The sequence below is a fragment of the Phoenix dactylifera genome, chromosome 4 (assembly GCF_051530095.1).
Source record: "Phoenix dactylifera cultivar Ajwa chromosome 4, Ajwa_hap1_PhDact_Kaust_v1.1, whole genome shotgun sequence".
Classification (NCBI taxonomy): domain Eukaryota; kingdom Viridiplantae; phylum Streptophyta; class Magnoliopsida; order Arecales; family Arecaceae; genus Phoenix; species Phoenix dactylifera.
In genome coordinates, this window is record NC_143193.1 from 53,825,455 (window position 1) to 53,886,960 (window position 61,506).

The window sequence follows — 61,506 nt, forward strand, 5'->3', positions numbered from 1 at the left end:
GCTGTCCACATATGGGTAAAAGTCCATGGGCCGCCCACGGTTACCACAAGTACAAGAGCATTATTTATTTATTCATGAATTTATTTATTTATTTATTTTGGTAGGAACTAGAAGGGCTTTAGCTGACGGTTCCATTGTTCTCCAATGTTCCTTTTTTTGATTTTTCAGGGGCAGAAGCATGTTTTTTTGTTTTCAGGGGCAGAAGGACTAAAAGTTGAGAAAATCCAACAAAACTCTCATCAACATTTGAAAGTAGGCTGAGAGCTCGGGATACCTGAAACTCTATTTCTACTCATGTAGCAACTCGATGTCAACTTTAATTGATGTATTTCGAATTGCGGTAGAAGAGGTAGTGCGGATTCAAACTCTAGAGTAGTGACAGCCAGAAGGTGCCTACTCTTCGATATCTCGATTTTTAGGACGGAGCTGAGAGCAGCTTGGACTGGTTTGAGTCATGCTTGATATGTGCTGTGGGCTAATGCCATCCTGCTCGAAGGCGGTTCTGCCACTGTGATTAGCTGGATCCGATGTGTACTAGTGACGCTAGAGAACACCACCTCCTACTTCGGGACATATGGGGCATGGCTAGTGGCGACATTATTTTCAAAGCAAAGTAGATATATAGGGATTATTAATGGAGTGTCGGACTAGGTGGCTTTGTTTATGGCAAATCACTTTGGAGAGATTCTTTGAACTAGTGAGATTGAGCCGGCTAGGGCGTTTCGTGACTGATTATATTTTAACTTTTTTTTGGATATATTCGAACTAAATTTGTACAAGTCATTTGGTGTATTAAAAAAAAAAAAAAACTTGAACCATGAGATCAGCTGCTTGGTTTCCTTGGCAGCATATGGGAGTGGTCTGGAATTTTTGCTCAATTTTCTATGTTCAATTACTTTGCAACTTATTCATAGTAGTTAGAGAATCAGAATGAGAAAATCAAAAAAAATATTTTGCTGAAAAAAATATAATAATCATATTCAATGTCCAAATAGTATACATTTTCATGGGACATGCATGGTATACCAAAGGCAAAAATTAGACATTGCATTGGGCACATAACCTCCAAAGTGTTCTATGATTTTCTTCCTTTGATTTGTAAGGGTCTAATGGACAGTTGACTATCTAATAAAGGTTTAACCCTCTTTCAGATACCTTTATCCATCTAAATATTAGTGAAAATAAGATTTAAACCTGAATCACAAAAAAATTTAGCATATTTAATAGCAAATTTAGCGGCATACCAAAAAATTGAAGGCTCTTTTCATAAAACTAAAATATAAATAGAAAATTTCAATCCTGCTTGCTACTTTTGGTACATGAATCATGATTCTTATGACTATAAATCTTATAATATGCAAAATTTGAAATCATAAAAACAATGATTGCTAAACTATTTTGCAAAAAAATGTCCTACTTGGTTTGTTATCATTAAATTGTTGCAACAACGAGCTGTCATTTTCCACACAAAAATGTTTTTTAGCATACAATTATCATGAATAAGATATGCAGATCTGCTTAGCCTATGACACCAAGCAAGCCGAATCAATACGCAAGAAGTCTCCATCAACTTAGCTAGGATAAGCAACCATTCCAGCTCCAGGCCAGCATGCATATACACTATCATTTATATTTATTATTAGGTGACTTTCAAAAGGCTTTCATATAGTACACTCACAGGAAATTCCACTTGGATGGACTGTGTTCTTCTCGAGGGAAACTCAACTATGGTGATCGAGTAGAACCAGAATCGAAGGCACGCTGCTGGTGGGATGCAGCTGCTCTACGACACTATAGTCTTTTGGATGAGTGGGCCTCTCATCGGATTATTTATGTTTACACAGAAATAAATAGTGCTGCAGATTGGGTGGCATCCTATGTGGTTTATCATTTCGAAAATTTTATTTGAAAAAATCAGGTATTGGTTCCGTCTTCTTTGTTTTTTTTTTTCTTTCTAATTGTATGGGCTGCACCCACACGCGAGTCTCCTGTGTACCAAAAAAATATATATTTTTTTTAATGTATAAAGGAAAATGGTTTCTAATTAGTATTCATTCCATTAATGCCGGCATTCTCCACGGCTAGTGTCGGCGGGCGGCTTGACACTCATCCACCATTGGAAGGGGGGTCCACCGGACGTGCAGCCTAGTCCACACCGCCCGCCGGAAGACCGTACCCGCTGAGGCGACGACGCTCGATCAGACGGCCAACGACACCCGGGGCACGTCCCAACCAACTCTGAGCAATGACGTCTCCCTAACCTCATCGTTTACGACTTCAAATCTTCACCTAAATTTCCCAAAATACCCCCGTCTTCTTTAAAACTCCGACCCCCTTCTCCCATCCTAGGCTTCCACGTCTCTCTCTCTCTCTCTGTTGTCTAACCTTCGTTTTTCTCTCTCTCTCTGGTTCTTGATTACCATCAGATGCACCAGGTCTGCGGCGGAGGCGGCGAGGGCAAGGTCGCCTGCGAAACCCTTGCCGACGGTGGCGGCCGGCCGGAGGCGGCGGCGACGGAGGACCCGACCCTTCCGGCGGAGTCGATCCGTGTCCGGATCGGCGACGAGATCGACTGGACGGACTTGAACGTCGTTTACGATCGGGATGATTCGACGAAGGGGAACACGAATCCGAAGGCGCAGCACTCGAGCGGTAAGCCGCCGAGGTCGAATTCACAGCGGTTTTCCGGAAATTTGAAGACGAAGGCGCCGATCCTAGGGTTGCCGAACAAGCTCCAGCATTCCGGCTACCTTGGCCGCAGCGCGCGGCGTCCCGCGAATGGAAGAATCTTCCCCAAGAAGAAGCCGCCCGGCGGGGGCGGCCGGAAGTCTGCGGTGCCGGAGGAGGAGCCGGGGTCGCCGAAGGTATCGTGCTTCGGTAAAGTTCTCTCGGAAAGGGAGCGAGAGCGGTGCCGACAGCAGTGTCGGCAGTCGACTGCGGGGGCGGCGGAGGAGCGGGAGGAAAAGAATAGCGGCTGCTGGGCGAGCCTCGCGGCGGTGTTCAGATGCTCCGGTGGGGTAGAGCGGGCAGCGACGGTGGAGTCCGTGGAGGAGTCGTCGGCGTCGCCGCCGTCGGGCGGAGGTCCGGCGAAGGGGAGGGGGCTTTCACCGCCGGATATGGCTGCGCCACCGCCGGGGCTGGGGGGAATGAGGCGGTTCTCGTCGGGCCGGAGGCCGGGGTCGTGGAGCGGTGACTTGGATCTGGAGGCGGATGGCGTTGGACACGTGGCGTGGTCGGGGCCGTTGGATCGGGAGGGGACGTGGGCCCGCCGGTCGGTGGGTTCGTTGGAGGACGCGGAGCGGGACCGGGACTGGGAGAGCGAGGGTTCCGCCTCCGTCTGAACGGCCGGCGAAAAAAAGTTTGCAGACTTTTGGAGGTATTAGGTATACTTCAATCCTTCGGGTGTTTTGTTTCTTTGCTATGTTCACACGTGTGAAATTTCTCGCTCTCTCTCTCTCTCTCCGGATCTGTAAATACGTAGATACTTGCGAGGCTGGATTGGATTGTTTTCTGTAATTCTTATGTACGTTTCTTTTGATTTTTCATTTTCTCGTCAGGTCGTGTTATTTAGTGTCATGAATTGAAATGGAGAGAAATTGGTATGCACTGAATCCTGTATACATATGCTTGGATGTTTCCAGGTCGATTTGGGGCAACAAGAATTTAAAGTGAGAGGGCATACGTAGAGATTAGAGATAATTATTTTCTTTTTAAATTTTGGAGGGGCTAATCTCCATATTTCTATCCTTATTCCTACCCTATCTCTTGATTCTAAGCAGGATTTATTATGAATTATTTCCTACGCTTATTGCCTTAAGTGTTATACAAGAAGTGACTCTTCTGCAGTTTTATTAGCAATTAATAAAGCGTTTCAATAGTAACCAATAGATGGTAGGGAATGTAAAATTAGTTAAAGATATATATGTATGCATAAAAGACTAGCTATTTTATAGAGCGAGGAAAAAGAAAAATTTAGAGAGCCATTTTATAAAGGGAGGGAAAAAGAACTGATAGCAGAGCCATCTTATAAAGGGAGAAAAAGGGAACCATGATCAGAGCATCAAAAGCTCCCTCAATTCTCAGTTAGGCCTGTAACAGGTGCACCTTTGAGGTTATTTCAGTAGTCACAAACAGCTTACATTACAGTATTGTGGAGTTCTTTTTGTCATGGACTAGTAGTTAAGGCCATTTTTCTTTGGGTGTTTCATCTGTAGGGAAGACTTTCCCCCTAATGTACCAAGGAAAAAAAAAAAAACAGCTGACACCACAGTTACAATCGAATCGAGACTTATGAAAAATCAAATAAACGGACCCTTAGAGCCAAAGTCAAGGCTTTATTACTGACAGCAAAATGTATTATAAGTTACATATGAAGAGACGCTAATCCATTTGGATCAAAAATTATTGAACTCTGGAGTGTACATCATTCCAAAAGTAGTCCATGTAAGAACCTAAAATAAACTAGTCCTCAAAGAAGGATCCTGATTTATACCTATATAGTACCCTTGTATGTATGATGATTTTTTTTTTTTTTTGATGTAATTGTATGTATCATGATGAATAAATTAATGATGCATGTTATTTCTTCATTCATAGGATAAAATGATGCATGCTATTTCTTCATTCATAGAAAAGAATGATGCATGTTATGTCTCACAACATTACAAGCATCATGAGATTAGTTGGACTTTTCATCATGCTTCTTTGCTTCATGATAGAGCTCCACAGCCCTGTAATTCAATGGTTGTGTAGGTCTTGAATTGTTTCGGTACTCCTGATGCAGAGGTGCTTGCAGAGCAGCTGCTTGTTCCTTGGTCATCTGTCTTACCTTTCACAAGCATAAAATAGTTCCACAGACATGCAAATTAGATGATAGAGAAAAAAAAATTATTTCTACTATGTTGAAGGTTGGAGAGACACACAAATACCTTGCCAAGGATGCTCCAGATGACATTCTCGGTGCATGGCGGTGTGGTGAGGGATCCAAAATACCTGTAGTACTTTCTACTGCGGCGTTTCAGGGCGCTTGCATTCACAACTCCAACCGGAATGCGTGCCTCTTCATCTCCTTTGCAGGTCTCGTTAGCTAATTCCTTTAGCTGCTTCTGTATCTGTGATCCGCCACAAATCAGGTCAGTTACAACCATGAGGGAAGAACAAGTGCTTTGATCGATCTCTCTCTCAATGCATCTTCTCCAACCACTGAGATTTTGATCACAAATTGGTCACAACTCATTAGAGGTATTTGCGAGAAGCCTTTACCTGGACAAGGAAGGGGTCATGACGGCCATACTGATACAGAATTCCCACTACTGCAATTTTTCCATTGTCGCTCTTGTGGACCATGTGAAGCTCCACTGGGAATCTATTATTGAAATGGTCATCCCATTAAAAAAAGAGAGAAAAAAGCAACAGACTCGATACCAAATTTAGATTTATTATATCATTTGGTTTGCTAGGGTACCTAACTAGGAAGAGTTTTTAACTATAATGTTTTCTGTTGGCAGAGTTATGCTATGAATTCTCCATCATAGCCCTAAGTTGTGCACCGTTGGAAAAGATCCTTGACTTAAGGTTGCATGCCATCATGTTACGTCAATCTTACCAGGTAGCTGATCTAGTGACTATTGAATTAGAATGAGACGAAAGCTCTTTGCATTGTTTCTTGCTTTTTACCAAGGCCTTCGAGTTCGATAAGACAGAAGAATAGGATTCTGAATCTAGGATTTGGTCCTTTCCTCACCAGTGTTTCCGCTCAAAAGTAAAAGCAGCTCAGCTTTGTATGATTCTTTTCTCCTGTTAGATTTCACCTACGCATGATTCATGAAACTGCAATTTTAAATCCTTCACTTGGGCATCACCTTCTCTTTAGGTCCGTTAGAATATAAGAGGAGATAACAATGTCGAATAAGATATGATACGGTATTTTTATATTCAAACCTGTGAAATTTGGCTGTGCATTCGTAAGCATAATAGGTTCATATTTATGTATTTATTTAGCAATGTGACCGTAACGCACGCGATCATCGAGGTCCAAACCCTGGCCCTCCCTCATGAGCAAGCCCTTAAGAGAAGGGTGCCAACGAGCTGAGCTAAGAGCTGTTGGCCTGCACATCTATGATCCAAAACTATATTTCTCACAAACAGAATAGACCGGGTAGCTATCTTTGTTTAATACAACATCAAGTTTGATGTCATTTGCCAAAGTACATACCGTCGACCATCAATGGTGTGCTCAGAAGGTGAATGCCAATGCACAGATTCCAGGTTGTAGTTCTTTCCATCTGCCAGCACGGTCCCTACATTTTTATCAAATAGCAGCTACAAGAAAGACCAGATATCTTTAGTACTACAAGTGATCAACCACTGTTTCCCAGTACAATTAGAAAACCTCAAACACGGATCCAAGAAGCCAGATTATGTCCCCTTAAAAAAAAAAAAAACAGCAATACTATAAATCCTCAACACTTGCTGATCCAGTCATATCCAACATGTAAACATTGTCAAAATGCCAGAAAATGCTTAAACTAATGGTTCAAAGAAGCTCATTGATATATTGCAATGCAGCAGCTTCTCTCAAAACAAATATTACAAATGCAGCAAGAGATGCCCAATGGATTGACAAGTCCAAACACAAGTGCTGCACCTATCCAAATGCTTAAGATGGCAAGCAGTCAAGAGTTATATATTCTGGCTTGACATTTGGGAAAAAGTAACAAAAACGAATTAGAAATAGTTCAGGAAATCAACAATCTTTATAAAAAATGCTCCAAGCATTATGCAATGTCAGCAATAGGCGCATGCAGTTGTAGCAGGCATGGAATAGGAGAGACCAGAATAACCACACATAACAAGACAAATAATGGTAACCACATCAACTTTTCATGAGTATTTTATGGATAAGTAGCTATTGATTCATGGTTACCACGTAAAGTTTGCTATTGGTATTTGGTTGGCAGTTAATTATACATAAATTCTTCTCCACATCATCAAAGGAATGCAAAAATAATAATAATTTAAGAACTTGAGGAAAATGAGGCTTTACACCTATAATTTGGTTCAGTCGGCCCTGGAGTTGGTTACCTCAAACTTGTGCCAAATCAATTAGTTATTTTTGTTTCTATTTTGGCTTATATATAGCTAACATTTTTTTTGCTTTCTTATGAGTTTGTTTGGTTGCAACTGACACCTACAGTTCTGATCCGACAGACTCTCTACTTTTTGTAACTAATCCTTTCTGCGATTACCAATTCTTTTAATAAAATCTTGGGTGGCTTTTGCCTCTCTTAGTATCAAAAAAATTAGACGCCTTGCAATGGAGGCCTAGTCCACCTAATGAATAACCAATACATCATATTATCTAATATGTTTCCTCTTTAGTTTTTTTGGTACAAATGTTGCTTCTTTAGTTAAAACATATGTTGATTTCAGAGGTCATGACTCTCCCTTTACGTTTATGTCTGTACATCATCTGTTAAAAAAAAAGAAAAACGATCGGTTGAGGAGCAAACCGCAACGTGGTAACCATGGTTAACAAGGGTGGCATTTGCAGGAACATAATCCCTCTTTAGAGCTTCCAAACCCGGGTTATAAGCTACCACATTCTTATCAATGTTGACTGGAGATTGGCGTTCTCCTTTTGAGCACATTTCATAGTCAGGGCTCAAGCTTGCCCATTTGTCAGGGCCAGTTGGTCCACTGTATCCGTACATAACTGCTCCTGTCGAACACAAAACAATAACAGGACAAACAGTATCAAATCAAGAGAAATAAATAATGTTCTTTTTGTAAAGCATTTTTCTTTTGCTTTTAATTATCATAATGCTTCTGTAAATCAATAGCATAGCAACGGCGGTGGCTATTTCTCCCAAAAACAGCAGCAATGATTGCGTGAAGCATTGCGTTCTTTTATATGATTTTATACTGATTGAATTATATCTATCTTTTAATCATTATATTTAGATTATATGACGATTATATAAACTAATGGTTTCACATTAAAAATGATAGGTTCACTGTATCCAAATTTATATGCTTCTGTTGAACAACTTTTTTTTTAAAGAAAAAAAGCAGAAGGAAAAATCAAACAGAAGCAAGAGGTGCTCATAATATTTAGACAGTTTCTTCTATAGATCAATAGTATGACATTAAAATGAAGGAGAAAAGGAAAGAACTTCTCCATTAAACCGAGGAAAGGGCATATCTATGAACGTATAAGGTCATAGTAAGAATCCCAATTCAAAAAAAGACGAATGTAAACATGGTAGCTGAAAAGTGGCACCCCACTAATTTTGAGGACAAAAACAACTTTAAGAAAGCCCAAAAAACCTTTATCTACCACCAGTTTATCCATTTCATTCACGACAGAACCAAAAGAACAACAACTTACACAAACCAAAAGTAAAAAGAATTGAAGTCTCGTACCATGCTCGTTGTCAGCATCAGCCACAAGAGCGGATGCTAATATCAGTGCAAAGATGGCTCTGCCGGAAGCCATTGTCATCTCTTTTCCTCTCTATCGATCTGTCTTCCCTTCTCTTTAGGGTGGTCTTCTCTATCTCGGCGATGGGAGGGAAGGAAAGGAGTTCGGCCTGATTTGTTTCAAGGTGAAAAAAGTACGCATAGACGGGTAAAGGTATGTGGTAACGGTTTACCCGCCAACCTCCTCCCTTGGTTCTCCACCTAAACATAGAGAAATTCCACTAAACATGGTTGGGTTTGCCACCTCACAAGACACCTCTTGCTGTTCCTTGCGCCAACTTTGTAGCCATTGCTTTGGTGGTCATTTTGATGCGGTCAAACAGCAACAACAACAACAAAATTACGAGATAGTATAATGATTATGAGGAGATCTGGTGTTCGCAAATGTGTGATGGGGTGTAGTTGAGGTGGGTTCAGGAAACTTGGGCCGTTTGATCTAGTTAGATGTGCCTTTTGGCACTGGCTATATCCACGGATCGAGCAGGTCCATAGCCAGAGGGCAAGGTGTGACCCTAAAATTGATCAGAAATGAAGTGGCAGCTTGGTGTGATAATGACTAATGAAATTATTTCCATGATTAGATCAGGTGGCATTACATCAATTACCCGAGTGCCTCGTGATTTGCGTCTGCATGCAAGTCAACGTGAACAAGACTCACAGGTGCCGTATGATGTCCTCTAGCGATAAACATTGGATGTCCACGGCTCGGTCGGGTTTAATTGGCTGGTTGGTGGTGCGTGTATCAACAAATCTAATTTAAATCAGCGAAATCATAAGGAACTCCGAAACAAAAATTCGGGTATTATATAACAGCCGAGACACTGATTTGAGCGGGATGATGCATATATGAACCGAGAAAATGACATGCGAGCTCACTTTATCCGTAAAATTAATTCCAAAAGAAGCCACGGGAATAAATGAAATATATTTGTTGTACATTAAAAAGTTGTGATTCCAAACACAACGGGTGAAGATCTAGCTGTAATGCCATGATAAGAAACCTAGACAAGGAAAAGGTACAATAACCGACAATAGAAAAACCTAATCTAGTGCGGTCTCTTGTTACCTAGGCACAAGGAACAAATATACGAAACGGGAAAATGATCCACAAATTTCTATCAAGAAAGCCTTCGCGAAATTGTAATCTGAATATCAGAACTACTGTTTGATCCTCCATGATGTCATATCATAGTAGGAGGCAAAACTGTTGTCGTTCAGAATCGCAAGATGTAGCCAATGGAGAAGGGAGAAAGCCACAATTGCCAACATATTCCTTCTTCAATTTGCTTTGCTCTGGAATGGCGTCCGTGTCAAATCTTCATATATTGCAACACCTTTTCCTTATTTACCTTGCAACAGTTCCACAGTCATTGGCATTTGATTCGAACTAGTTAAAAAAATTCAGCAATAATCAACAAGAAAAGAAGAGCTTAAAATAGACCAGATATAACATATGACATTAAACAAAAATTGGAAATAGATAAACTGAAAGAAGGTGAGTGAATTATACTGCAGAAATCAACGATAAAATCACTTTCCATATATAGCTAATAATTTCATTACAACGAGCAGATAAATTGATGTTTGGAAGGAAAATCAACATTGATAGATACCACACCTTTACTTGTCATTCACCAAAAGATTTATTCCTTCTCCAAAAGTTAAAAATGGGAAGACTGACGACCAATCAGAAATGTTCTGTCTCATTCTATCACACAAGATGGCCAAGAACCATCTACAGGATATATAAAACTTCTTTCTGACACTTTGTATAAGATATATATAAGCACCTCTTCCTGCATCACTCTATCCTTCATTGTTGAATTCATAAATTTTCTACAGCAAGTCTACATTTCATAGTTTTAGCAATTATATGTATCTGCACAACATAATTTTTGCAACTCACATGGCCTAGCAAGTTCTTTCTCAGCTAAATCAATGGTGAAAACAGGGATGTGGTGGAGATGTTTAATCTAGTTACAGATCCAACTAAAAACATAAGGCCTTATCAAACGGCTAGAAAAAAAATTGTGGATTGCACCAATAAAACACTCTCTTAGCAAACTCTGTGTCCATCAACTGAAGTAGAAAAATCTCAGCCCAGAAGTGCTGTAAGAGAGATATTATCATTCCAGATGTCTTTGCTGAAGTTTTAAACCAGACCTTCCTCCATTTAAAGCAGAAAAATAATGCAGATATCACTAATGGACAAGAATTATGGAGTCATCAGGAAACCTGTTTAGACTTTTGCCCAGTCAATCTCACTCAAGAAGCTATAAAAACCACTATACAAGACAAACTTTACATTGGAGTTGGTTACACAAAGTTAGAAATATAAACATAAGCTTACAGTGATAACTAGAATAAGGAAAACAGAATTTGAATATTCCTCACCACTTATTTTTCCAAGATCACACCTGCAGAAACTCAGTCCCTTGCAAAAAAGAAAAAGTTCATAATTGACTTCTTGAACTAATATGTTCTACCATTTCCTTTTTTCTTAAAACCAAGCCTTATTCCAGACTTTGTTGTGGTGATCAGCAACTCTTCAAGTCAAATTTCAGGAGGTGTCTCATAAGTAGCTTTCAATTTCCTGGAGCTCAAACCCTTTTCAACTTTACTCCTACAACCTTGCCTGAACAAACTAAATGCCTAGGTCAAAATCACATCGGAAATTATCATATTGCAGGTTTGTATACACAAAAAAGTACATTCTCTACATCTGTAGTAAACAAACATCTCATGTATCTATTCTCTTTACACGATTTTATGCATGACAAGGAGAAACTTTAAAGGAGGTGTTGTTCGCTAAAATACAGATTCTTAAAAATTCACTCAAGTAAAAAAGATATATGGATATTATATTTATCACGCATATGAACCTAAATCAGGCATATAATCTTACAAAAAGTGGAGAAAGATAACAGAAGTAACATATGACCTACGGATTGCACATGAATTTGTAGATGGAAGAGTGAAAAACCTCAAAAGCCAGGGGTGCTCTGCTTCTTAAAGAGAATATGTTGCTTTCAGATACTCAATAATTTCTGCGCTTTCAAACATTTTCACCCCAGTGTTGGGGTCTTCTAGATAAGGGACCTGTTAAAATAAACATTTCATGATTGTATTTCCAAATGCATAAGGTCACATCATCATTGGGACAAGAACCAAAAAACAAGACCTGAAAATGTCCAATTTTCTGATAAAACTCATGCCGTTTTGGGCTCCCACGAGCAATACTGCAAAGCAACAAATGACTAGACTAAGTCAATAATCACTCTTGAAAAGGAAGGTTTCTTTCTTTGGTCGAGACCTTAATATTTCTTTTGCTCCATTAGAAGCATGGACTTGTTATATGAATTGATAGTGTTACTGAAACTGAATGAACCTATTGGACTAAGATGAACCCAAATGGCAGTTCAGGATGACTATTTGGCACAAAATCAACCTCCTGGATTAGCAAAAAAGTAATTGCCATACTCTCTGGGAATAATGAATCGTTTTTGTAATAAAATGTGACTCTCAAGCACCTTATTGGGATCCTTGATTATTTTTTATGCTATTACCTAATGAAAAGGAAATTCAAGTACTTTCAAATCTGGCAAGGCATGAACTCAATGTCAGATTTTGAAAACCATATGCCAATTCCTGATTTATGATGCAGTCATTTTCTGCCACAATTTCAACATTTCATGTTTTAACAAAATTTCCTTTCAAGTGATTAGAAGTTCTCCCTGTCAATTGCAATCCATGTCAGCAAGATTTTCAACTTTCTGGTTGGTTTTGCTAAATTCTTCTGTTAACAATAAGTTAGAGATTAGCATGGAGCTGCCACGTTTTGCTCAAAAGAAAAGAAATCACTTAGAGATTTTGACACTAGCCAAAGCATTGATGGCATAAACAAAGCATTTCTACAATCATGTTACAAGCATCAAGGGGGTACAGCTACAATAACCCCATTGTATGTAAAAGTGATGTATATGTTAAAAACTGAGACTTCTAACAATCAAAAATATACCTGTGAAGTAGGTGGGGTAGTTCTAACTCAACAAGAACTTCACGCACAATTTTGCAAAAAGGAGATAACTGAAAGAGCAAAGCACATATGAATGTCAATTCCAGAATATAATTCAAGGCGACATTGTTACATTTTTATGCTTCAAAAGACACTTCAATTAAAGCTCCAGAAATCTGACCTCAAACGCCCATAGCTCAAGGGGCACTGGTGGTTGTTTTGAAGGAGTATATGAAGATCCCTGCAGGAGCTAAGCAATGGTATTAATCATAACAGAAGTTGGAGCATCTGTGGCTGCATTGGCCTGTGATTCTGGAGAAGAAGTGCTAAATAAACAGAAGAATGTAGGTTATAGTAAAATACGTACATTGTGTACCTCAAAACATCCCTCTTTGTGAACACAAAAACATGGTATGCACACAAAAGAAGGGGGAAACTGTAATTCATGCAGGGTGAAGACTGATTCTATCTACATGCACATATAGATGCAGCATACCTCTTCTCTCCAACAGTTTCAATAGATTAGCATCATTTTTGCTGGAGAGTTCTTGATCATCTCTTATATGCATGGAATGGTTGTTTAGTACTTAATTCAATCAATCAATCAAACGACTGGCACGTCGCTAGAGAAATCTTTAAAAATATTCCAAAACATAATCCATGAACATAATATTTGCATTGAGTTCTGGAACTATGTCAAAGTGTCTTGCCTTTCCCAAGCGAAAAATGAGTGCGAGCATTGCAGTTAGAGTCTACCAAAGGGAAAGAGAAGTGATGTCAGTCAGGACTCAGGAGAAGTAATATGCTCATCAGTCATCTTTTAAATAAGTAAACAAAGAGATTAAATGCAAAGCTTACAGTAATTGGACCAAGTGACAACATCAGAGGAATGGTCCCATCGCCTGGACAGAAAAGATAAGCAAAGTGAATGCACAAAAGAATATGCAAAGGGATAAAAGAATATACTAGAGCATAATTATGCATTAAAATTTTATGAGTAAATTCCAATCTTACAAAAATGGTAACAACATGAAAGAAGCATCTAGCATATTAAAAGGATCCTTTAAATGTAATAAAACCAATCTTAGAACTTTACAGAACAGCACAAGGTAAATATCAAACAACATTGGAAAAGAACAGTAAACAAGATAAAACATATACTGGAAAAGAACAGTAAATAAGATAACTTGCCATAAGAAAAGTTACATGGATCAGGTCCTCGTCTAGTTCAAATGAAATCTTTATCCTCATAGACAATAGTTGTAGAGCATTATCTATTCAAACCAGAAGAACTCATCAATAAGAATGAGTACATCCAGGGTTTAAGAGAAAATTACATATCATTCTGTATGGAACCCCCAACTACCATGATGCACACCTTTTATCCACCAGTAGCTTAAACTATATTTTCTTGCAAGGTTTTATTCCCTGAATATTTCTATTTGGATGCCAATCTGAGACTTGAATTTTGTAATATAATATGCTATGAGTGTTCTCAATGACGATTATCATAGGCATCAATTGCATATCTGAGAAAGTTCTTAGTGTTCAGTGTTTTTAGGAAAATATTATCAAAAGTTGACACAGATATTATAATTTGTACACCTGACAGAGTCTACCATAGGGGGAAAAAATTTTTCTGACATTTTTCCTCGTGTTTCTTTGTGTATTATCATAAACTGACATTGTTTCATGTCCCTCAGAGCAAGCATATTGCCTAGGTAAATACGACATGGTGTACATAAGAAATACTATTTTGAGCCCCAACCAGTTCAAGCATATTACATGGTATTTTAAACCTCTATATCAATTTGGCATAGTACATTTTTTTGATAAATGAACATTCTCAATTAAAATGAATAGGGATCAAGACCAAAGAAACATCTCAATAAACTAAAAGAGAAATTCCGAATGGTAAAGAATATGCACCATATTTATCAACAAGATACTTTATTATGTCATCAGATTCGTACATAGCAACACCAGTGTTTGGATCCACCTGCAACAGAATTTAGATCCTTGAGAGCATTCCCTACTCATTGGCACCCAAGCAGTAAGTAAATTGTATCAAATTATATAATTTTTTCTTTCAGCACTATGTCAAAGATAAATGAAACTAACCATGTATGGAAATTGTTGCTTTCCACCCATTTGCAAAACTTTCAGACGAAAAGTTGGACCGCTTCTTGGGCAAGGATAAAACAAGACATCAAGGTCCAATATGCTAACAATCTCCCTCACCTGCCAAGTAGTAGATGAATTTTTCAACAAACAAGAGGATGAACAATGGAGCAATACCAGCAATAATACCTTATATTGCTTATTTCAAAGGCATGCACTCCCAAATCCAGGTACCATCTCAAAAGATAGGCACAGCTAAATAACCTTTACCAGATTAACAATCATAAATGGATAATCATGTACAAGAATCTAATGGCATTACCTTCCGACAATATGGACAGCTGAAGTTCCATCATCAGTTGTAGTCCAGATGCAGGTAAAGAAGCATGGTCATCAAGGCTTATTCTCTCACAAATGATTTGAATATTGTATTGATACAATTACTATTACAACAGTTTCAACAACAGAGAAATGTAGCACCTGATCAAATTTAGATCATGGCAAAATGGAATACTTCACCTTTCAAATTCATAAATCTCAATGGGCTTCTGTGGACGGGGGCCCAATTTTGAGGTCTCTTTCAACTTTGAACCTGCCAATTGTGGCCATTTAATAAACAATAAAATTCATTACTTGATATCTTTTATAACTTATCTAAGTCGTTTAATAGGATTTATAGAATCTGCCATCAAGTTATGGTGATAACAACTTCCTAGTTCATAAAGGTGGAAATGATCATGCATATATTGTTTTTAAATCAAAGTCTGATTTTATCTGATAATATAATATTGGAAAACAATTTAGAAGCTAACAACATATACTATTCTTGACTAGGTACTCCCTAGTTAGCCCAAAGTCATACTTCTAGTTATCTCTCATACATGACATTGAAAAGGTGAGAGACATGTCAAGATCATGGGCACAATAAAGCAACAACAGCAGTTAACAACAATGACTTTAGTTATTACCTCTAACCTTCATAGCATATTGATTTGATGGGATATCATCATCTGACACAAGAGTTGCTGAATATCTGCAAGATTCAATGTATACACATAAGAAACATCAGTACTCATGGCTGCTGCATTTCTTTCTACATTTTTTTTTTAACAGTGAGGAAGGAATGTTTGCAGTACTGTATCATGATCATACATAGAGACAGCCATACATTAAGCTCTCATCCAAATAGAGAACACCCAAAACAGAAAGTGTCTTCATTACACTTTTCGCTACCGATCAATAAAATGTTTGGCCCTCTCGCTAGTATCAACTCCAGTCTATGTTGCACCTGTTGAAACCGTCTTAAACGGTTCAGGTTCCACCACACTCAGTCCTCTACAAACACCAATTATGAAATGCCTAACTTATAATTGATCCTAACTTCGCATTCAAAATCAGAAGATATCACTAGAATACCTATGCCATGATAGAGAGCTTGTTCTTTGCTTATACATTCTCTCAATACCTGTATCAATTGGATTTTTTTTTTTTTTTTGATGAAAAGGAAGCAAGCCACCTTTTTTCCTTATAGCCTTCTCTTTAAGATGGATAGGTATGGATGGGAAAATTGCAGCGCATGACAGGCGCATTCAAGTGGAAACACAAGATTAACTTGATGCAGCAAACTTAACTAAAATTTACAGTTTTCATATAACGACTCCAAAATATACATGTTCATGAATTCATCTAAGAAGATAAGCCATGGAACCCACGAAGATTTATGTTTGGTTCTTTTTATGCCCTTTTCTTCTCATCAAGTGTAAGCTTTCTCCGCACCAGATATAATTTCCAATCAAAGTCAACCAATTTTAGTTAATACCAACATACATGAATCCAATACTATCACAAAACCCTAATTTGACACTGCGAGAGAAAGAAATCGCGAACCCTAGAACAAAGAGTCCGGTGCCCAGGCGGAAGAGCAAGGGAAGAGCAGCCGTCGCGATGTCGAGATTCTTATCCCGCCGGACGGAGTAGGGCTTCGGATCCGGAATCTTGAAGCCCATCGGCGGTGAGAGCGTCGGGCTTGGAGTGGAAGCAACCGACTTCTCTTCCTCTTCTCCGCTGGTGGCAGTGGAGAGGGAGGGCATCGAAGAGGGGGATTCTTTGGATCCCGCCGAAATCCCAGATAGGCGCCGGAAATCTCCCCTCCGGTGGAGCGGCCCGGGGAGAGGAGGCGACGGATGGTAGCTGTGAACTCCGGCCATAGCCTTCTTGACAGTTGGAGCACAACGGAGGAGGAATGAAGAGAGAGTGGGAGTGGTGCGGCCGTGGCCAGAAGTCGGTAGAAAAACGTACATCATTCCTTAAAGGAGAAGCAGCAACTTGCCAAGAAAAATACTTTGAACACTATGGACAGATGAAAACTAGCCGATAACGCACCGATGGATTTGCAAATATTAGTTTTCTTTTGTTCCTGCTGGGACTCCAAGCCCCCCAAATGTACCATCAAAAAAAAAAAAACCACAGAGGTAGGCTGAGGAAAAAGGTCACTTAAATTTTAATAAAAACAAGTTTTGCTTTTTGAGAAGTATATCACTTAATTATTTATTTATTAATTAGATGAATGTCAATTAGCATATTCATAAATTTATTAAATTGTACTACCCAACGATCTGCCTACATGGAAAACCTTATTTTTCTCAAAAAATATTAGTAATAAAGTTTAAATTCTGGATGATATCATTAGAGTGCCAATTTTTATTTTTGCTAAGACGGATGGCTGTATAAATCGAGTTTGAATACACTGTTAAGCGTCAGAAAATAAAATATTCTATAGCATAAGGTTGACGAAGTCGCACCATCCGTCCATAATATCTCATCAACAAAAACGAGCGCCAGTTTATGATGGACATATTTGACTAATGCATTTTATTATAAAACTTGTGGTGCACGTTTCTGCCCCACTAACTAGTAATCTAAAAACCTATTGCTTACTCCTGAACTTCTTCTTCATGCCACAAAAGTGTTGACTTGCGGACAAAAAAATGAAATGGAAATGTTTGACTATTGAAGATGCTTATATGAGAGGACCTTTTGTTGTATTTTTGGAGTCTACTCAATCTTCTAAATTAAAGCTATGATTTCTTTCTTAGAAGCAGGGCAAATGCCAGACATCTTTTATCGTGGACTTTAACCTAAATCTCTGCACTCCTCTCTCTCTCTCTCTCTCTCTCTCTCTCACATATATTTTATATTGAATTAGATTTAAACTTCCATGTAGGTAAGATATTTAGCTCTGGTTCTATTCTTTGTCCATTAATAATTATAAAAATAAGCACTATTTTTTTTTTATCAACGACATAGTTAGTAGAATTTAGTTTGGAGCACCAACAAATTTTTGCAGATTTTTGGGAATCACTGATATTGGAATATGGAGATCTGATCTGGAATGGTATGTGATAGAACAAATTGATCAAGGAATGACAGCACTAGGGAGGAAACGAGCAACGAACCAGTGTTTGTATGGATGATTCATATGATGAAGATCCATCTATTGATGTTGTGATGGAAGAAGGATCTATTGAAGATGACCTGGAGAATGAAAAATCTAATGTTCAAGATTTATGCAAGAATATTTCACCAAAAAAGAGTGCAATAATTAATGGACTCTTTAAGGAGTTGGAAATGGAGATCTGTTCTCGTGAATGTCTTGCCTTTAAGAATGATCATTCTTAGCAAGGTGGTAACAGGATCACTATCTGTGATCGCACTGTAGCTTTACAACTATCGATTCATCTCTGATGAGATGGTTCCATCATGTTTACATTCTTTGACATAGAGCTAAGTGGATCCAAATTGAAGATTAAGATCCATCAGGGCAATGACATGAGCTAGTCATGTTGAAAAATGAATGATAAATTAACTAGTATGCAATACTAGCAATCAAGAGTAAAATAATGTGCATGCTTTGATTTAGGTTCTAACGGGCGAAGTTTTTGATTATGAGGGGAAGAGCACTTATGTTAGCTAATTACAGTATATGTTTCTAGAAGAGGGAAAAATATGAGAATATGAAATTCCTTCTCTTTTGTGGAAATCAAATGGGTGCCTGTTTTCTATAGTCTGGCTTGATATATATTAAAGGATGCAGAGGTGCTTCCCAATCTTCTAACATTTCCTTCTACACCTATATATCAAAATGCTTTGAGAAAAAGGGGAAAAAAGAAGCCTAAGCCAATTTTCTTTAACCATGCATCAACAACAATAAACACTGCAGTTCACAAGTGCCATAGAAACTATATAGTGCCTCATTCTATCAACTGCCCCACCCACCTCCCAGTTTCATTTGCCTGCAAAATCTAGACCAGAATACCGCTTGTAACTCCTAAGTGGCGATATCTATCTCCTCATAGTTTCTCAGGTGTGCGCCAACTTGTCACTAAGACTTTGCTTTAGTTGCAAAATCTAATCTCGAGCTCTTTGTACATTGCAAGGCGTTTTCATCACAACCACAGTACTGCATACTATCATAGCTCTGAATTAGTTCAGGTGAAATCAAAGTAGGCAATGCACTGAGAGCAGCATGATATAGAGATTTGTAAATATATATTAATTTTACTAGGGCCGTAGAATTATCCAGAACTTGTCTTATTAGTTCTGTTCACTTTGTATGTGGTGTTAGAGAAGAGGGTGCTTTATTTTTGTAAGCAATATAAAAGTTTGCCAGCTTCCATCTAATTAATGCAGGCATCCCTCAAATTTAAGGAAATAAGTCTTGCTTTCTGAAAAGTTTCAGTTAGTGCTGATTAACCACTTTTTAATTCTACTTCATAAAAAAAAAATAGACTACTTTTTAATTCTTTGGTAGAACATAATGCAATTTGATTTTGGACATGCTGTAGCCCCAGCATGATGATAGTGCATCCATGATGATGTGATCGATAGTGTTTGACCAAGGCATGCATTGCGGAGAACGACTAAGCTACGTTGTACATAATGCCAGCAAGAGGTTATATCTGAGGCATGCATGCAAGAGCATCCAGGTAAGCCTAGATAAAAGACAAGAATTAGCAAGAATTTATACATGGCTCCTAAGGAAAGAAGAAGTTGTTGCTCTTAAGTCTAAAAAGAAGGAATTTCTGCAAGATGGAGTGGTAAACTCGCGCACCAAGGAATTTGCATGGTTGCCACCTATGCAAAAGAACTCTTGTATGGGTCATTGCCCACAGCTTGCCTCACAAGTCAGATGTTAGTATGGAGATTAAAGTGTATCAATGGGTAGGTAAGTCTTTGAGAGAGATCAAAAGTGAGCAAGAGGGAACGCATGCTTGTGATCTTTTTGTAGGTATAGCAAGTTCAGAACTCGGTTGGCCCGGTTAATTCTTCCGAGTCTTGGCTGTGACCTGCAAGCTTACCACCAAGTCCATGAGTCGGTGTCTCCCCACTACCACAGATCAAATCATCCATAGACGAGATGCCGCGTCAGCTGGTGGCGGCCGCACAATGTCCATGGCGGAAAGATTCGATGTGAAGAGACAGAAACAGGACTGTTGAAATCTTGGTGCTGTGAAGGCTTCTTAGTGGGACAGAGAGAGAGAGAGAGAGAGAGAGTAAAATTTTTAGGTGGGGGTGGGAAGGAGAGATGCTTTGTGCGCACACTTTTTGTGGTTGCTGAAATGATAATTAAACGTTGCATGCGTCGCGCCAACGTCATGAAATGCATCATCACCTTATCTAAATATAGTTTGCTCTGTTTCTAATAAAGAAAAGGTTAAAAGAGCTTAGGAGTGTGATTAAAGGTTCTGAAGCCACGGAGGTTTGGAAGAAGAAGAAACTTGATAGTTTTGAATGGGAAATAGTGATTAATTTGCTCTGTTTCTAATAAAGAAAAGGTTAAAAAAGCTTAGAAGTGTGATTAAAGGTTCTGAAGCCACGGATGGTTGGAAGAAGAAGAAAATTGATAGTTTTGAATGGCAAATAGTGATTAATTTGTGGCGTTTTTGAGACTTGGAAAAAACGACCGATGCGGTCCGCCAACGGTCTACCAACCAAGAGGATAGAATAATGTAAAATCCCCACCCTTTTCTTTCTCACCGAGTTTTGATTCTCTCAGAGGTTCTGCAAATATCACGACTAGTGAAATATGCTCCATGCCATTAATCTCCATATGTTATGATTATAATATTAATTTTTATGTCATAATGACATAATGCTGGATGGAGTAACTCTGCAATGTGGATGGTCTCTTGTTCCACGCTGTCTTTATTTGATGTCAATTCCGCGGATGGTTGTGATCTCCGTATGAGAAGATCCGTGCTGAATGAGCCAAGACAAGAGAGATAAGAACGTTCACCGAATGGAAGATAAATTATTTGGAAATCGTTTTCTACCCCCACTAAGCAGCCTCTCCGGGGCATGCGTGCTGTCTCTGTTGACAGCATTATCCCGCAACCCACTCAGAGTAATCTTCTCATAAATCCATCATGAATCATGCTAATCTCATGTGGACCACCTCATGACCTCATACCATCCCCCATCTTCTTTCCATAATACCCTCAAACACATAAGTAATCCTCCCATTGCCATGCTTCAAGTCAGTGACCAGCTCTAAATCATCTTCTTTTGAGGGCAAAGGGTAGTATCTTTATTGAGCAAAATCTATACGGTCTGCATTTGATGAAATTGGGCATCATCGGAATAATCTTAGTAAGTGCACTAGCATATCACATGTTTTATTTGAAACAAAGGTATGGTGCAAATTGATGCGACTACTCTTGCACTTTGTTAATATGCTCCTCTTGTTTTTTATCTGAAAAAAGTGTTCAAATATCAGAATACTCAATCCCTAAGAGTATTTAAACAATTTGATTTGACACCCTTGGAGCATCACCTATAGATACTCGAAATATATATATTGGAATGATTTGTTTGCCTTTCAAAGGATTTTGCTAGGCAGATAATTTGACCGTCAATCCAGCAAAATTCCCATGTTTTTGATTTCTCAAGTAGTTGATCATCTTAGAGTGCATTTGATTATTAATCAGAATCAGAATTCGAATCAGAATAGACTGGAATGGACATCGGAATGATCATATTTTCCAATGTATTTGATTCATAATCAGTATTGAATTCAGAATTTGAATGAGATTTGAATAGTAGAGGAGAGTTTGGATTGAAATTTGGAAGATTGGGATATTTTCATTTTCCTATGAAATCGAAATGAGAATGAAACTGCCCTCAACCACATAGCCAAAATGGGAGTCACTCATTTGCATTCTCATTCCAAAGCCTAACTCCTCCCAACCAAATATGTCCTAATTTCTTAAACGAGGACTTCTAATGAACGGCCAACATTTTAAGATGGTCACTCTATGTCATGCAACCTGACCTCTTTTATTAACTAATGATCAAGTAAAATTTTTTGTTGAGAACAGAGCTGATCCTAACTTCTTAACACTACTTTTAAAGCTTACATTTATGTTGTCTATGCCCTTGGTTCCTTGGAACCAAAAGATTCTATTCTCTCTATCATCAAAAACAAGCTGCTTGATGTCTTCTCAGAGATCGAACGGATCGCTTAAGAAGTCAGCATTAACGGTGATGGGTCAACGTTAGTGCTCATATTGGTATCTTGTCGGTCAAACCACTAGCCGTGCCATAAGCGGTCCCTCCCTACTCCAACTATCCGTCCCACTGAAGCAAATGGAGGTTGAAGGTAGACCCACTCATTGGTTCACCATCCCCAGATTCTTTACATTTCAACTCACTGATGGACCAGGCCTTGTTTTCAACCGCATATGAAGCGTAGTTAACAGGTATCCTTCGTGCTAAAAATAAAGAACAAGGAGACAGAAACTTGTGCTCTCTTCTGCACTCCTTACCCTGTCCAGACTTGGTTAGTATCCGAATAAAGGTAATTGGACAGGGCATTACTATATTAAATTTACATGACTTTGAATCTTTGTCCTGCCCACTTAATTCAGAACTGAGGAAACAAAAGTTGGGTATGTGGGCTCCAGTGTGATACTTTGTCTGGGGCAACCTTGCAGTATTCCTCCAAGTTAAGGTCCTTTTCTCTAACATCTCCTTTTAAATACTAGTCCTCCCCCTCCATCCACCCTTCAGGCCTTTCACTCACAACCCAACATCCTTCTGCAAGTCCACTTAGTCCAGCAGAACTTGCTGGCATCTAAGAAGATATAGTTCTGATGGGGAATTGCTTAGCTATTCAGGACAAGGAGATGATCGAGATCATGAGAATGGATGGGAAGATGCTCAGATACCGATCACCATTGAAAGCCTATCGAGTTCTGTCTGAATTCCCTGGGCACGCGATCTCCGACGCACTCCCCGTCGTCCACCATCTCGATCCCACAACCAATATGAGAAGCGGGCGGCTCTACTATCTTCTCCCTCCGAAGAAGCCAACCAAGGAGACCGGACTTGGAAATGGAGTTGTTAGGATCAAGATGGTTATCAGTAAGCAGGAGTTGAAGGACTTGCTACGTAAGGGAGGGGTCACCTTTGACAGTATGATATCTCTTGGTCAGAGAGGACCAAGCAATGGAAGGAGTGGTGATGGTGAAGAGAAGTGCATCGGCTGGAGGCCTGCTTTAGAAAGCATATCAGAAGGGAATGATTGCTAGTCGCAATTACTATTGTTTTAGAACTTATGGGATGAAACAGCTTGCTTTGTTGAGATGACGCAAGCATGTATACTAATAAGTTCCGGCTCCGGGTAGGGGCTCTCTCTCTCTTTCCTTTACGTTGCTGGTCTCGAAAAGGCAGAGATAGCCCATGAACCATATAGTGAAATTAATAGTGAAATTAAAGCTTTTGAATGGAAATCTTGTTAGTTACTTGAGTTCGTTGCCTGAGGTTGTGTTTTAAGTTTTTGAATACAAGTTCAACGGCAACGAGTTCAAAACCAAACTGGATTCTTTTCTTAACTTGCAAGAGAAAGATGGTTAGGCATATATGAAACAAGTAGGTAATAACGATATTGCTCAACAATTTACCTTGTTTTTGATGGTATTTGCTTTACCTTCCATCTTAAGGATCATTTTGACCGTATTGTAAAAGTTGTAGCTATGCTCGTGCACTAGGCGGTGGTGACAACGACAGATTGATTGATATCGTGGGTCGAGTTGCGATTCGACTGACTTCATCTAGATCTTATCTGATTTAAGGTCAGTAGCATGGCAATTGGCTAAAGATCAAGAGACAAAAAGGATGAGAGATATTTCTAGCTAATTTTAGATTGCTGCTCATCTGTATCCATTGGCAAACTTATGTTTGATGCACCTTGTAGTATTTTTTAATCCTATAGTGCTTGACGCATTCGTTTAGCGCGCTGTGGTTGCTCGGTTGGCCGGGGAAAAAAAAATCCAAGAACACAAACTTTAGAGGGCCAAAAGCGCACTAATAAGAGACAAATTAACAACTAATTATTAAGATACTTGGTGGAAAATCAGGTCTGAAACAGTTCTAACCAATGGGAGGGTCCCATGTGGCCTGTGGTAGATGGTGTTCTGACATTAGGTTAAGAGCAACTTAATAGAAATATTTAGCCATCATCACTGTATTGCTAGATATATGTGGCACATGTATTGCAATAACAAATTAAATCGAATATAAGCGGCAAAACAAATCAATATATGGCAAGTGTAATATGAGTACAATTTCTCTAATAAAGAGCTCCTGTGCTTTCAGTTTTTTGCAAGTTTCTGAGTGCAAAAGCCATGCAACACAGACATTTCCTCCAATTGAAACCAAAAAATGAAACGCCCTGCAAACATTCTTGATTAAAAACACAAAATGAATAGACAAGTTCGACTATCTGACTTGTTAATGGCAACTGCAATTTAGTGTCTGAAAGTCTGCACCAAGTTTCAAACAAATATGTACACTTGCATGGTTTAACAAATTAAATATGTGAAAACCATGGAAAGCACAACTTAGAAACAGAGAAAATAGGATAGAACAAATGCCAAAGCTAGCCACTGTGGAAATATGGATGAGGTATGGACTATAATAACATGGGAAAATGTCAATAATAAACTTTTCTCCACAATTAATTGTTGTTATACAATATGCTCTGAATAATTTGAACCACAGCCATGTACAGAAAGATATAACCGTATATTTAATTGTATACAATCAGATGATAGCTGTACGCAGTTGCTTCTTGCTATAGATTTAGGCACACCTGGTGCATCCTGACATCCCTCCAAATCTGACATCCGAAGGACTGTATATTTGCATATGTCGTAGAGCTCTATTTGGTCTTACCTTCAACTTCCAGTGCTATTTCATTGCGACGTGTAAAAGGGAGTGTAAATGGAGGGTTAAACTGCAGAAGTACAGAGCAGGTGAAATCCACAATCAGAACTCCCCCATGAATTCATTCACTCCTACAAGAACATGTTAATTAAATTTTACCTGGATATTTGAAAAAAAAAAGGAAGTTTTTACCTGTGCAACTTCTACCAATGCATCCTCTTTCACTTGGAATTGAGTATCGCTTCTTAGAGCTTCTCGCAATTTGGTTTCTCGATGCTTAACATCTTCATCGTTAACAAAGCCTGATTCAAATGGTACACACAGCAGTCAATTTTCCAATGGTGGATCTCTCTTTTTTTTTTTTTTTTGAGAGAGAGAGAGAGTACCAACTGTTACAGTAATCAAAATCATGAAATATGAGATAAGTAGTTACACAGCCAACAAACCTATAAAACTTTGAAATAAAATGTAGAACATTAAACATTGACAATAGAAATTAGTATCTTTCTCTTTCTTTTTTAGTGAGAGAGAGAGAGAGAGGTGGGAAATTAATTTCTTATGCATGTAAATGAAGTGAATGATTTGCTGCTTATTTTCTTAAATTATTTTGCTCATCAAATAGAATGGACCAGCTAATTATATTAATGCAGTCATCTTGACCGATTAAACTAATTACCTTGTTTATGACACAATACAATCATCGGAGAACTGCTACAGGCTACAGCAAATTACAACTCATTTTCTAAAAAAATAAAATATAAAGAAATAAAGAAAACCGTTGATGCTAATAAAATTTTGTGATATATATCATAAACAGTTGATAGAGATTTAATATTGCCACTGGACCATTGTAATGCTGCATGTATGTATTCTCAGAAAAACTGCTGCGCAAATATAAGTGTGCTTTATAATCTAGAAGGCAAGTATAAAGTACAGTCTTGCGTAGAACAGTTGATTATAATAACAAAATTTTAAACATAATATTTGTGAAGATCCGACTGAAGTCGGCAAGGAGTGCCGACTTCAGTTGGTTCATCGTGGTCATCCCCACGACGACCACGCCGGCCGAACGGCCCGCGAATCTCCCGCAAACCCCCTCTCTTCCTCTCTCTCTTCGTGAAAAGGGTTGAGAAACCCTCAGAGGAGCCCCATCCCTCCCCACCCCTCTAAAAATTTAAGCTTTTTCCTCTTCCGCCGGAGCCACTGTCGTCGCCGGAGCCGCCATCGCCGCCGGAGAACCCACTCGTCGAAGACCGGAGGTGAGCAAGACAACATAGATCTATTTTTTTATGAATTTAAAGGAGAGAAACGATGGAAAATCAGTGGGTTTTACTTCCCCTGTTTTGGGGAATTTTCTTTGTGAGATTCGGCCGGCCGACGGCGGCCGGCCAGGGTCAATCCGGCCGAGATGAGTTCGGCCGGAGGTGGCGAACGGGGGTCGGGCTTCCCAGCCCCGACCTCCCTCTCTTTCTTCCTTTTCTTCTTCTCCTTCTTCTCTTCTTCTTCCCGTCTGGCGCCGCCTGTGAAGGTGGGGTAGCCGGCGGCGGCTGGCCGAGCGCCGCCGCCGAGGGCCACGGTCGGCCGCCGAGGGCCGACCGAAACCACCAGCCACCCCCCCCCCTCCCTTCTTCCTTTCCTCTTCTTCTTCTTCTTCTTCTCTTCCTTCTTCTTCTTCTCTTTCTTCTTCTTCTTCTTCTTTATTCGGCCTGGGTTTTTTCTTGCTTTGAGATCCGTGCCTCACTTGTGAACCAGACCTTGAACCGGGTTTAAACTGTGAACCGGTTCCACCTACTCCGTGAATTGGGTTTGATCTGGGTTTGAGTGAATGGGTTTTGATTAGGGTCTGAATCTGAGTCAGGAATTTGGGTTAGCCTGATGTGAGGATAATCTGGTTCATTAAGATTTGATCTGATCTGGTCTGATCAGATCTGGTTTGGGCTAGGGAACTGTTTTTGGGCTGAGTTGGGCCTGATTGGATCTGTGGGCTGGTTTGGGTTGGGCCCGAAATCTGATCTGAACCTGTTATCTGGTTTGGTTCAATTGGGCCTAATCTGTGTTGGGCCACAATTGACTTGGGTTTAAAGGGTTCTGATTTTAGGGTCTATGTTTGATCTTAGGGGCCCATTCTTGGATCTATGAACTTAGGAGTTTAAGAAATTGGAAATAGTTTAAAATTATGTTTCTTAGTTAATTAAATAATTAATATTATGTTTTAAACAGGGGTTCGTGATATCTGTGACAGGGATTCTTAAGCGAACCCAGGTAGGTGACCGTTGCTTTAAAGTAGAATTCTAACATGTATCTTGCATATGTTGATTTATTGATTCATTATTAGCAATATGTGTTAGAATTAAAATTAAATATTTAATTTCATAAATTGTTATGCGCTTTACTGCGGGGAGTATGATTATGATTTTGATATAGAAAGTTGATTTATTGATTTTCAAAATCCGCGTGACTATAGTCTAGACCCCGCCAATGGGATGATACGTTGGCCCTGTCGACTTGTACTGAGGAACTAGTTCCGACACCGCGACCACCGGTGATAGAATAGTGGCGGCACAGGGGTGCGTTTTGCTCTTCGGAGCGGCTCGGTGGAGCGTGAGTTTGGCACCAGGGGGTGCGGCACAGTGGTGCGTTGGCTCAGTGGAGCGGCTCTTCGGAGAGTTGTATTGGCACTTCGGTGTAACCATGCCACTGGGTGATGTGGCCGTAGTCATGCGGTTGAATTATTTTGAGTCTCGGATTGGGTTTACAGATTATTGTGTGGATTTTTGGATTTATGTGTTTAGCTGCTTTTATATGCATTATGACATGTTATATGACGACTTTATTGCATGATGTCGCCTACTGAGCTGTTAGCTCACTCCTACTATTTACATTTTTGCAGGTGATGATATATGATTATGGGGATTACGGGACGGAGTGATCATGATGTAGTTAACTAGTGGATATAGACTTTCTCTTTTGACTTATGTATATATGGACATTTGATCTGAAAACTGGAATTTATTTTTAATTAGTTATTAATAGTTGATCTGATTTATCTGCCTTGCGTGCCTGCGGGGTCCGCCCTGTAGGTGCGCGGCGTCTGCTCGCGCCACGGGCCCCGGGTTCGGGGCGTGACAGATTTATTGGTATCAGAGCATAGGTTAAAGATCACTAGGGACATTAAAACAAAATCATAATAAATATAATAATAAATAATAATAATTAAAAAAAAACTTAGGAATATAGGGACACATGTGAAGAAATGAGAGTGGGGTAGAAAATCTTATGGGTCGGTAAATCTAACACTAATGATGTGTATTCGGAAAAAAAAAAAAAAAGAAAGGGAATATAGGGACACATGTGAAGAAATGATAGTGGAGTAGAAAATTTTACAGTGGATGGATCTAACCCTGATGTTGTGTTATTTGTGTATGTATCAGCATGCCACCCCGCCGTGCACGTGTGGCACCTCGCCGCCTGATCGAGACTATCGGGAGTGATCCAGCCACTTCTCATCCGACTGAGAGAGTCCAGGAGGATGAGGCTGATCAGACAGTACTGGATGGACCAGATCATGGCCAGGAGAGCAGGATGGGAGGTCTGACCCAGGTGATGGAGCTGATCAGAGAGGTTGTTGGGTTAGTCCGACAGCAGAGGGGACCACAGCAGCTATTTCCCTCTGCTAGTTCTTCAGATCAGGGGAGGAGTATAGCAGAGTTCAGGAAGTTAGCTCCTCCGGCCTTCAAGGGAACTACCGATCCCCAAGAGGCCGAATGGTGGATAGATGAGATGGAGAAGGCCTTCAGGGCCATGGGTTGTACTGAGGAGGAGAAGATCAGATTTGCCACCTATATGCTTCAGGACCGGGCTCATCATTGGTGGGAGTCTGTAGAGAGGACCATGATGCAGGATGCAGGATCTGTGACCTGGCCGGGATTCCGCATGGCCTTCTACTCCAAGTATTTCCCTTCCAGTCGTATCAGGGAGCTGGAGAGGGAGTTTCTGAGCCTCTCTCAGGGGAGTATGACTGTGGAGGACTATGAGGCTGAGTTTGATCGGTTGTCCCGTTTTGCACCATCTCTTGTCCAAGACCCTAAATCTAGGATGAGTAGATTTGAGGAAGGACTGGGGCCTCGCCTGCGTCAGGGTTTAGCTGCTGTTCACTCGACTGATTATGATGACCTAGTTGACAGAGCTAAAAATATGGAGATCATCTGGAAGGAGACACAGGATGCTCAGAAAGGGAAGTCGAAGGGGACCAGGGACTTTGATTCTGACGGTGAGCGGCATCTGCGCCGACTTATGCAGTTCCGTCCAGGAGCAGGGCAGCGAGTTCCATATGGGAGGACTGCACCGGATCGCAGGGGGATATCAGGAGTGTGCTTCAGGTGTGGCCAGACTGGACATAGAGCTGTTGAGTGTCGTCAGACACGACCTGGTATTGGAGCATGTTTCAGGTGTGGTCAGCAGGGCCACCGGATAGCTGAGTGCCCTCAGACTCAGACTTTTTCTGGAGTTTGTTTCGGGTGTGGTCAGCCGGGTCACAGGATTTCCAGTTGTCCTCGTACTAGATCCGCGCAGAGGCCACCGACTTCTATAGCTCCTCGACGACAGACTTCCTTCACTCCAGTACAGGCTACCCAGTCAACTGTCCCCAGGCAGCAAAGGGGAGGAGGATCTCGTACCCAGGGACGAGTTTATGCACTGACCCAGCAGGATGCTCAGGCATCCAACACTGTAGTGACAGGTACACTGTTAGTATCTTCCACTTATGCTTATGTGTTATTTGATTCTGGTGCTACGCATTCTTTTATCTCATCTTCATATGTGCATAAGTGCGATTTACACTACTCTTCCTTAGAGAGGAAATTATGTATTAGTACTCCAGCTGGGGTTACGATGACAGTTAGTCAGATCTGCATTTCCTGTCCAGTACTAGTTGAGGATAGAGATTTGAGAGCTAATTTGATTGTTATGAATTTACGTGACTTTGATGTAATCCTGGGTATGGATTGGTTGGCTGCATACCACGCTACCATAGACTGTTTTCTGAAGAGGGTGACTTTCCGGATCCCGGGTACTGATGAGTTCAGTTTTATGGGTGATGACTGGGGTGTCTCTTCTCAGATAGTGTCTGCTATGCAGGGCATAAGATCTCTTAGAAAGGAGTTTTCCATCTTTATGGCCGCAATTGCAGATTCTGAGCAGTCTGAACAGAGAATTGAGGATATACCAGTAGTCAGTGAGTACCCTGATGTCTTTCCTGATGATCTGCCTGGCTTACCTCCTGATAGAGATGTCGAGTTTGCTATTGATATAATCCCTGGTACTGCACCTTTGTCTAAAGCTCCTTATAGAATGGCCCCTGCTGAACTAAAGGAGCTGAAGGACCAATTACAGGAGCTATTGGATCTAGGTTTCATTCGACCTAGTGTCTCTCCTTGGGGTGCTCCAGTATTATTTGTCAGAAAGAAAGATGGTAGCATGAGACTGTGTATTGATTACCGGGAAATTAATAAAGTGACTATTAAGAATAGGTACCCTCTACCCCGGATTGATGATTTATTTGACCAGCTTCAGGGTGCTCAGGTATTTTCCAAGATTGATCTTCGATCTGGATATCATCAGCTGAGGATAAAAGAGTCTGACATAGCCAAGACTGCCTTCCGTACCAGGTATGGACATTATGAGTTCCTTGTGATGCCTTTTGGTTTGACTAATGCACCAGCAGCGTTTATGGACCTGATGAACAGAGTATTTAAGCCTTTTCTGGATAAATTTGTCATAATATTTATTGATGATATTCTGATATATTCAAGGAGTCAGGCAGAGCATGAGCATCACTTGAAGATTATTTTGGAGACTCTGAGGCAGAATCAGTTGTATGGTAAATTAAAGAAATGTGAATTTTGGTTGGACAGGGTGATGTTTTTGGGGCATGTTATCTCTAAGGATGGAATTATGGTTGACCCAAAGAAGATTGAAGCTGTGGTTGACTGGAGCAGACCGAGTAATGTGTCTGAGATTCGCAGCTTCCTTGGACTAGCCGGTTATTACAGAAGGTTTGTTGAGGGCTTCTCTAGTATTGCTGGACCCCTGACTCGACTCACTCGCAAAGGAGTAAAGTTTGAATGGTCGGATCAGTGTGAGAAAAGTTTCAAGGAATTGAAACACCGTCTAGTATCAGCACCTATTCTGACCCTACCAGTTACCGGTACTGATTTTACCATTTACAGTGATGCTTCCAAGAAGGGTTTGGGTTGTGTGTTAATGCAAAATGGGAAGGTTATTGCTTATGCCTCCCGACAGCTTAAGCCCTATGAAGAGAATTATCCCACTCATGATCTTGAGCTTGCAGCTGTTGTTTTTGCCTTAAAGATCTGGAGACATTATCTGTATAGAGAGACATGCCAGGTATTCACTGATCATAAAAGTTTGAAGTATCTTTTCACTCAGAAGGAGCTGAACATGAGATAGAGAAGGTGGCTGGAATTACTGAAGGATTATGATTTATCTATACATTATCACCCTGGGAAGGCAAATGTGGTAGCAGATGCTCTAAGTAGAAAATCTTCAGGAAATGTTGCAGCCTTGATTACTACTCAGAGAAATATCCTGGAGGATCTGCAGGATGCTACCTTGAAGTTGGCAAACTTGCGAGTCCAGCCTACGCTCATTGACAGAATTAAGGCAGCGCAAGTGGATGACTCTCGGCTCCAGAAGATCAAGAAAGATGTTGAGTCTGGATCTCAGCCTGATTTTCATATACATGAGGATGGCTCATTGAGGTTCATTGGCAGAGTTTGTGTTCCAGATGATCCTAGTCTGAAGAAGGAAATTATGGAGGAGGCTCACAGTGCGGGATATACAGTGCATCCTGGTAGTACAAAAATGTATAGGGATCTGAAAGTTGTGTTCTGGTGGAACAATATGAAGAGAGAGATTGCCCAATTTGTATCTCAATGCTTAACTTGTCAGCAAGTTAAGATTGAGCATCAGAGACCAGCTGGTATGCTTCAGCCCCTGCCGATCCCAGAGTGGAAGTGGGAGCATATTACTATGGATTTTGTGTCAGGGTTACCTCGTACCCTTAGAGGTAATGATTCAGTCTGGGTGATTGTAGACAGATTGACCAAATCAGCACATTTCCTAGCATTTAAGACTGGGATGACACTAGAGAGATTTGCAGAGTTGTACATTGAGCAGATCGTGCGGCTGCATGGAGTTCCAGTATCTATAGTGTCTGACAGAGACTCCCGATTTGTGGCTCATTTCTGGGGCAGTTTGCACAAAGCTTTGGGGACCACTCTTAGCTTCAGTACAGCTTTTCATCCACAGACAGATGGGCAGTCCGAGAGGACCATTCAGATTCTGGAGGATATGCTGAGAGCCTGTTCTATTGACATGAGGGGTTCTTGGGATCATCATTTGCCGTTGGTAGAGTTTGCTTATAACAATAGCTACTAGGCAAGTATTCAGATGGCTCCTTATGAGGCGTTGTATGGTAGGAAGTGTAGATCACCTATCTGTTGGGATGATGTGGGGGAGAGGGAAATTCTGGGTCCAGAGATTATTCAGCAGACAGTGGAGAAGGTTCAGCTGATCAGAGAACGACTTCGGGCAGCTCAGAGCAGACAGAAGAGTTATGCTGATATCAGGAGGCGGGATCTGGAATTCCAAATCGGAGATCATGTTTTTCTCAGAGTGTCCCCTTCTAAAGGGGTAATGCGATTTGGAGTTCGGGGTAAGCTCAGCCCGAGATATGTGGGACCATTCGAGATTCTCGAGAGAGTTGGAGCTGTTGCTTATAAGCTGGCACTTCCACCTGCTTTATCGGGGGTCCATTCTGTTTTCCATGTCTCTATGTTGAGAAGGTATATTGCTGATCCAAGTCATATGATTGAAGTAGCACCTTTACAGCTCCGTGCAGATCTTTCTTATGTTGAGCAGCCTATCCGTATAGTGGATAGGAAGGACCAAGTTTTGAGGAGGCGCACGATTCCTTATATAAAAGTGCAGTGGAGCAATCATAGTGAGAGAGAAGCTACCTGGGAGCTGGAAGAGGAGATGAGAGAGAAGTTTCCTGCCTTGTTCTCGGATTGAGGTATGTTTTAATTTCGAGGACGAAATTTCTTTTTAGTTAGTTAGAGTGTGAAGATCCGACTGAAGTCGGCAAGGAGTGCCGACTTCAGTTGGTTCATCGTGGTCATCCCCACGACGACCACGCCGGCCGAACGGCCCGCGAATCTCCCGCAAACCCCCTCTCTTCCTCTCTCTCTTCGTGAAAAGGGTTGAGAAACCCTCAGAGGAGCCCCATCCCTCCCCACCCCTCTAAAAATTTAAGCTTTTTCCTCTTCCGCCGGAGCCACTGTCGTCGCCGGAGCCGCCATCGCCGCCGGAGAACCCACTCGTCGAAGACCGGAGGTGAGCAAGACAACATAGATCTATTTTTTTATGAATTTAAAGGAGAGAAATGATGGGAAATCGGTGGGTTTTACTTCCCCTGTTTTGGGGAATTTTCTTTGTGAGATTCGGCCGGCCGACGGCGGCCGGCCGGGGTCAATCCGGCCGAGATGAGTTCGGCCGGAGGTGGCGAACGGGGGTCGGGCTTCCTAGCCCCGACCTCCCTCTCTTTCTTCCTTTTCTTCTTCTCCTTCTTCTCTTCTTCTTCCCGTCTGGCACCGCCTGTGAAGGTGGGGTAGCCGGCGGCGGCTGGCCGAGCGCCGCCGCCGAGGGCCACGGTCGGCCGCCGAGGGCCGACCGAAACCACCAGCCACCCCCCCCCCTCCCTTCTTCCTTTCCTCTTCTTCTTCTTCTTCTTCTCTTCCTTCTTCTTCTTCTTCTTCTTTATTCGGCCTGGGTTTTTCCTTGCTTTGAGATCCGTGCCTCACTTGTGAACCAGACCTTGAACCAGGTTTAAACTGTGAACCGGTTCCACCTACTCCGTGAATTGGGTTTGATCTGGGTTTGAGTGAATGGGTTTTGATTAGGGTCTGAATCTGAGTCAGGAATTTGGGTTAGCCTGATGTGAGGATAATCTGGTTCATTAAGATTTGATCTGATCTGGTCTGATCAGATCTGGTTTGGGCTAGGGAACTGTTCTTGGGCTGAGTTGGGCCTGATTGGATCTGTGGGCTGGTTTGGGTTGGGCCCGAAATCTGATCTGAACCTGTTATCTGGTTTGGTTCAATTGGGCCTAATCTGTGTTGGGCCACAATTGACTTGGGTTTAAAGGGTTCTGATTTTAGGGTCTATGTTTGATCTTAGGGGCCCATTCTTGGATCTATGAACTTAGGAGTTTAAGGAATTGGAAATAGTTTAAAATTATGTTTCTTAGTTAATTAAATAATTAATGTTTATGTTTTAAACAGGGGTTCGTGATATCTGTGACAGGGATTCTTAAGCGAACCCAGGTAGGTGACCGTTGCTTTAAAGTAGAATTCTAACATGTATCTTGCATATGTTGATTTATTGATTCATTATTAGCAATATGTGTTAGAATTAAAATTAAATATTTAATTTCATAAATTGTTATGCGCTTTACTGTGGGGAGTATGATTATGATTTTGATATAGAAAGTTGATTTATTGATTTTCAAAATCCGCGTGACTATAGTCTAGACTTCGCTAATGGGATGATACGTTGGCCCTGTCGACTTGTACTGAGGAACTAGTTCCGACACCGCGACCACCGGTGATAGAATAGTGGCGGCACAGGGGTGCGTTTTGCTCTTCGGAGCGGCTCGGTGGAGCGTGAGTTTGGCACCAGGGGGTGCGGCACAGTGGTGCGTTGGCTCAGTGGAGCGGCTCTTCGGAGAGTTGTATTGGCACTTCGGTGTAACCATGCCACTGGGTGATGTGGCCGTAGTCATGCGGTTGAGTTATTTTGAGTCTCGGATTGGGTTTACAGATTATTGTGTGGATTTTTGGATTTATGTGTTTAGCTGCTTTTATATGCATTATGACATGTTATATGACGACTTTATTGCATGATGTCGCCTACTGAGCTGTTAGCTCACTCCTACTATTTACATTTTTGCAGGTGATGATATATGATTATGGGGATTACGGGACGGAGTGATCATGATGTAGTTAGCTGGTGGATATAGACTTTCTCTTTTGACTTATGTATATATGGACATTTGATCTGAAAACTGGAATTTATTTTTAATTAGTTATTAATAGTTGATCTGATTTATCTGCCTTGCGTGCCTGCGGGGTCCGCCCTGTAGGTGCGCGGCGTCTGCTCGCGCCACGGGCCCCGGGTTCGGGGCGTGACAATATTCTAAATCATTGAATTTCATAGAAGTAGCAACCTGAAAAGGCCATGACTGCCACAATTTTCCGAGGCACCTCCTTGATGGTAACAGATGGATCTTTTGGCAATGGCAAGTTGGCACCATACTTCGAAGGCATCACAAATGACATCTGCCACTTACCCTGATCACCTGACTGACCATCATTAACCCCGTTCAAAGTATGTCTAATTTGAGAAGGTAGTAATATACATAGGCTGAAAGCTGTGTGAATAATAAGAATGAAAGAGATCACAGAGCTGAAGTATTATTTAGAATGGAAACTTGCCTGCTTAGTTATCACAGGTGTTGTCATATCCATTTTCTCTCCACCAGATTGAACCTTTCGAATGAATACTGGAGTTGTCATTTCCATTTGTTCACTTGCAGTATTCTGCAATAGTACAAAGGATAGGATCAAGACTTGTGTAAGTGACAGGAACTCCCACAATTTTCTCCCTTCCAAGAGAAGCACAAACATGCTCATGTACCTTACCAAATAGGTACGAAGCCAGGACATTAAAAGCTTAAGAGGAGCCATTGAAATCAAACCCAGTTTTCCCAGGCATTGTGGCCTCGGCAATAAAATAAGGCTGTTTGACAATTCCACATCTTGATTATGAATACAGATATCAAGAAAAGAGCCTGATAATCGAAACTGACAAATCCCGAGCAAGAACTTAGCAAGACCATGTTGTGCTAATTAATCACTACCAAGATATTCATAAAATAGACCTAAACTTAAACCAGATATTTGATATTACAAACTTCATATTTGTGATGATGATAAAGAGTTATTGAACAAAATATCTTGAGGGTTAACTAAATTGCTAGTTCAATAAGGATAACTCCTCTCAGACTTCAGATTTTGTGCACCAGGCTTTCAATCAGAGGGATACTGCACTTGAAATAAAACATAAGAGAATATCTTCCACTAAACTGAACTAATAAAAATTTCACAAAACTTTATGTTTTCTTACCCTACAAAATCAGCACAAATGTTGCACTTCAAATACAATTTCCAAAAAATGGAGTAGTAATCACAATGCAAATATCAGTTTTATTTTAATTCTTCAGATGAATTAGACCTCGCTGGCCAACCAATTTAGACGGAAGAGGCCTGGGAGGCTAGGGCCAGGACGAGGGAGATGTGAGTCTCATGCGTTGCGTCTCTCCACCGCCGACGCCGTCGTCGCTGACGGATTCCGAGGGCTTCCGGGTTGGAAAATGGAGGATCGTCTGATGGAGAGAAGCCGAGTGTTCGAGCAAAGGTCACAAAGCAGCTCCATTTTTTACCCTCTAATTTAATTTTGATCGTGTTTTGTTTTCCATATCGAGGGCGTCTTCCATTATTTGTGGTCCATATTTCTTAAATCATGTGCCCTCTCAAACCGAAAAAATAAAAAAATAAAAAATAAAAACACTCAATTATCAAGAAAGTTCCGATTCAATTGGACTCGGCTTGCTAGCCAATAAAAACATGAGCTGCTAGCCAAATAGATACCTAGCCAATTATTTTCATTAGTACCTCGAGTTTTTATTTTTTTTGAGGTTGAGGTTTGCTTTGGTGCTTCCTAAATTTTTTGTAGGAATTTCTGCTGAATGAATGATCCTAATTCCTCTTGTGGCACTCATGGAATGCCTAAGGGTAAAGGGAAAAATACCATTATTTGAGAAAAATTCTAAAATTATGGATATGATAATATTTGTAACTTTCGAGGATTATAGTTGAACATTAGACAATTTAATTTTTCTAAATAGATTGGCCCTTCATCTTCCTCATCGATCCACTCCACCTCCAATTAGATAAAGGCTACCTATCCTCCAATGTCCAGGGAAAGCACTTCATATTTTGGGGTAGTTATAAGTTGGTATCAAAATCTCTCTCTCTCTCTCTCTCTCTCTCTCTCTCTCTCTCTCTTATATATATATCTCAAATCTCCCCCCAAATCTATTGAGATCTAGATTAGATAATGGAGTTTTCATATTGAAGATCCGAGCCACTGAATATAATTTACTATCTCTAAATTGTTTGCATATAAAAAATCATATGATTCGAAAACCATTAGCTTATGCATTAAGTGATCATATATATATATATATATATATATATATATATATATATAGATTATATATATATTATTTCATATATTAAAATTATACAAGTTTTTAACCATTCGATGAAGACATTAGGGATCTCCAATTATATTATTTTTTTGTATATAAATGGTTTATAGATAGTATATCATATTCAATGGTTTGGATTATTGATGTGGAATTCCACGATCCAATCTAAACTATATATATACTATATATATACATACACACACACATATATATATATAAGGCACGTATGTATATATATGTGTATGTATGTACGTAGATATATGTATGTATGAGAGATGACTAACCATAGTACCTGCTAGTTGTATCATATGCACTGCATCAATTATATTGAGTTGGGCGGGAACCGATTACATGGGGGCTGAATTAGGATGTTTAGGATGGATTGGTTTACAGCCAAGAAAAGAGAAATTATTTCACCCAGAAAAGGACACCCAGAGGGCGTCAACAACTTGTATATTTGAGGAAAACTAATCAGTGGGATTGATACGAAATCGAGGATGGTTGTAATCTTCAGAATCTCCAGAGCGACGACGGTAGGCAATTTCCTTGACCCCAGGAATGTGTTCGCGTCCATAAACTAGTTCGCTGGAAGACAAATCGCCCTGGAACCATTTGCCAAATCTCAAAGCAAGTCTCCGGAGATTAGGCACTGCTCCTTGTTCGAATGTCAATGATTTCATGGATACAGGCCCTCCAAGAACAAGGATTCTAAGACTTGGGAATCCTTCCCCGCCAAAACACAAGTCCCGTCCAGCATGGGAATTGGATGTCAGTTCGAGATGGACCAAATTGGGTAGATTTTGAAGGGCTTTTATGTCATCATCCTGCAATTCAGTGCCACCTAGTGTAATCTTAGCCACATCTTTCAGGGAGGCAACCCAACTAGGCAACTTTTTCAGAGGCCCAGATAGTACCAGCTTTTGAAGTAGCTGTGGAGGGGATAGAGAGTTCAGGCGAACAAACAGGTCTGGCTGGTCCATCACGTGTATTTTCAAAGAGCGGAGGCAGCTGTTCAACTTTGCAAGAGATGCAGACAAACGCAACATGTTCTCGGGTGCGACTTGAATCAGGCTTAAGTGTCTGAGTTGAGTCAGCTCCCCTAGCTCCTCTATCATCTGGCCTCGGTCTTCTCCACAGAACACGTCTCCCAGTTCTTGCAGGGCTTTCAGATTCGCCATTCCTCCGTTGGGGAAATAGAGAGCCGATCCCCGAAGATGACGTAGTCTTTGGAGCCTGGGGACCGTCGTGAGTTCCGCTCCAGGTCTGATGTTGAGTGTTTCTAGCTCGCGAAGATTCTCCCAAGACTTGGGGACCGTACAAGGAGGCCACAAATAAATATTCACGTACCTCAAGCGAACTAATTTACCTATCCACTCAAGTTGTTGATCTTCCAACGACGTTTCTTCCAGATCCAAAATCCTCAAAAGCCTCAATCGAGGAAGATCAGATGGTACTTTGACAAATCCAAACATGGTTATTGATCGGACATGAGATAATTTTGTGCCTTCGAGATGGCTCTCTGCATGGGCAGAAAGACGCCTAATCTTTTGTTCCGACGTCATTGATGCTGTGCCGCGCTCGCCGAGCAGAGAAACTAAATTTTGCTCTCTTGACTTGGAAACTATGACTTCGAGCATCACATCATGGACTCGACAACTCTTCACCTTCCCATCGCAGCTGACCTTGGATGGTTGAATCATACTCCTATTGATTAACTCATCAAAATATCGCTCCGCAACCTCCTCGCCTCTTGCAAACCCTTCGGCCACCCATAGTTCCACCACATTCCTACGCCTGATCTCGTAGTCCTCTGGATATTTACTTAGATACAAGAAGCAAGACCTGAGGTCGTAAGGCAAGTCGTTGTAGCTGAGGTTCAGTATTTGCTTCAATCCCTGGAGGTCAGAATCGTTTTCCAGCACGAATGGAAGGCGATCGGTCACTCTCTGCCATTCCTCCCTCGTCTTGTTGAGCTTGCTTGCTAGCAGACCAGCTATAGTAACGATGGCTAGTGGTAGCCCCCCACATCTCTCGAGAATAGCATCAGACAATTCCTTGAGGTCTAGAGGACACCATACCTTGCAGTTCTTGAACACTCTGTTGCTGAACAAATTCCAGGACTGTTCTTGTAAGAGAGGTTTGTGTTTGTAGACACGACCAGTACCGTGGAAGGTAGAGCGACAAGTGTTTGCAACTGTTTCGATCCGAGTAGTTACCACGATCCTGCTACCATTTTCGCTATCAGGTAATGCATGCCTGATGCTTTCCCATACATTCGTGTCCGATATATCATCAAAAACGATCAGATACCTCTTGTCCTTAGGGTGGTCTTCGAGCTTTCCAACCAGCTCCTCAGGCTCGAGAGAGTCCGTTTGCTGTCGAGGAATATTTTGGAGCTCATGAATCATGTCTCTCAGAAGATCCACGATTTGAAATTTGGAGACGGTGATCCAAGCACAGCATTGGAAATGTTGGCCGCTGAGCTTCAGACTCTCGTAGACCTTCCTAACGAGAGTGGTCTTGCCCAACCCAGCCATGCCGACCACCGCAGTCACACTGAGATGAGGCTCATTCTCTGTGGTCAACCACTGAATTAGCGTTTCTTTGGGCTCGTCTATACCGACCAGCTCCGCTTCCTCAACAAAGAGAGCGGCCAATCGAGGATCCAGTGGAGCAGGGATGGTGGCGACATTGGAGCTTGGATCGACTCCTTGGGTGGTCTCGCTGATATTATAGGTCCACCTCATCTGGGTGGCATCCTTAACTCCAGATTTGATAACCTGGATCTGATTAGCTATCCGATTGCGTTCTTTCAAAGTGCGCAGGAAGCGCATACAACGTTGCCGGCCACCTGCAAAAGTTCGGGCGTAAACCCACTCAGAAGTTTCAAACATGATCCATATATATTCAACTTGATCAAAAATTAAAATTTCAAAAAAGATTCAAGTTTGGTTTTTCTTGATGGAATTCAATTTGGGCTAGGATCCATAACATGTCAGTCTACCATGCATCTATCTACTCTAAATGTACCTAAGGTCTTTAATCCATAAAGAAGAAACAGAAATTCCATATTAATTTCGTTTGATGGAGGTTTTGGAACTTCTGAAAATTTCATCTTTCTGCTGGATGTCCTCTTTTCGGCAGCACCTCTGAGGCAGCCAACCATTTGTTCGTAAGGTGCCCGTTTTCAAAAAGCATCCGGTTCTCCATCAAAACGCAACTGATGCTGAAAGGTTGGCCGACAAGTCTGCACGATCTTTGGACAAAATAGAGGACCAAAGAACCTTAACCGATGTGTGGAAGGGCAGGGGATCAACTTTTAGCATCACGGATATTTCTAAAAGGTCTAGCTCAATTCATGCAACTCTTTTAAGGGCATTAAGAGGATTCTGCACTTGGTTGTGCCTTTGCGACAGAAAAGCAGAGGAGCATGAGAAGCTTTGGAGGAGTGTTGTTTCTTTGGCACCTACCATGTAACAAGCCTCAATTATTCCGTCTCTCTTGTAAATTCTCTTTTACTATTTTGTAAATATTTTCTGTTTGGAATGAATACTGGGGGAAGCTCCTGCAACCACCATTTTTATCAAAAAAAAAAAAGGGGAGAAACTTCTGGAAATTTTGAGATGGACTCTATGGTAAGTTCCAAGAGTTTGGGATCCTAAAGAAGTGTTATACTGCACAGGCCACCCAGAGAGAGGAGACCCACATGGGGATTTCCAAAAGATCTGGATCTCTTGGGAGAAGAGCAGCTGTGGGTTTGAACTTTGCATAGGTAGGGCTCTCCCACAGAAAAGCCAGCTATGTTAGATTTTGAATGGAATAAGAAATTGAAGTTCAGTAATCAGGATCATTTAGAGTTATACCTGCAAGGCCGCGCGCAGTCGGCTGGCTGAGATGAAACATGAACTCATCGATGCAATCTTCTGCATCGTAGGCCAATTCCTGCACTTGTTTCGTCCAGGCCCTTGCACGCGGGTCAGCGTCCTGACTCTCCTCAGCACGCCTTAGGTAAGCCTTCATCATATTCAGCTCATCTTCGATGGACTTTATGCCATCCCGAACCCCTAGCAGCGGTCCCAGCTTATTGATGGCGGCGGTTGACAGCTTCCCCGCAACGGGGCCCACCACGTCCCCTGCCAGTGCCATACCTCTCTCTCTCTGTGTGCGCGCGCGTGCGTGCGTGTGTGATGCACGCACAAGGAGCTTGGAGGAGGTTGTTTTTCCGAGGGAAGGGGAGGCTGAGCCACCCAATTTATTGAATTGGAAGGAGGTTGTTACGGTGCTGCTTGTGGATGTTGCTTTACAAGGGGATGCAGGTGCTTTGATTTGCCTCCAAGTTAAAGGTAAAGAGAGAGGAAGGCCGAATCAGTTCTTTCCTTGGGTTGGCTTGCTCTGCTTTAAGTTAAAGGTAAACAGAGAGGAAGGCTGAATCCATTCTTCCCTCAACTTGGCCTGCTCGAATCTATTCTTCCCTCAGCTTGGCCAACCCTTCCAGAAGCCAGAGAAATACCTTCCTTGAGCAAAAAGCCAAAGGACTACCTTATTCCCGGTAGTTCATATGAAATTTGGATCAAATCCATCAGACAAAACATTGGACAGCCAAGACATATCTGAAAGAGCGGAAGTTCTTTACCGAGGTGCAGTGGAAGCTAGGATGCGCATATGAAATGTACGTATGATCTACAGCAGCAATTCAGCAACAATTCTCTTTTCTGGTTGTGCAGATTATTATTATCATGCCCCGAACCCAGCATCCAGGTTCGGCATGCGACACGGCCGCACACACTTTAGGGCAGAGCCCTAGAGAATATATAAGATCTAAAAAAAAATATAATACAACCTCAATATTCCTAATCAACAATAAACTTAATTCATACCAAACAACAAAGTTGGTTCAATTGCAAAATTTGATCATTCAACCAGTATCAGTGATGCTCTATCTAATCATCTCCTCCACTTATGATCTCAACTATAGCTATATACTATGCAACCTATAGCTCTAAAAAAAAGAAAGATGAAGGGATTATGAGCTTTACAACCACGTAAGAATCCTCACGCATCCACACCAGCACAATAATAATATAAATTTGAAAATTATAAGAAATCGTTGCACATATTATGAAATCACAAACCGACTATCGTTAATGCTCGAATAATTAGTATAATAATGTATATCAAATATTAATAGAAATCCAGCCACTTAAGAGCGATATCTCATATAATATTTCATAAATGTTCATTAGTGTTTTCAATATTTTTCATTCCATTCCTTTTTTTTTAATTTGATCCAGTTGAATTATTTTTTCGTCTTTGGGCTAAATTTCGGTCACGTTTCCAACCGATGACACGATAACTAATAGTATTACATTTCCAGCCTGGGATGGGGCAACCAGTAGTTTCACATTTCTGGCCAGTGACGGGGCAACCAATAGTACATTTTCGGCCTGTGATGGGGCAACTAGTAGTTTTACATTTCTGTCCTATGATAGGGCAACCAATACGATCATATTTTCAGCCCGCGACGGAGCAACCGGTAGTTTCATATTTTTAGCCCGCGACGGAGCAACCAATAGTATCACATTTGCAACATGTGGCGAGGCAACCAATAATAATGAGATAAGCCCAAAAATCTTGTTTATTCAATCAAGTTCGCATCCACACATCAATTCTTTTTTATTTCCAACTTTAGACTAACCACAATCATATTTTCCATCCATGACAGGACAATCAATAAAACATAATTAGTCTAAAGCACCACATCCATTAGTTCGATAAGTATAAGTTATGCTCATATATGCACCCATCATACTATCAATCACAAGCATACATGATCAAAATATGATTTAATACCAAAACCATCATGCTTCTTACTTATCTAGATCATTAGCATATCATACATATATAGGTACAAAAATATCTATATTATGTAGGTCGGTGTACAAAAATTCTTGCCTCTTTGTTGACAACCCAGACAGACTACCGTGATCTACGAACCAGGGTGCAAAGAACCCTGCTTAATGTCCTCTTGCAGAAAAGATTGTTCTCTTATAGAACTAAATCAACATAAAAAATTTTTCGAGGTATTCGACAACATAGAACCCTCTACTAAAACACTACATGGTCCACCATCACATAGCAACCTAGGATTATCCAGTAACCCTTCTCAACCAATGATATCTCCAGATGAAGCTAGAAAGAGATATTACCATCATGAAGAAAGAGAGACTAGAGTATAAGATCTTGTTAGGCTTCTTTCTGTCCGGATGACTGTAGCCCCATACAAGATCAGGATTGACTGTAAAAATAGATTTATATAGGAAGATATACGAGGCTAGCTAGATGATAACACCTACTTGTTCGAATCGATCAATACAACGTAACTCAATCCATCTGATAAAAATATATATATCCAATCAAAAAAATGGATTAGGGGTTATCAATTATTTGTCCAAATGGTAGCTGATAACAATCGAGTGCAGGACAGATAGGGTCGACTAGGTAGCAGCATCCAACAATCCGAGTTCATCCGCTTTAGCCAATCGAACTAGTTAAATTATGAAACAAGAATTAGACCACGATACAGATAACACAATAGAGATTCATGATGATGAAGTCTAATGGTACTTGGTGATGGTCGGAATAAAGCTAGCGCAATGGGTGGCCTCAACGACACTGGTTAGGACCCTCTACTAGGATTGATCTGAGTCCACAATGAAAACATTCCGGACCCTCCTGCTGGGTCCATAGAATCATGCGAAAAGAGAGAAACACAAGAAAGAGAAATCAAGAGAGAGAGGAGAGAGAAAGAAGAGAAAGAGGGTTCTTTTTTTCTTTATCAAAATAGGGGAGTCCATCTCTCCCTTCCTCTTCTCAGATCAAAGGGGTCAGGTCAAGGTAGCCCAACCACTGGCAACGACGGCCTCGGGTGGCTCTTTGGCCGCGGCACCACTGGTGACGATGGTCAGCCGGCATAAGAAAGAAGAGATAAAGAACCCGAAAAAAGATGGAGGATGATCCATGGCAACTCAGTCTAGATCTTGGCTGGCCCACTAACTACCTACCATCCAATCTCAAGGGTCCTAGACGGCGACAAAACTCGGCCAGACCGAATGGCTGACGGTGATGAAAAGGTAAAAAAGGAGCCGGAACAGAGCACCCTGTTTTTGGATGAAATTTTGGTGATTTGCTGGCTTAACTCAACATGGCAATAGTGTTAAAACCTAAAAAAAGAAAGAGAAGAAGGCAAAGAGCTCTCACCTTGGTCCGGCGAGGTTGCGGCGGCCCTTTCTGGTGACGAATCAAGGAGGAGGCTTGGAGAAGAAGAGCTTGAATCACGGTAATTCTCGGCGATTTGGGTAGAGAAAATCATCCTTCAGTTCGATTCGAACTCGGATTGCCCTTGGAAAGTTTTCTTTTCTGTCGGAATCGAGGAGAAAGAAAACTCCCAACCAGGATCTTGTTCCCCGTTTCTCCCACATGCTAAGCACGGGTTGACTTCGAGCCTGGCCTATTTGGGCTGGCCCACAAGTTGGGCTAGACAGGATCGGGCTGGGCTTGGCCACTCCAGGCCGGCCCACGAGCTAAAAAAAAACTAGGTTATTACAATTATTTATCCGTATCTCCGGTTAAATCAATTTTATTTACAGCTCTATGATCCTCGCACATAGCGGCCTCAACAAATTTACCAGAATGGCTATGGATCTACGACTACAAGGCCGGGAAATTGAGGAGGCCAGTGTGCAGCAAACCTCTTCCTTAAGCCAGCTCGAAAGCAACCTGCAATCTACTAGTGCATGCGAGTAATCAGTTACGGGCTCCATCCAGTTTCCCTGAGCTTCGGGCTTCAGATAAAGTCAGTTTTACAGCAAGGAGCCTACGACTTCTCAGTTCTCGGATACCATATTTTTAGCTAGAGTAACCTCCAAGTTCTTCCCTAATCCTAGTGCTTCTAAGCTTTAGCTACCGTACTCTCCCAGTCGAATACTGACATGCTTAATTCCAAAGCTAGTTTTCCTCGCCCATACGTATGGTGTCCGCTGTAGAAATTAGAATTACTGAGTGGAGAAGAGGTGGAGAAGGGATCGGTTCCCCAAACTATCACCTCAGAACCAAGTTCCTTCTTATACTATCACTTCACAACCAAACTGGATTCTTTTCTTAACTTGCAAGAGAAATATGGTTAGGCATATATGAAACAAGTAGGTAACAACTATATTACCCAATAATTTACCTTGTTTTTGATGGTATTTGGTTTACCTTCTATCTTCGGTACCATTTTGACCGTACTGTAAAAGTTGTAGCTATCCTCATGCACTAGGTGGTGGTGACAAGGACAGATTGATATCGTGGGTCGAGTTGTGATTCGACTGACTTGGGCTAGATCTTATCTGATTTAAGGTCCGTAGCATGGAAACAGGTGCGTTCCCCTTCAAATAAAGAATGGTAAAAAAAATTATCTGGGAAGCATAGCAAAAGATCAAGAGACAAAAGGATGAGAATATTTCTATGTTCATCTGCATCCATTGGCAAACTTATGTTTGATGCGCCTTGTAGTATTTTTTTAATCCTGTAGTGCTTGACGCATTCAAGAACACAAACTTTAGAGGGCCAAAAGCGCACTAATAAGAGACAAATTAACAACTAATTATTAATATACTTGGTGGAAAATCGGGTCTGAAACAGTTCTAACCAATGGGAAGGTCCCATGTGGCTCGTGGTAGATGGTGTTCTGACGTTAGTTTCAGAGCAACTTAATAGAAATATTTAGCTTTCATCACTGTATTGCTAGATATATGCGGCACATGTATTGCAATAACAAAATAAATCAAATATAAGCGGCAAAGCAAATCAATACATGGCAAGTGCAATATGAGTACAATTTCTCTAATAAAGAACTCCTGTGTTTTCAGTGTTTTGAAAGTTTCTGAGTGCAAAAGCCATGCAACAGAGACATATCCTCCAATTGAAACCAAAAAATGAAATGCCCTGCAAACATTCTTGATTAAAAACACAAAATGAATAGAGAAGTTCCACAATTTGACTTGTTAATGGCATGACATTGGCTGCATATAAGCTATAAAGAAGCAGATGAGAATTGATTTTGCAATTGTAGAGTGCCAACTGCAATTTAGTGTCTGGAAGTCTGCACCATGTTTCAAACAAATATGTACACTTGCATGGTTTAACAAATTAAATATGCGAAAACCATGGAAAGCACAACCTAGAAACAGAGAAAATAGGATAGAACAAATGCCAAAGCTAGCCATTGTGGAAATATGGATGAAGGTATGGACTATAATAACATTGGAAAGGTGTCAATAATAAACTTTTCTCCACAATTAATTGTTGTTATACAATATGCTTTGAATAATTTGAACCACAGCCATTACAGAAAGATATAAAAGCATATTTAATTGTATACAATCAGATGATAACTGTACGCAGTTGCTTCTTGCTATAGATTTAGGCACACCTGGTGCGTCCAGACATCACTCCAAATCCGCCATCTGAAGAACTGTATATTTGCATATGTCGTAGAGCTCTATTTGGTCTTACCTTCAACTTCCAGTGTTATTTCATTGCGACGTGTAAAAGGGAGTGTAAACGGGGGGTTAAACTGCAGAAGAACAGAGCAGGTGAAATCCACACTCAGAACTCCCACATGAATTCATTCACTCCTACAAAAACATGTTAATTAAAGTTTAAGTGTATATTTCAAAAAAAAAAAAGGAAGTTTCTACCTGTGCAACTTCTACTAATGCATCCTCTTTCACTTGGAATTGAGTATCGCTTCTTAGAGCTTCACGCAATTTGGATTCTCGATGCTTAACATCTTCATCTGTAACAAAGCCTGATTCAAATGGTACACACAGCAGTCAATTTTCCAATGGTTAATTTCTTTCTTTTTTTTTTGAGAGAGAGAGAGAGAGAGAAAATGCCAACTGTTACAGTAATCAAAATCATGGAATATGAGATAAGTAGTTACACAGCCAACAAACCTATAAAACTTTAAAATAAAATGTAGAGCATTAAACATTGACAATAGAAATTAGTATCTTTCTCTTTCTTTTTTAGTATGAGAGAGAGAGAGGAGGGAAATTAATTTCTTATGCATGTAAATGAAGTGGATGATTTGCTGCTTATTTTCTTAAATTATTTTTCCCATCAAATAGAACTGCTACAGCAAATTACAACTCATTTCCTCAAAAAATAAAAATATAAAGAAATAAAGAAAATTGCTGATGCTAATAAAATTTTGTAGTATATATCATAAACAGTTGAATAGAGATTTAATATTGCCACTAGACCATTGTAATGCTGCATATATGTATTCTCAGAAAAACTGCTGCGCAAATTTAAGTGTGCTTTATAATCTAGAAGGCAAGTATAAAGTACAGTCTCACCTAGAACAGTTGATTAAAATAACAAATTTTAAACATAATATTCTAAATCATTGAATTTCGTAGAAGTAGCAACCTGAAAAGGCCATGACTGCCACAATTTTCCGAGGCACCTCCTTGATGGTAACAGATGGATCTTTTGGCAATGGCAAGTTGGCACCATACTTGGAAGGCATCACAAATGACATCTGCCACTTACCTTGATCACCTGACTGACCAGCATTAAGCCAGTTCAAAGTATGTCTTATTTGAGAAGGTAATAATAAACATAGGCTGAAAGCTGTGTGAATAATAAGAATGCAAGAGATCACAGAGCTGAAGTATTATTTAGAACGGAAACTTGCCTGCTTAGTTATCACAGGTGTTGTCATATCCATTTTCTCGCCACCAGATTGAACCTTTCGAGTGAATACTGGAGTTGTCATTTCCATTTGTTCACTTGCAGTATTCTGCAATAGTAAAAAGGATAGGATCAAGACTTGTGTAAGTGACAGGAACTCCCATAATTTTTTCCCTTCCAAGAGAAGCACAAATATGCTCATGTACCTTACCAAATAGGTACGAAGCCAGGACGTTAAAAGCTTGAGAGGAGCCATTGAAATCAAACCCAGTTTTCCCAGGCATTGTAGCCTCGGCAATAAAATAAGGCTGTTTGACAATTCCACTTCTTGATTATGAATACAGAAATCAAGAAAAGAGCCTGATAATCGAAACTGACAACTCTTGAGCAAGAACATAGCAAGACCAAGTTGTGCTAATTAATCACTATCAAGATATTCATAAAATAGACCATGAGTTAAACCAGATATTTGCTATTGCAAACTTCATCTTTGTGATGATGATAAAGAGTTATCAAATAAAATATCTTGAGGGTTAACTAAATTGCGAATTCAACAAGGATAACTTCTCTCAGACTTCAGATTTTGTGCACCAGGCTTTCAATCAGAGAGGTACTACACTTGAAATAAAACATAAGAGAATATACCTCCACTTCTCTGATATCGTATTGCTCTGTCCGTTTCAAAATCCTAAATTTGACCGTTTCAAGATCCGGAACTGTGGAAAAAAAAGATTCAAACAAGCTAAAAAAAATGAATCGAGAACTGGATGCAAACCCACAAAAGAAAACCTGACATCAAGGCCTCTTCCAGATTCCGAGCTTCATATCTCCGCGGGAAGGCGTACTTCGCGGTTTCCTTCGCCAAATCCTCCAAGACTGCCGCAAAAACCGAGGCCGATTCGATCAGAGAAGAACAAAAGATTCGGACTTTTGCCCCTAATTTATCCAAACTTCCGACGGAATTCTGGCGGAATACTCCGATCCATACCTCGCTGAGAGACGGAAGAGGCCTGGGAGGCTAGGGCCAGGACGAGGGAGATGCGAGTCTCAAAAGCCGACCGGCTCCTCGGCGGAGATGCGTTGCGTCTCTCCGCCGCCGACGCCATCGTCGCTGACGGGTTCCGAGGGCTTCCGGGTTGGAAAATGGAGGGGCGTCTGATGGAGAGAAGCCGAGTGTTCGAGCAAAGGTCGCAAAGAAGCGCCATTTTTTTATCTATTCTTCTTCTTCTTCTTCGTTCTATTCCTCTAATTTAACTAATTTAATTTTGATCATGTTTTGTTTTGTTTTGTTTTGTTTTCAATATCGACGGCGTCTTTCATTATTTGTGGTCCATATTTCTTAAATCATGTGTCCGTATTTTTTTGAGGTTGAGGTTTGCTTTGGTGCTTTCTAAAATTTTTGTAGGAATTTCTGCCAAATGAATGTTCCTAATTTCTGCCTAATTTTCTAAAATAATGAATATGATAATATTTGCAACTTTTGAGGATTATAGTTAAATATTAGATGATTTCATTTTTCTAAATAAACAGGTTTCATCTTCGTCCGCTCCACCTCCGCTGCCCATTCTGTTGGTGGAAAGCACTCTCATGATGTGTCTATTCTTTTTCTTTTTAAAAATAAGACTCCACTACATATTTTGGGGTAGTTATAAGTCAGTATCAAAATCTCTCTTTATTATATATATATATATATATATATATATATATATATATATATATATATATATATATATATATATATATATATATATATATATATATATATATCTCGGATCTTCTCCAAATCTATTGAGATTTAGGTTAAATAGTGGAGTTTCGTATTGAAGATCCAGGCCACTGAATGCAATTTAGTGTCTCTAAATTACTTACATATAAAAAATAATATGATTTGAAGATTATTAGTCCATACATTAAATGGTCGTATTATATATATATATATATATATAGTTTCGTGTATTAAAATTATACAAGTTTTTAACCACTTGATGAATAAATTAGGGGTCTCTAAATTTTTTTTTTTTTGGTACATAAATGGTTTAGAAATAGTATATCATATTCAATGAATTAAATTATTGATGTAGAATTCCATGATCCAATCTAAACTATAAATATAATATATATATACACACACATATACATACTGTATGTATATACGTATGTATATATGAGAGACGACGAACCATAGTACCTGCTAGCTGTATCATGTACTGCATCAATTATATTGAGTTGGGCAGGAACCGATTACATGGGGGCTGAATTAGGATGTTTAGGATGGATTGGTTTACAGCCATGAAAACAGAAATTTTTTCTCCTAAAAAAGGACACCTAGAGGGCGTCAACAATTTGTACATTTGAGACAAACTAATCAATGGGATTGATATGGAATCAAAAGAAATAAATACAGACATCTTCAAACCTAGAAAGAAAACTAATTCATCATCAATAGAAGCCCAGCTACAACTGAAAACATGAAAACGAGAAGGAGCACAAGAGATGAAGAGAGGAATAAAACAACTTGAGATAACTTACCGCTGGATGGCTTTGGGGAAGGGAAGACCGACAAATCATCTGCATCATGGGAGTAGAGAGCTGTGAGGATGATCTGCTCTTTCCTTGTCGCTATAAAGGGAGGACGAAATATGGAGGATGCGTGTGATGGGTTTCCAAGGGTAGCAGTGTATCTTCAGAATCTGAAGGGCGACGACGACAGGCAATTTCCTTGAGCCCAGGAACGTGTTCGAGTCCATAAACTAGCACACTGGGGAACAAATCGCTCTGGAACCATCTGCCAAATCTCATAGCAAGTCTCCGGAGATTAGGCATTGCTCCTTGTTCGAATGTCAGTGATTTCATGGATTTAGGCCCTCCAAGAACAAGAATTCTCAGACTTGGAAATCCTTCTGTGAGGACCGGCATGTGTTTAATCCCACATCGATTATTCGCTGAGTAGATCTTACGCTCTTGAAGATTTCTCCAAGACTTGGGGAGCATATAAGGTTGCACGCGAGGTCTGATGTTGCTCCACACATGAACATTCACGTACCTCAAGTGAACCAATTTACCTATCCACTCAAGTTGTGGCTGTAGCAACAAAATATCTTCCAGGTCCAAAATCCTCAAAAGCCTCAATCGAGGAGGAACCAATGGTTATTTGGAATATCCAAATACGGTTATTGATCGGACATGAGATAAATTTGTGCGTTCGAGATGGCTCCCTGTATGGGCAGATAGACGCCTAATCTTTTGTTCCGACGTCCATGATGCTGTGCCGCGCTCGCCGAGTAGAGAATCTACATTTTGCTCTCTTGACTTGGAAACCATGACTTCGAGCATCATATCATGGACTCGACAACTCTTCACCTTCCCACCGAAACTGACTTTCGATGGTTGAATCATACTCCTATTGATGAACTCATCAAAATATCGCTCCGCAACCTCCTCCGCACTAATGTCATGAATGCCTCTTGCAAACCCTTCGGCCACCCATAGTTCCACCACATGCCTCCGCTTGATCTCGTAGTCCTCTGGATCTTTACTTAGATACAAGAAGCAAGACCTGAGGTCGTAACGCAAGTCGTTGTAGCTGAGGTTCAGTATTTGCTTCACTCTCTCGAGCTGAGGATTGGTTTCCAGCTCGTATCGAAGGCCATCATGCACTCTCTTCCATTCCTCCCTCGTCTTGCTGGGCTTGCTTGCTAGCAGACCAGCTATAGTAACGATGGCTAGTGGTAGCCGCCCACATCTCTTGAGAATAGCATCAGACAATTCCTTGAGGTCTAGAGGACAACCTTCCTTGGAGTTCTTGAACACTCTGTTGCTGAACAAATCCCAGGACTGTTCATGTGAAAGAGGTTGGTGTTTGTAGACATGACCACCGTGGAAGGTAGAGCGACAAGTGTTTGCTACTGTTTCGATCCGAGTAGTTACCACGACCCTACTACCATTTCCGCTGTCAGCTAATGCTTGCCTGATGCTTTCCCATACATTCGTGTCCCATGTATCATCAAAAACGATCAGATACCTCTTGTCCTCAAGGTGGGCTTTGAGCTTTCCAATCAGCTCCTCAGGCTTGAGAGAGTCCATTTCCTGTAGAGGAATATTTTGGAGCTTATGAATCATGTCTCTCAGAAGATCCTTGATCTGGAATTTGGAGACGGTGATCCAAGCGCAGCATTGGAAAAGTTGGCCGCGCTTCAGACTCTCGTAGACCTTCCTAACGAGAGTGGTCTTGCCCAACCCACCCATGCCGACCACCGCAGTCACACTAAGATGAGGCTCATTCTTTCTGGTGAACCACTGAATTAGCTTTTTTTTGGGCTTGTCTATACCGACCAGCTCTGCTTCCTCGACAAAGAGAGCGGCCATTCGAGGCACACTGAGATATAGGAGGTAGGACCGACTCCTTGGGTGGTCTCGCTGATATTATAGGTCGACCTCATCTGGGTGGCACGCTGAATTCGAGATTCGATATCCTGGATCTGATGAGCTATCCGATGGCGTGCTTTCAAAGTGCGCAGGAAGGGCACCTGCAAAAGTTCGGGCGTAAACCCCACTCAGAAGTTTCAAACAGGATCCATAATTCCATATATATCCAACCTGCTCAAAAATAAAAATTTCAAAAAGATCCAAGTTTGGTTTTTTTTTTTTTTTTTTTTTTTTTTTTTTTTTTTTGCTAAAGAAAAAGGGGTAGGGGGGAGGAAGGGACAAGCCCACCCCCACGTAGCAGCCCCCACTGGGCCCCCGCCCCGCCAGGAGAATGTTCGATGCGGGCAGAAATGGCCGTGTGTTGGGCACCCCGACCGGTTTTACTCATACCCTCCCCACCCGTGGGCCCGACTCAGCTACTCCTCTGAGCTCTGGCTCGAGTCCCACGTGTGAGTACGTCACACCCGGCACCACCCCGGCTACTAGCGGTTCAAGAGCGGTCCTACACCACAAGTCCAAGCAGTGGCCAAAGTAGTGAGCTCCGGTCCACAATTTAATCGTCGCCGCAGCGATTCGAACTTGGGACCTTGTGGTTAGAATTGCTGCCCAGTACCACTAGGCCACCACCTTGGTGGCAAGTTTGGTTTTTCTTGATGGAATTCAATTTGGGCTCGGATCCATAACACGTCAGTCTACCATGCATCTATCTACTTTAAATGTACCGAAGGTCTTTAATGCATAAAGAAGAAACTGGATGTCCTCCTTGTGGCAGCACCCCTGAAACAGCCAACCATTTGTTCACAAGGTGCCCATTTTCAAAAAGCATCCGTTTCCATCTTCCAAAAAGCATTCCGCACTTGGAAGTGCCTCTATTCTTCCATCTCTCTTGTAAATTCTCTTTTACTATTTTGTAAATATTTTCTGTTTGGAATGAAAACTAGGGGAATCTCCTGCAACCTCCATTTTTATCAAAAAAAACGGGGAGAAACTTCTGAAAATTTTGAGATGGACTCTATGGGTAAGTTCCAAGAGTTTGGGATCCTAAAGAAGTGTATACTGCACAGGCCACCCAGAGAGAGGAGACCCACATGGGAATTTCCAAAAGAACTGGATCTCTTGTGAGAAGAGTAGCTGAGGGTTTGAACTTACATAGGTAGGGCTCTCCCACAGAAAAGCCAGCTATGTTAGATTTTGAATGGAATAAGAAATTGAAGTTCAGTAATCAGGATCATTTAGAGTTATACCTGCAAGGCCGTGCGCAGCCGGCTGGCTGAGATGAAACATGAACTCATCGATGCAATCTTCCGCATCGTAGGCCAATTCCTGCACTTGTTTCGCCCAGGTCCTTGCACGCGGGTCAGCCTCCTGCCTCTCCTCAGCATGCCTTTGGTAAGCTTTCATCATATTCAGCTGAGCTTTGATGTACCGCATGTCTTTCCGAACTCCTAGCAGCAGTCCCAGCTTGCTGATGGCGGCGGTAGACAGCTTCTCCACAACGGTGCCCACCACCTCCTCTGCCATTTCTCTATCTCTTTCTCTCTCTCTCTCTCTCTGATGCACGCACAAGGAGCTTGGAAGGAGGTTGTTACGGTGCTGCTTGTGGATTTTGCTTTACAAGGGAATGCAGATGCTTTGATTTGCCTCCAAGTTAAAGGTAAACAGAGAGGAAGGCCGAATATGCTCTTCCCTTAGCTTGGCTTGCTCTGCTTTAAGTTAAAGGTAAACAGAGAGGAAGGTTGAATCCATTCTTCCCTCAACTTGGCTTGCTTTGCTTTGCTTTAAGTTGAAGGTAAACACAGAGGAAGGCCGAATCTATTCTTCCCTCAGCTTGGCCAACCCTTCCAGAAAGCCAGAGAAATACCTTCTTTGAGCAAAAAGCCAAAGGACTACCTTATTCCCGGCAGTTCATATGAAATTAGGATCAAATCCATCAGACAAAACATTGGACGGCCAAGACATATCTGAAAGCGTGCAAGTTCTTTACTGAGGTGCAGAGGAAGCTAGGATGCTTATATGAAATGCATGATCCTCGGCAGCAATTCTCTTTTCTCTAGTTGTGCAGATTATTATTTATCCGAATCTCCAGTTAAGTCAATTTTATTTACAGCTCTATGATCCTCGCAAATATCAGCCTCAACAAATTTACCAGAATGGCTATGGATCTACAAGGCCGGGAAATTGAGGAGGCCAGTGTGCAGCAAACCTCTTCCTTAAGCCAGCTCGAAAGCAACTTGTAATCTACTAGTGCATGCGAGTAATCAGTTACAGGCTCCATCCAGTTTCCCCGAGCTTCGTGCTTCAGATAAAGTCAGTTTTACAGCAACGAGTCTACGACTTCTCAGTTCTCGGATGGCACTTGGCACTCCTGGATTTTTTTTTCTTTTTTTGTGTGTTTTGATGAAATAACACATGGATAGCTTTTATAGCACCAGACGCTCATGGATCTGATACATTATATATGGTGGTTCTCTTTGATGTTAATGCTCTTTTTTCCAGGCGTTTCTTTTCTGAATCATTCTTGTAACTATGTGGCGTGATTTGCATGGGTATCCTATCTCATTAGCTCAGTTAGAAGGAATGGACTTACAATGCCTTCCAGCTCTCTCCATGCTTCTTAATCCCCACTGTTCTAACTGATCATTCACTTCCAAGTGTCACTGGCATATTCTCAAGTTGAAGCTCCAAGGATGAGCTGGGAAATACCCAAGAGGTCGCACCACTCAGCCAATTGGAAGAGGTCCAGGTTCTAAACATGAATCCCAAATATTTGGTTCAACAGCATCCCTTTTTTATCTTCTCAAGCAAATTAAGCTCAGTTACTGCATTTGGCTTTGATACACAGAGATTGTTTCTTTAAGAGGAGGAACAAGAGTGGATTCACACACCTTTCTTACTATTAATTCTCAAAACATATATTTCTTTCTTCTCTGTGTATATGATAAGCAACAGAATACAACTCTTCTTATAGACCAAAGCAAACTCTTAGGTTTCATACAAGAATAAAAGCAAAACAGAATTCTAAATGGCAGCATTAAAGTCTGACCCTTGGTTACATAAACAGTCATAACCTTTTATGGGAAACTCCAAACGTCGTGACCTGTGCTTGCCCCTTCAACTTCTCATTTAAGGCTGTCTTAAAATATGTGACTATGCTTAAGTTTATCCTTTAACAAATTCCTCCCTTAAACTCAAACATTTTCCATCCTTCATTTCAATCATCATCTTATATTTTTCGAATAGCTCTTTTGGTAGCGGCTTTGTAAAGATATCTACCACTTGGTCACGACTCGCAACGTGACTCAATCGCACATTGCCTTTCTTCACATGCTCCCGGATGGAATGAAAGCGAACATCTATATGTTTGCTCCTTTCATGGTGCACCGAATTTTTTGCCAACTCAATTGCCGACTTATTGTCGACACGGATTTCGGTTGCCTCATACTGCTGGAACTTTAGCTCGCGAAGAAGATTTCTTAGCCATATTGAGTGGCACACACACCAAGATGCTGCCACATACTCCGCCTCACATGTAGATAATGTTACTATTGGTTGCTTCTTTGAGAGCCATGTGAAAGCCGTGTCTCCCATATAGAACACATATCCTGATGTGCTTTTCCAAACATCTACATCTCCGCACCAATTACTGTCGGAGTAACCCACCAGTTTGCATTCATTTGTCTCTGAGTAGAATAACCCGAGTGACTCCGTTCCTCGGATATATCGAAGAATCCTTTTGATAGCCTTCATATGCAAGTATTTCGGCTCCTCCATGAATCGGCTCACTATGCTGACGCTATATGCGATGTCCAGCCTTGTGCACGTGAGATACCGTAGGCTTCCGACTAAACTCCGGTATTTGTTTGCATCCACTGGATCTCCTCCCTCAAACTTAGAGAGTTTCAAACTAAGTTCCATCGGGGTTGCTACCGGGTTGCATTCTTCCATCTTGTTTTTCTTCAAAATGTCTTTTGCATACGCCTCTTGCGACACAAATATTCCCGATTTTCCTTGTCTAATCTCAAGACCAAGGAAGTACTTCATCAACCCCAGATCTATCATCTCGAACTCCCGAGTCATAGCTTCTTTAAAATCTTTTATTATCTCCTCATTATTCCCCATGAATATAAGATCATCAACGTAAAGGGCAACAAACAACAAGTTACCTTTTTCTTTCTTTACGTATAATGCATGCTCGTAGGGACACTGCATGAACCCGTTCTCCTTGAAGTAGGTGTCGATTCGGGTGTTCCATGCTCGAGGCGCTTGCTTCAGCCCATATAGTGCCTTTCTTAACTTCAGGACTTTTTTTCTTCCCCGGCTTTCATGTATCCGGGTGGCTGTTCCACATATACTTCCTCTTCAAGTACACCATTTAAGAATGCTGATTTTACGTCCATTTGATAGATTGGCCATTTGAGTTGAGCCGCTTGGGATATAAGAAGCCGGATTGTTTCCATCCTTGCAACTGGAGCAAAAACTTCGTCATAGTCAATCCCCGCCTTTTGCCTATAGCCCTTTGCAACTAGCCGGGCCTTATACCTTTCTATCTCACCTTGGGCGTTCATTTTTTTCTTATATACCCTTTTTACTCCTATGGGCTGATATCCTTTTGGTAGCTCCACCAAGTCCCAAGTTTCATTTCTTTTGATAGCCCTTATTTCTTCATCCATCGCGTCTTGCCATTTCTTATCTCTTATTGCTTCTTCAAAAGTAATATCCTCGGTATTGACTAGAAGACATACCAAGTGAACTTCGCTTGTTGACTCGTACAGGTCTTATAGGCTTCGCATCTTTGATTGTCTTGGTTCTTCTTCATCATTAGATGTTGGAGGGCTTGACGGTGTGATTGTTGGTGCAGCAGTTGAGAATCCTCCTTTTCCTTCCTCTTGTGTCACCTTCTTTAGGTTGTTCCAATTCCGTGCTTTTGTTTCATTTATTTGCACATCTCGGCTCACCACCACCTTCCTTACAATAGGGTCGAACAATTTAAAAGCTTTTGTCTTCTCGTCATACCCGATGAACACGTACTTCTTGCTCTTATCATCTAGTTTGGTTCTTCTTTGACCCGGTACGTGCGCATAGGCTATACTACCGAATACTTTTAGGTGTGATACAGTGGGTTTCTGTCCGCTCTAGGCTTCCTGCGGTGTTTGATCCGCCAATTTTGCATGTGGGCACCGGTTTTGTACATACACAGCACATTGTACCGCTTCTGCCCAAAACTCTTTTGGCATGTCTTTGCTCTTCAACATTGACCGGACCATGTTGAGAATAGTCCGGTTTTTTCTCTCAGCCACACCATTTTGCTGAGGTGATAGGGTGCGGTCAAGAATCTCCTGATCCCTTGTTCCTCACAATAGCTTGTGAAGGAAGTTGACATATACTGACATATACTCTCCACCTCTATCTGACCGTAAGGCTTTGATATAACGACCAGTCATCTTCTCCACTAACATCTTGAATTTCTTGAATACCTCAAGTGCCTCAGACTTTTCTTTTAGAAAATAAACCCATGTCTTCCTTGTAAAGTCGTCAATGAAAGTGAGAAAATACTTCTTCTCACTGAATGACTTTGGTGTGATCGGGCCATATATGTCGGTGTGTACTAACTCGAGAGGACGCCTTGCATGATATTCCGCACTTTTTGGAAAAGTGTTCCTTGCTTGCTTGCCGAGTACACATCCCTCACAGAATTTCCTGGTGTAGTCCATGTCTGGTAGCCCGTGGACTATATTCTTCTTTGCTAACTTTCTTAGGCCATCGTAATGCAAGTGTCCGAGCCGTAAGTGCCACAGTAAAGCTTTATCTTCAATGTCGACTCGCAAACACTTTTCTCGGACGTTCCTCAAGTTGAGTTTGAACATCCGATTCTGGGCCATCTTCACATGTGCAAGCAACCGGCCTCTTTTGTCCTTCAAGTGCAACATCCGATCTTTCATAAAAACCGAATATCCCTTCTCTAACAGTTGCCCCATGCTAAGGTTATTGCTCTTCATGTCGGGCACATAATAAACATCCTCAATTGACCCTTCTTTGCCATCCTTTTGAGAAAAACAGATTTTACCTCGGCCCTTGACTTGAACCTTTGACGCGTCGCCGAAAGACACGTGCCCGTTCTCCATCTCTATATCTCCACAAAGAGGTGTTTGTGCACGCTCATGTGATTACCAGCGCCGGTGTCGAGATACCACACCGTGTCGCTGTCGGGAGCGGTGTCTTAAATGTCATTATGAGAACATCGTCGTCTCTTGTCTCCTCTTTCGCGACCAGATTCACATTTTCTTCCACCTTTTTTCTGAAATAGCACTCTTTTGCGTAGTGCCCATGCTTGCCGCAGTTGTAGCATTCGACATTTTGACGATATAACTGGCCGCCTCTCCCACGACCGCATCCTCGACCACGCCAATTCTGCTGGCTTGGCTGGTCCTTTTCTTCGAAGTTGTTTCCACGTCCGCCACCTCTACTGCGACCATGACCGCCACGGCCGCGTGCCCTTCCTTGGTTTTGCTGCATGTACATCACCTTGTCCTCCTTGATAGTTGCCTTAGCTTGTAAGGCCTCCTCGAGCAGCTCTTGTTTCTTCTTCTTCTTCCATTGTTCATGCGCGTCAAGTGAACCGGTGAGATCATCGATGGTCATCTCTTTCAAATTTCTTGATTCCTCGATTGCACATACAACGTTCTCGAATCTTTTCAACAACCCTTACATCGGTTAGGGTTTCTCCATTGCGTTTGAGTTGATTTACCACTGTTTGCACACGCGGGATATAGTCAGATACTCCTTCTGACTCCTTCATTTTCATGGCCTCCAACTCGCCTCGCAAGTTTTGAAGCTGCACTTGTTTAACTTGGTCGGCTCCTTTGAAGACCTTTTGCAAAGTCTCCCATGCCTCCTTTGAAGTTGTTGTTCCGGCGATCTTCTCGAAACCTGACTCATCCACCGCTTGGAACAGAAAGTAGAGAGCGGTCTTGTCTTTCATACGTGTTTCTTTCAATGCCTTCAATTGACTTGCTGTCATGTTATCAGTAGCTTCTGGCTCTGTGTAGCCATTCTCAACTACTTCCCACGCATCTTGTGCACCAAGTAATGCATGCATCTGAATACTCCAATTATCGTAGTTTGACTTCGTGAGTCGTGGCAGCAGCATCTGCCCCAGCGATGTACTCCCGGGATTCACCATGGCTCTGATACCAATTTGATATACAGAGATTGTTTCTTTAAGAGGAGGAACAAGAGTGGATTCACACACCTTTCTTACTATTAATTCTCAAAATATATATTTCTTTCTTCTCTGTGTATATAATAAGCCACAGAATACAACTCTTCTTATAGACCAAAGCAAACTCTTAGGTTCATACAAGAATAAAAGCAAAACAGAATTCTAAACGACAGCATTAAAGTCTGACCCTTGGTTACATAAACAGTCATAACCTTTTATGGAAAACTCCAAACGTCTGGGAACTCTAAACCTCTGAATTTTAAAGCACCTCATGACCTGTGCTTGCCCCTTCAACTTCTCATTTAAGGCTGCCTTAAAATATGTGACTATGCTTGAGTTTATCCTTTAACAGGCTTGACATGTAGTTCCTTCTCTCAGCTGCTATTTGTTGGGAACTCTTTAAACGCAGCCAGGAAGCACTAAGAACATGTTGCACCTCTACAACAGATGGAGAAACTTACAAACAGATCGCATGAGCACTATCTCATGGATCGTTGGAAGCCAAACCAGTTTTATCTGAAAAGTTTGGCTGCTAATTTGCCTCCTTCAGTGAAATGATTCACATAATCATGATAGCATTTCTATCCTCTTGCTCTTTTGGCATTGCAACCTCACACATTACTTTACTTGTGAATTTTGATCCACTATTGTCCTTCCTTTCTCTTGCTATGCAGAACGTTCTGGTCCAAATTTCTCTGATTCAATTATTTTCATAATTATTAGCTGCCTTGGAGTAGCCGATGATGAGAGGACGCAGACTGGAGCCTTCCAGCTCAACGGCCCCTTCTCCAACTAGTGTAGGAACTCACGGTCAAATACTTGTCCAAGACCGAAAGCAAGATATGTGGAAGAAATAAATGCTCACGACGAAGAAGCGAATCACACGAAACAAATACGTCATTCAACCAAGCCAAAATGACAACAGCAAAATATAGAGCCCACCAAGAGATTCACACACCATGAACCACCACCACCACCACCACCCAAAGTAAGCTTGAGAGGAATGATTACAAGAGAAGAAGCCACCAAACTACTAACCTTCTCTAGTCCTTGTTCTCCGAAACGAGAAAGACCATCCAAGAGTTATGTTCCTCGCTTCTCTCATTACATGCATGAACACTCTTATATGACCCCCACGACTTAAAACACGACTCAAAAATATTTACAATAAGATAGACTCGTAACCCAAGATATCTAATTAGTGCCTACCAACAAGACATGATAAAACTACATTCTATTCCAATGCTCTTGTATGAGTGTAGAAGCCCAAATAAATCTTTGTGTCCATACACTCATTGCATGAATAAAATAGCATGACACAGAGAAAATGTAGCACTAGCTTTCAACAGCCAGAACACCCTTCTAGCAATTCCCAACAGTGATTTTCTTCGTTCTGGTTGTACGGTTGTCCTCAACAAGTTCAACAGAGAGGCTTGGTCTACAAGGCGATGTCCGAACTGCTTAACCTTACCAGTATATGTATATTCCTTCTTCATGTGTGATTTAAGAATTACCGAGTGAACGAAGAGGAACTCTTGTTTCTTCTACACCAGAACTAACAAATCCGAACTCAAGGTTACATGGACCTCCGAGATACATCCCTACCTTCTCCGGCTTCAAGTAACTTCGCCAGCCATCAAGCCCGGGTAAAACCCTCTTCTTTTTACTCTGCTCTTCTTCTTCTTCTTGCCTCTTTTGTATTTCTTCTGGCTTCTTTCCCATCATCCACATAGAGGTTTGGTTGAAAGCCTCGGTTTGAATCGATCCAGGATCGCTATATATTATAATTTCGTCTATCTTTCCATCGGCCCTTTCAATAAGTTTTTAGAGCTAAATGTTGCAGGAGTCGGTGGCTTTCACAACTGCTTA

At 41.1% G+C, this 61,506-nt stretch overlaps 6 protein-coding genes and 2 pseudogenes across 24 annotated transcripts; 2 read left to right on the forward strand and 6 right to left on the reverse strand.

The window, feature by feature from the left end:
* The first annotated feature begins 2,177 nt into the window (after positions 1 to 2,177).
* LOC103705685 (uncharacterized) lies at positions 2,178 to 5,599 on the forward strand. 5 transcript variants are annotated; one of them, XM_026804292.4, is made up of 2 exons: positions 2,178 to 3,383; positions 4,908 to 5,599. In XM_026804292.4, the coding sequence occupies exon 1, from the start codon at positions 2,427 to 2,429 to the stop codon at positions 3,339 to 3,341; it is 915 nt and encodes a 304-aa protein (XP_026660093.1). In that variant the 5' UTR covers positions 2,178 to 2,426; the 3' UTR covers positions 3,342 to 3,383; positions 4,908 to 5,599. The 5 variants fall into 5 exon arrangements, with proteins under 5 accessions (XP_026660093.1, XP_088576769.1, XP_088576770.1 ...); XM_088720643.2 differs by having other exon boundaries at positions 5,022 to 5,599; XM_088720644.2 differs by having other exon boundaries at positions 5,508 to 5,599.
* On the reverse strand, positions 4,607 to 9,249 carry LOC103705691 (alpha carbonic anhydrase 1, chloroplastic). Its single transcript, XM_089930415.1, has 6 exons — positions 8,206 to 9,249; positions 7,512 to 7,714; positions 6,215 to 6,321; positions 5,263 to 5,365; positions 4,929 to 5,111; positions 4,607 to 4,828 (listed from the first exon to the last, which is right to left on the reverse strand). Exons 1-6 carry the CDS (start codon positions 8,501 to 8,503, stop codon positions 4,679 to 4,681), a joined length of 1,044 nt encoding a protein of 347 aa, XP_089786541.1. The 5' UTR covers positions 8,504 to 9,249; the 3' UTR covers positions 4,607 to 4,678.
* Positions 9,250 to 9,395: 146 nt separating this feature from the next.
* On the reverse strand, positions 9,396 to 17,112 carry LOC103705699 (Thioredoxin family protein). 12 transcript variants are annotated; one of them, XR_016400400.1, is made up of 14 exons: positions 16,505 to 17,029; positions 15,586 to 15,650; positions 15,137 to 15,209; positions 14,940 to 14,958; positions 14,618 to 14,737; positions 14,426 to 14,495; positions 13,355 to 13,398; positions 13,207 to 13,248; positions 12,678 to 12,737; positions 12,500 to 12,567; positions 11,663 to 11,720; positions 11,465 to 11,580; positions 10,876 to 11,116; positions 9,396 to 9,830 (listed from the first exon to the last, which is right to left on the reverse strand). XR_016400400.1 is itself a non-coding variant. In XM_039133310.3 (13 exons), the coding sequence occupies exons 1-12, from the start codon at positions 16,918 to 16,920 to the stop codon at positions 11,491 to 11,493; spliced, it is 1,125 nt and encodes a 374-aa protein (XP_038989238.3). In that variant the 5' UTR covers positions 16,921 to 17,112; the 3' UTR covers positions 9,396 to 11,116; positions 11,465 to 11,490. The 12 variants fall into 12 exon arrangements, 6 of the variants coding, with proteins under 6 accessions (XP_038989238.3, XP_008787743.3, XP_088576765.2 ...); XR_016400401.1 differs by having other exon boundaries at positions 11,427 to 11,580; XR_015977454.2 differs by lacking the exon at positions 10,876 to 11,116 and having other exon boundaries at positions 11,427 to 11,580.
* A 5,548-nt stretch (positions 17,113 to 22,660) lies between these two features.
* Positions 22,661 to 23,406, forward strand: LOC103705707 (uncharacterized protein At1g66480-like). Its single transcript, XM_008789531.6, has one exon. It carries the CDS (start codon positions 22,768 to 22,770, stop codon positions 23,203 to 23,205), a length of 438 nt encoding a protein of 145 aa, XP_008787753.3. The 5' UTR covers positions 22,661 to 22,767; the 3' UTR covers positions 23,206 to 23,406.
* Positions 23,407 to 23,544: 138 nt separating this feature from the next.
* LOC120112999 (heme-binding-like protein At3g10130, chloroplastic) lies at positions 23,545 to 35,899 on the reverse strand (annotated as a pseudogene). The gene is made up of 6 exons (XR_015977508.1): positions 35,895 to 35,899; positions 35,618 to 35,738; positions 35,416 to 35,520; positions 35,148 to 35,283; positions 25,034 to 25,143; positions 23,545 to 24,911 (listed from the first exon to the last, which is right to left on the reverse strand). The product of XR_015977508.1 is annotated as a heme-binding-like protein At3g10130, chloroplastic (transcript).
* Positions 35,900 to 37,552: 1,653 nt separating this feature from the next.
* On the reverse strand, positions 37,553 to 41,580 carry LOC103707918 (disease resistance protein RPM1-like). Its single transcript, XM_008792636.6, has 2 exons — positions 41,117 to 41,580; positions 37,553 to 40,104 (listed from the first exon to the last, which is right to left on the reverse strand). Exons 1-2 carry the CDS (start codon positions 41,397 to 41,399, stop codon positions 37,721 to 37,723), a joined length of 2,667 nt encoding a protein of 888 aa, XP_008790858.3. The 5' UTR covers positions 41,400 to 41,580; the 3' UTR covers positions 37,553 to 37,720.
* Positions 41,581 to 46,529: 4,949 nt separating this feature from the next.
* On the reverse strand, positions 46,530 to 49,587 carry LOC103705716 (heme-binding-like protein At3g10130, chloroplastic). 3 transcript variants are annotated; one of them, XM_088720645.1, is made up of 8 exons: positions 48,982 to 49,585; positions 48,783 to 48,869; positions 48,639 to 48,709; positions 48,200 to 48,301; positions 47,994 to 48,102; positions 47,730 to 47,861; positions 46,994 to 47,103; positions 46,530 to 46,869 (listed from the first exon to the last, which is right to left on the reverse strand). In XM_088720645.1, the coding sequence occupies exons 1-8, from the start codon at positions 49,196 to 49,198 to the stop codon at positions 46,795 to 46,797; spliced, it is 903 nt and encodes a 300-aa protein (XP_088576771.1). In that variant the 5' UTR covers positions 49,199 to 49,585; the 3' UTR covers positions 46,530 to 46,794. The 3 variants fall into 3 exon arrangements, with proteins under 3 accessions (XP_088576771.1, XP_008787765.1, XP_088576772.1); XM_008789543.6 differs by having other exon boundaries at positions 47,730 to 47,865; positions 47,998 to 48,102; positions 48,982 to 49,581; XM_088720646.1 differs by having other exon boundaries at positions 46,797 to 46,930; positions 47,730 to 47,865; positions 47,998 to 48,102; positions 48,982 to 49,587.
* A 179-nt stretch (positions 49,588 to 49,766) lies between these two features.
* On the reverse strand, positions 49,767 to 54,158 carry LOC103707929 (putative disease resistance RPP13-like protein 3; annotated as a pseudogene).
* Positions 54,159 to 61,506: the final 7,348 nt, after the last annotated feature.

Excerpts from the sequence above, each read along its gene's own strand:
- LOC103705685 (XM_026804292.4), top strand. The coding sequence starts at position 2,427 with ATGCACCAGGTCTGCGGCGGAGGCGGCGAGGGCAAGGTCGCCTGCGAA.
- LOC103705691 (XM_089930415.1), bottom strand. The coding sequence starts at position 8,503 with ATGACAATGGCTTCCGGCAGAGCCATCTTTGCACTGATATTAGCATCC. Across the intron at positions 5,112-5,262 it reads ATGACCCCTTCCTTGTCCAG|ATACAGAAGCAGCTAAAGGA; the intron begins GTAAAGGCTTCT and ends GGCGGATCACAG. Across the intron at positions 4,829-4,928 it reads TCTGGAGCATCCTTGGCAAG|GTAAGACAGATGACCAAGGA; the intron begins GTATTTGTGTGT and ends TGCTTGTGAAAG.
- LOC103705699 (XM_039133310.3), bottom strand. The coding sequence starts at position 16,920 with ATGATGTACGTTTTTCTACCGACTTCTGGCCACGGCCGCACCACTCCC. Across the intron at positions 15,210-15,585 it reads ATATGCTATGAAGGTTAGAG|GTTCAAAGTTGAAAGAGACC; the intron begins GTAATAACTAAA and ends CACAATTGGCAG. Across the intron at positions 13,249-13,354 it reads TGTCACTTGGTCCAATTACT|ACTCTAACTGCAATGCTCGC; the intron begins GTAAGCTTTGCA and ends TCCCTTTGGTAG.
- LOC103705707 (XM_008789531.6), top strand. The coding sequence starts at position 22,768 with ATGGGGAATTGCTTAGCTATTCAGGACAAGGAGATGATCGAGATCATG.
- LOC103707918 (XM_008792636.6), bottom strand. The coding sequence starts at position 41,399 with ATGGCACTGGCAGGGGACGTGGTGGGCCCCGTTGCGGGGAAGCTGTCA. Across the intron at positions 40,105-41,116 it reads GACTGCGCGCGGCCTTGCAG|GTGGCCGGCAACGTTGTATG; the intron begins GTATAACTCTAA and ends GAACTTTTGCAG.
- LOC103705716 (XM_088720645.1), bottom strand. The coding sequence starts at position 49,198 with ATGGCGCTTCTTTGCGACCTTTGCTCGAACACTCGGCTTCTCTCCATC. Across the intron at positions 48,710-48,782 it reads GGAAGAGGCCTTGATGTCAG|TTCCGGATCTTGAAACGGTC; the intron begins GTTTTCTTTTGT and ends TTTTTTCCACAG. Across the intron at positions 48,302-48,638 it reads ACGATATCAGAGAAGTGGAG|CCTTATTTTATTGCCGAGGC; the intron begins GTATATTCTCTT and ends ATTGTCAAACAG.